Here is a 65,882-nt window from a genome sequence, read left to right as displayed (position 1 = left end):
TCGCACACTCACACTCCTCTACTCACGCCAACCACACTGACTCACTTGCACACTCTCACTCCTCTACGCACACCCACCACACTGACTCACACTCACACTCCTCTACCCACACCAATCACACTGACTCACTCTCACACTCTCACTCCTCTACCCACATCAACCAAACTGACTCAGTCGCACACTCACACTCTTCTACCACACCCACCACACTGACTCACTCTCTCACTCCTCTACCCACACTGACTCACTCTCACTCCTCTACCCACACCCACCACACTGACTCACTCTCACACTCTCACTCCTCTACCCATCAACCCACCACACTGACTCACGCTCACACATCTCACTCCTCTACGCCACACTGACTCACTCGCACACTCACACTCCTCTACCCACACAATCACACTGACGTCACTCGGCACACTCTCACTCTCACTCTATACCCACACCCCACCACACTGACTCCCATTCTCACACTCGCACTCCTCTACCCACACCATCACACTGACCTCACTCTCACACTCTCACTCCTCTACCACACCCACCACACTGACTCACTCTCACACTCTCACTCCTCTACCCACACTGACTCACACTCACACTCTACCCACACTGACTCACACTCACACTCCTCTACCCACACCAATCACACTGACTCACTCTCACACTCTCACTCCTCTACCCACACCCACCACACTGACTCACTCTCACACTCTCACTCTACACACACACCACACTGACTCACTTGCACACGCACTCCTCTACTCACACCAAACACTGACTCACTCTCACTCCTCTACCCACACCCACCACATGACTCACTCTCACACTCTCACTCCTCTACCCACACTAACTCACTCTCACACTCTCACTCCTCTACGCACACCCACCACACTCACACTCACACTCCTCTACATACCAACCACACTGACTCACTCTCACACTCTCACTCCTCTACCCACACCCCCACACTAACTCACTCGCACATCCTCTACCCACACCCACCACACTGACTCACTCTCACACTCTCATCCTCTACCCACACTGACTCACTCTCACTCCTCTACCCACACCACCACACTGACTCACTCTCACACTCTCACTCCTCTACCACACACCCACCACACTGACTCACTCTCACACTCACACTCCTCTACCCACACCAATCACACTGACTCACTCTCACACTCTTACTCCTCTACCCACACCCACCACACTGACTCACTCTCACACTCTCACTCCTCTACCCACACTGACTCACACTCACACTCCTCTACCCACACCAATCACACTGACTCACTCTCACACTCTCACTCCTCTACCCACACCCACCACACTGACTCACTCTCACACTCTACTCCTCTACACACACCACCCACACTGACTCACTTGCACACTCACACTCCTCTACTCACACCAACCACACTGACTCACTCTCACTCCTCCCCACACCCACCACACTGACTCACTCTCACACTCTCACTCCTCTACCCACACTAACTCACTCGCACACTCTCACGTCCTCTACGCACACACCAACCCACACTCACACTCACACTCCTCTACCATATACCAAACCACACTGCTCTAACTCTCACACTCTCACTCCTCTACCCACACCCACCTACACTAACGCACTCGCACACGCCTCCTACCCACACCACACCACACTGACTCACTCTCACACTCTCACTTGCCTCTATTACCCCACACTGACTCACTGCTCACTCCCTCTTACCCATCACCCACCACACGGACTCACTGTCACAACTTCTCACTTCCTCGACCCACACCCACCACACTGACTCACTCTTCCCACTCTCACTTCCTCTCCCACACACTAGACTCACACTCACACTCCTCTACCCACAACCAATCACACCTGACTCACTCTCACACTCACACTCCTCTACATATACCAACCACACTGACTCACTCTCACACTCTCACTCCTCTACCCACAGCCCACCACACTAACTCACTCGCACACTCCTCTACCCACACCCACCACACTGACTCACTCGCACACTCTCACTCCTCTACACACTCCAACCACACTGACTCACACTCACACTCCTCTACCCACACACTGACTCACTCGCACACTCACACTCCTCTACTCACGCCAACCACACTGACTCACCTGCACACTCTCACTCCTCTACGCACACCCACCACACTGACTCACTCTCACACTCACCCTCCTCTACCCACACCAATCACACTGACTCACTCTCACACTCTCACTCCTCTACCCACATCAACCACACTGACTCAGTCGCACACTCACACTCTTCTACCCACACCCACCACACTGACTCACTCTCACACTCTCACTCCTCTACCCACACTGACTCACTCTCACCCCTCTACCCACACCCACCACACTGACTCACTCTCACACTCTCACTCCTCTACCCACACCCACCACACTGACTCACTCTCACACTCACACTCCTCTACCCACACCAATCACACTGACTCACTCTCACACTCTCACTCCTCTACCCACACCCACCACACTGACTCACTCTCACACTCTCACTCCTCTACCCACACTGACTCACACTCACACTCCTCTACCCACACCAATCACAACTGACTCACTCTCACACTCTCACTCCTCTACCCACACCCACCACACTGACTCACTCTCACACTCTCACTCCTCTACACACACCACCCACACTGACTCACTTGCACACTCACACTCCTCTACTCACACCAACCACACTGACTCACTCTCACTCCTCTAACCCACACCCACCACACTGACTCACTCTCACACTCTCACTCCTCTACCCACACTAACTCACTCTCACTCCTCTAACGCACACCCACCACACTCACACTCACACTCCTCTACATATACCAACCACACTGACTCACTCTCACACTCTCACTCCTCTACCCACACCCACCACACTAACTCACTTCGCACACTCCTCTACCCACACCCACCACACTGACTCACTCTCACACTCTCACTCCTCTACCCACACTGACTCACTCTCACTCCTCTACCCACACCCACCCACACTGACTCACTCTCACACTCTCACTCCTCTACCCACACCCACCACACTGACTCACTCTCACACTCACACTCCTCTACCCACACCAATCACACTGACTCACTCTCACACTCTCACTCCTCTACCCACACCCACCACACTGACTCACTCTCACACTCTCACTCCTCTACCCACACTGACTCACACTCACACTCCTCTACCCACACCAATCACACTGACTCCCTCCCACACTCTCACCCCTCTACCCACACCCACCACACTGACTCACTCTCACACTCTCACTCCTCTACACACACCACCCACACTGACTCACTTGCACACTCACACTCCTCTACTCACACCAACCACACTGACTCACTCTCACTCCTCTACCCACACCCACCACACTGACTCACTCTCACACTCTCACTCCTCTACCCACACTAACTCACTCTCACACTCTCACTCCTCTACGCACACCCACCACACTCACACTCACACTCCTCTACATATACCAACCACACTGACTCACTCTCACACTCTCACTCCTCTACCCACACCCACCACACTAACTCACTCGCATACTCCTCTACCCACACCCACCACACTGACTCACTCTCATACTCTCACTCCTCTACCCACACTGACTCACCCTCACTCCTCTACCCACACCCACCACACTGACTCACTCTCACACTCACACTCCTCTACCCACACCAATCACACTGACTCACTCTCACACTCTCACTCCTCTACCCACACCCACCACACTGACTCACTCTCACACTCTCACTCCTCTACCCACACTGACTCACACTCACACTCCTCTACCCACACCAATCACACTGACTCACTCTCACACTCTCACTCCTCTACCCACACCCACCACACTGACTCACTCTCACACTCACACTCCTCTACCCACACCAATCACACTGACTCACTCTCACACTCTCACCTCCTCTACCCACACCCACCACACCTGACTCACTCTCACACTCTCACTCCTCTACCCCACACTGACTCACACTCACACTCCTCTACCCACACCAATCACACTGACTCACTCTCACACTCTCACTCCTCTACCCACACCCACCACACGACTCACCTCTCACACTCTCACTCTTCTACACACACCCACCCACACTGACTCACTTGCACACTCACACTCCTCTACTCACACCAACCACACTGACTCACTCTCACTCCTCTACCCACACCCACCCCACTGACTCACTCTTCACACTCTCACTCCTCTACCCACACTAACTCACTCTCACACTCTCACTCCTCTACGCACACCCACCACACTCACTCTCACACTCACACTCCTCTACATATACCAACCACACTGACTCACTCTCACACTCTCACTCCTCTACCCACACCCACCACACTAACTCACTCGCACACTCCTCTACCCACACCCACCACACTGACTCACTCGCACACTCTCACTCCCTCTACACACTCCAACCACACTGACTCACACTCACACTCCTTTACCCACACCCACCACACTAACTCACTCTCACACTCTCAGTCCTCTACCCACACCCACCACACTGATTCACTCGCACACTCACACTCCTCTACCCACACCAACCACACTGATTCACTCGCACACTCACATCCTCTACCCACACCAACCACACTGACTCACTCTCACACTCTCACTCCCTCTACTCACACCAACCACACTGACACACTCCCACACTCTCACTCCTCTACCCACACTGACTCACTATCACACTCTCACTCCTCTACCCACACCCACCACACTGACTCACTCGCACACTCTCACTCCTCTACCCACACTGACTCACTCTCACACTCTCACTCCTCTACCCACACCCACCACACTCACTCACTCGCACACTCTCACTCCTCTACCCACACTGACTCACTCTCACACTCTCACTCCCTCTACTCACGCCAACCACACTGACTCACTCGCACACTCTCACTCCTCTACCCACACCCACCACACTGACTCACTCGCACACTCTCATTCCTCTACCCACGCCAACTTCCCATGCGACTGTGTGTGACGCTTTGACGTGTTGTGCACGTTTGTTGTCTGCACGTGTACGACACTGTGTTGTTAGTGAGTAGAGGCTGTATAATGTAAACCTTACATTCAAGGTGGGTGTTTTTGTGGGGCTGTCTTACGTGTAGTACTTTGGCACGTACAGCGGCATAGTTATTGAATGTGTGCCGCACCGACCTTTGTGCGATGCTGTAATAAGAGCAGTAATCGTGTTGCGGTCACCGTAACCGAGTTGACAATGCTGTGCTGTCCTCAGGCTGAGACGCTGATGGACGAGTGGAATGAGGACCTGGAGGGAATGGAGTCGTTTGTGTTGGAGGGCAGGAAGTTTGTGCGTCTACCCGACGAAGAGTTTGGCCACTTCCACACACACGACTGCTATGTCTTCCTGTGCCGGTACGGAGACACGGGCAAAGCCACACACACAAGTGCACAAGACATCCATTTTTGCGCCTGCAAAGACAAAGATCCCCTGTAAAGCTTCAACCAACTTTTGAGGCAAATTCTGTTAGCGAGCACCTATGAAGGCTGGCACGGTACACGAGGGGCAGTGGGTAGCCAGCACCACGCCTGGCCGTCTTTGTCTCCCCAGTGGCGATGTTAACACACCACACCAGGTATTCATTTGAGGCTGAGTCGACCTAGGGGAGGCCCAGGACCAGTTCAGATAATCGTCAATGGTATTGGCCGTGAGCGGTAATCGAACTCGGGTCGCCGGGTTCATAGCGCAGCATCCGAACCACTACACTACCTGGAACTGCAACAGGAGCTGCAATGTTTTATTCCTACCACAGAAAAATAATAACAAATGCTGACCACTACACACCTGCACAACAGCGTACATGTACAGGTGCATCTCGCTTTTGTTTCATTAACTGCTATATCAGCAGAAAGTACTGGTGTCGTGGTTAGCACCCCACCCCATAGCCAGTTATGATTCTAGGTTCATATGCACAATATCTGGTGCAATCAGTATTTAAACTTGGTATCACAGCTTGTGTGAATGTCAAGACTTGACACATTTGTGCGACATGGTGCTGAACACAACTGGCTCTCGTGAACCACGCCCGTCATGCGATAGATGCTCTGCCACAGAATGTACCCCGGCACTCTGATGCTAAACCAAGGCATCGTGTGCCTTCCGATGTGACCGCTGACGTTGGTTCATTAAAAAAAAGACAGGCATCGTTGTTCTTTTCCTTGTCCTCAAGGTACTGGGTGCCGCTGGAGCGCGCTGAGGATGGGGCGGAGGAGGAGGAGGCGGCGGGGGAGCAGGACAGCCAGATGGAGGAGGACCTGCAGTCCGTCGTCTACTTCTGGCAGGGCCGCGAGGCCTCTAACATGGGCTGGCTCACCTTCACCTTCAGCCTGCAGAAGAAGTTCGAGAGTCTCTTCCCCGGCAAAAAGATGGAGGTGAAGCAAATGTCCCCGTCAACTCTCCTTGGGGTTCATCTTCTTGGTTCTTTCGGTAAAGTCACGTAGAAGGGAAGTAATAAAATAATAAAAATAAAACATAATAAAACAATTCTCACGACGTTTCGGCCACAACGCAAGCAGCCGTCCTCAGGTGAAAACCAGGTCCGTCGAGGCGACAGAGTCTGAATGAAACAGCACACGGGCTTAGAGCATATATATAAGCTGGGCGCATTGACAAAGGAATTTGCATATCAACAGGAATTTAGCATATTTATGGGAAATGCAGGAATGTAATTAGTACTGCATATGCATGTGCATTATGCAGGATTAACAGCATCAAAGGGAGCTGCAGTTACTGCTGCTGCAGCAGTTGCTGCTGCTGCTGCAGTTTCTGCTGCTGCTGCAGTTGCTGCTGCTGCTGCACTTGCTGCTGCTGCTGCACTTGCTGCTGCTGCTGCACTTGCTGCTGCTGCTGCACTTGCTGCTGCTGCACTTGCTACTGCTGCTGCAGTTGCTGCCTTATCCATTTTAATATAACACTATGTATTATTCTACCCACCCTAATGTGTATCATACTGCTATATGTTTACTGTACAATTACGACACCATACATTACTCTGCACACTGCACCATGTCAGTGAGTGGAACGCGGTCTGAAAGTCACCGTTAACGTGAACACAATCAGTTAAGATCCGAAATGGTTTATTACGTCCTTCCAATGATTGCTAAGCCAGAATCCATCTTCTCGGTTGAAATTGTCTCTGTGTTTGTATATGTGGATCGCCTCATGAACGAATCTCTCATGATAGCCAGATGGCTTGCAGAGAACCTCTGTCTTGGAGAAGTCAATGTCATGTGAGCCCACTGAATTGTAACAGTGATCTGCCACGGCTGAGGTGTTTGTCCTACCGTGTTTCAGGTCTGCCTTATGTTCACGGATGCGGTCCGAGACATGTCGTTTGGTTTCTCCAATGTAACTGCTACCACAGAGGCAACTTAGTTTGTAGACGCCAGGGTACTGTATGTCTGGAACCACATCTTTTACAGACGGGACCAGATCACGGATTTTATGTACTGTGTTGAATCGGACCTGGATCTTGTGTTTAATCAGGATTTTGGAGATCTGTTTTGTGACCCCAGCAATGTAGGGTAAGGTGATGGTCTTGAAAGGCTCCTCAACAGGATCCTTCTTGATGGTTGGAGTGATGGCTTTGCGGATTGTGTAGTCGGAGTAACCATTAGCCTTAAGAGCTTGGCGTACGTGTTTGAGTTCACTGGAAATGTGTTCATGGTCGGAGATGCATTGGGCTCTATGATATAGAGTCTTGATGAGGGAATTCTTCTGGGATGGATGGTGGTGGGAATCCGGTTTTAGATAAGCATCCGTGTGGGTGGCTTTCCTGTAGACAGAGTGGCTCATTGAACCATCAGGTCTCCTTTTGATTAGGACATCCAAAAAGGGTAGCTTGCCATCATTTTCGACTTCCATGGTGAATCTGATGGCTGGGTGTATGGAATTGATGTGGTCGAGAAATTGGTCTAGAGCAGGCCGGCCATGTGGCCAGATGACAAAAGTGTCGTCTACGTACCTCTTCCATAAGGTCGGGCGTAGAGTGGCAGTCTGGATGGCGTCCGTCTCAAATTTCTCCATGAAGATGTTGGCTACAACCGGAGATAGGGGGGAGCCCATTGGGGTGCCCTCAATTTGCTTGTGGAAGGTTCCATTCCAGGTGAAGTATGTATTGGTTAAGCAGTGTCTCACCAGGGGGGGTACCCCAGCATTCAGTCCTTGATGAACCAAGTCTTCAATGATTGCGATGGTGTCAGGCACAGGCACCTTGGTGAACAAGGAAACCACATCAAAACTGACAAGCAGGTCGTCTGGGGACAGGGCAATCCCCTTGATTGTCGATACCAGGTCAGTAGAGTTTAGTACTGCAGAGGTGGTTTTTCCAGTGAAAGGCCGTAGGATTTCGGACAAAAAACGAGCCAGTTTGTAAGTGGGGGAGTTGATAGTAGAGACAATGGGACGAAGAGGTGTATCTTCTTTATGTATCTTTGGCAAGCCGTACAATCTTGGTGGCCTGGCTGCAGAAGGTTTCAACGAGAACTGTTTGGTCTGATCAATTAATGCGGTTGAAGCAGAAATGATGTTGTTGGTTTTGGAGACGAGGCTGTTGGTGGGGTCTCTTTTTATTTTTGTATAGCTGCCATCGTTGAGTAGTTCTTGAATTTTGTTGTTGTATTCTATTTTGTCCATGATGACAGTGGCATTGCCTTTGTCGGCTGAGAGGATGACAATGTCATCCCTCTTTTTTAATTGAGCTAATTCAAAACGCGTTTTGAATTAGCTCAATGGCAGCTATACAAAAATAAAAAGAGACCCCACCAACAGCCTCGTCTCCAAAACCAACAACATCATTTCTGCTTCAACCGCATTAATTGATCAGACCAAACAGTTCTCGTTGAAACCTTCTGCAGCCAGGCCACCAAGATTGTACGGCTTGCCAAAGATACATAAAGAAGATACACCTCTTCGTCCCATTGTCTCTACTATCAACTCCCCCACTTACAAACTGGCTCGTTTTTTGTCCGAAATCCTACGGCCTTTCACTGGAAAAACCACCTCTGCAGTACTAAACTCTACTGACCTGGTATCGACAATCAAGGGGATTGCCCTGTCCCCAGACGACCTGCTTGTCAGTTTTGATGTGGTTTCCTTGTTCACCAAGGTGCCTGTGCCTGACACCATCGCAATCATTGAAGACTTGGTTCATCAAGGACTGAATGCTGGGGTACCCCCCCTGGTGAGACACTGCTTAACCAATACATACTTCACCTGGAATGGAACCTTCTACAAGCAAATTGAGGGCATCCCAATGGGCTCCCCCCTATCTCCGGTTGTAGCCAACATCTTCATGGAGAAATTTGAGACGGACGCCATCCAGACTGCCACTCTACGCCCGACCTTATGGAAGAGGTACGTAGACGACACTTTTGTCATCTGGCCACATGGCCGGCCTGCTCTAGACCAATTTCTCGACCACATCAATTCCATACACCCAGCCATCAGATTCACCATGGAAGTCGAAAATGATGGCAAGCTACCCTTTTTGGATGTCTTAATCAAAAGGAGACCTGATGGTTCAATGAGCCACTCTGTCTACAGGAAAGCCACCCACACGGATGCTTATCTAAAACCGGATTCCCACCACCATCCATCCCAGAAGAATTCCCTCATCAAGACTCTATATCATAGAGCCCAATGCATCTCCGACCATGAACACATTTCCAGTGAACTCAAACACGTACGCCAAGCTCTTAAGGCTAATGGTTACTCCGACTACACAATCCGCAAAGCCATCACTCCAACCATCAAGAAGGATCCTGTTGAGGAGCCTTTCAAGACCATCACCTTACCCTACATTGCTGGGGTCACAAAACAGATCTCCAAAATCCTGATTAAACACAAGATCCAGGTCCGATTCAACACAGTACATAAAATCCGTGATCTGGTCCCGTCTGTAAAAGATGTGGTTCCAGACATACAGTACCCTGGCGTCTACAAACTAAGTTGCCTCTGTGGTAGCAGTTACATTGGAGAAACCAAACGACATGTCTCGGACCGCATCCGTGAACATAAGGCAGACCTGAAACACGGTAGGACAAACACCTCAGCCGTGGCAGATCACTGTTACAATTCAGTGGGCTCACATGACATTGACTTCTCCAAGACAGAGGTTCTCTGCAAGCCATCTGGCTATCATGAGAGATTCGTTCATGAGGCGATCCACATATACAAACACAGAGACAATTTCAACCGAGAAGATGGATTCTGGCTTAGCAATCATTGGAAGGACGTAATAAACCATTTCGGATCTTAACTGATTGTGTTCACGTTAACGGTGACTTTCAGACCGCGTTCCACTCACTGGCATGGTGCAGTGTGCAGAGTAATGTATGGTGTCGTAATTGTACAGTAAACATATAGCAGTATGATACACATTAGGGTGGGTAGAATAATACATAGTGTTATATTAAAATGGATAAGGCAGCAACTGCAGCAGCAGTAGCAAGTGCAGCAGCAGCAAGTGCAGCAGCAGCAGCAAGTGCAGCAGCAGCAGCAAGTGCAGCAGCAACTGCAGCAAGTGCAGCAGCAACTGCAGCAGCAGCAGAAACTGCAGCAGCAGCAGCAACTGCTGCAGCAGCAGTAACTGCAGCTCCCTTTGATGCTGTTAATCCTGCATAATGCACATGCATATGCAGTACTAATTACATTCCTGCATTTCCCATAAATATGCTAAATTCCTGTTGATATGCAAATTCCTTTGTCAATGCGCCCAGCTTATATATATGCTCTAAGCCCGTGTGCTGTTTCATTCAGACTCTGTCGCCTCGACGGACCTGGTTTTCACCTGAGGACGGCTGCTTGCGTTGTGGCCGAAACGTCGTGAGAATTGTTTTATTATGTTTTATTTTTATTATTTTATTACTTCCCTTCTACGTGACTTTACCGAAAAACCAAGAAGATGAATCCCTGCAGTCACGAAAGCTTTAAATCGAAATCTCCTTGGGGTGTTCGGCCGGCCTCTCTTAGGGGAATCGACATGTTATGGTTCTCCCTTGCAGCAGCTTGATGAATGATATTCTTAGGTTTTTTCGGTAAAGTCACGTAGGTAAACAATTTAAATTAATAAAAAGTAAAATAAAATAAAAAATCACGACATTTCGGAGGCAACACAAGCTTCCGTCTTCAGGTGGAACCGTCACAGCACGATTGCTGTATCAAGTAAGAGAAATTCCAAGAGGACCCGTCCTTGTACAGTGATACCTCGGTTCACGAACGCTTCTGTTCACGAACAACTCAGTTCACGAACAGAAAAGTTCATAAAAATATGCTCCGGTTCACGAACTCCGCTTCGGTTCACGAACAGGAGCCGCGGCCATTTTAATGCTATTTCCAGGCTGTCACATGGTCGTGACTTCCTGTAGGAAGATCGTGGAGAGAAGAAGAGACACAGAAAGAAGTACTGTGAAGACACTTTCAGTGACTTTTTGCTTTTTGGTACTGTACTGTACTACTGTACTGTACAATACTGTACTTACTGTATTGTACAGTTCACCCGTTTGAGTGCTTACTGAAGTCATCTCAAGCAAGGTTAGTGTTCTCTCTTTATACATTACTATACTGTACAGTACTAATGTGTATTGTAATTTGTTTCATATTTTTGTGCTTCAAAAACCAAAAAAAAGGTCAGAACGGATTAACCGGATTTACATTGAACCCTATGGGAAAATGTGCCTCGGTTCATGACCAATTCGGTTCGCGACCAGAGTCAGTTCACAAATTAAGTTCGTGAACCGAGGTATCACTGTATATATACTGGTTGAGGGTGGGAGGAGCCAAGGCAGGCACCTGGATCGGAGTTTTGTATTATTATTATTGTGAGGTTGGTGCGGCTGAAGCCGCTGCTAGGAATGAACCTTTGTTGTGTAGACTGGTTGAACTGGGAGGTACCAGAGTTGTTAAGGTGCGGCTGCTGTGAATGATCTAAATTATGATTTTAACATGGGAATTTTCCGTTTCAAAAATACATTGACGCAATAATAGTTATTATTGCTGTAGGAGAATTGAAATGCATTGGTCGAGGACGCAACGCACGTTCAGTTCATCATCGCCAACAACGACAATCTATTAAGTTGACCGGAGGTTGTCTGAGAAGGACAGTACATCGGTCAAACCACCATACCGCCACTCCCGCTGCGTCGCCGCTTCCCACGGACTCGTGCCGGCTCAAGTGGCGGCTCAGCAATGCGCTTGTGCCCGTGCGTGCGTCGTGATGAGTGCAGGTGGTGCGCATGACCCAGCAGCAGGAGAACCTCAAGTTCCTGTCGCACTTCAAGCGCAAGTTCCTTATCCACAGGGGCAAGCGGCGCGCCACGGAGAACGCTCTGCAGCCCAGCCTCTTCCACCTGCGCACCAACGGCAGCGCGCTGTGCACACGGTACCCTCGCCCACCCGCCTGCCCACGCTGCCTCTTGCGCGTGCTGCTGCTGCAGCGTAGGTGGCTTCAGATGAGGCAGGTTGGCTGGAGATTAGGGAAAGGGGTGGAGGTTGCTGTTAGGTGTAAGTGGAATTGTACTCGATTCTGTTATTACGTAGGCCAATGTGTTCAGGAGCTTAAATGCCAAAAGTCGAGAGGGCTTTACGCGTGAGAGTTTGCGTAGTTTTGCTCTTCCTCTATTGAAGGAGCACAGAATACAGTGGTTTGATGTATTATAATATACGTGATAGAAAGATCCCAGTAAAACTAAACAGAAAAATGCCGCCGGTGCTGCTTGAGGGTGCAGAGATGTCGTTATTAGGAAAGAATGAAGATTGAGTGGGTGCTTAAAGGACGGAGATGATAATTATGAGATGAATGTCGGCAATACCTCCTAAAGGCAAGCAGGAATTCAGTAGTGATTACTAAATATTCTCAAGAAGGTCAGGGGGGTGAGACTCACACTTGGGCACGTGTTGAGAAGAGGCAGAGATGACGCAATGAGAAGGGCTGTCGAGATGCCACCGGTGGAGGGAGCAGAGGGAGCCCGAGGCGGGCAGGGGATGGGAGGAGGCAGTGGAAAGAGAAACGGGGACGGTGCATGTGATGATTCAAGTTCAAGTTCATTTATTAGGTATAGCCCTGTGAGCCATGTGGCTCTTAAGTCTGGTGCAACCGCAACAAACAAAACATGAACACAGAACATCTTAAAGCGACAACGCGTAACAGAAACATCCTGTAATAAACCAGCAAATATAAAAAAATGTTTTAAAACGCTGTGTGTAAAAATCCCAATGTGGTGCAAGCCAACAATAACAACCATGATACAATTTAGATTAACCATATGTTTTCGAATTACCAAAATAAATATATAAAAACAATGTAACAACAGTAATCATAGGAACTGTGATTCAAAATGTAACAATAAACGATATACACGTACGACCAAATTTACAGCCATAGCTGGCAGCATGACACTCTCAGTGTATGAGAGAAGAGGTGCAGAATAGAAGCTCACGGGGAGAGAAAACCCGAGCAGCTGTTTCCCATGCAGCAGTGGGACTTGTGGCTGAGAAAGAGAAGATGATAAGAAGGCCGGTTGGTTAGGTGAAATTGTCGTCAATAATTATGTGTCCCGCTGTAGGTCCATTCAAGTGAATACGGACGCAGGTCTACTCAACTCGGAATTCTGCTACATATTGAAGGTGCGTATTGGCGCAGGCCACGCCGCTATCGTGCTTGCGGCTCTGCGTGGTCTCTGCAGAGTAACCGCAGCCATTGCTTGCCGCGGGCTGTCTGCCCGCACAACAACGTCTGTGTATGTATATTTGTTGAACTTCTTTTGCACCGTACGTAGCCAACCGTGCTAATTTGAGGTGCGGGGGAAGAACAACAAACTAAACACAAAAAGCAGTTCTCAAGAATCTTGCTTGCCGGCAAGATGAACTGCAATGTTTCATGCATACCACAGATAAAAGCGAATGCATGTATATGTGAATAATTACACTGTAATGGAGAATTTCTTACCTATATAACCTCTTGCCACGGCAGCTCTCTCGCCCACTGCATTGGCATTGCTGCTACATTGGCATTGTTGCTGCATTGGCATTGCTGCTGCATTGGCATTGTTGCTGCATTGGCATTGTTGCTGCATTGGCATTGTTGCTGCATTGGCACTCGTGCACCGCCCATGCTCCTGGTGCTGTTGATACACTTGGGCTAGGCCCATCCCCAAATCTTTATAAACAGTTTGCCTTTAGAGGCCGACTCCTTTGCCTGATGACGACTGCTTGTGTTGCAATCGTAACGTCGTGATTTGTTTTATTTTTATTTCCAGCTACGTGACCTTACCGAAAGAACCAAAGAGTATAAGAAACTATAGTCAAATGAGTTTTCCTGCATGTAAAAAACATTGTGGCTTTTAATCCCCATTTATCTCCATAGTTACTCACTAGGTAAGATCAAAGTGTATTACCTTTGAAGTGTACTTTAATCTGAACTCCCTCCGCTACACATGCCCCAGTTGATCTCTCACTGAGTGGCAGGGCCCCTCGCCCCCCTCCCTCGCCCCCCTCCCTCGCTGTATGCACGTAATAGAGCTGCACTATCTGGCTAAACCGCCGAAAACACGGTCGATGGCACATTTTCACTTCGTTAAATTATTACCTAAAAATGTGTTTTATCAGGTAAGGCCCCCACTGAGCTGTATAGCTCTTTTTCAGAAGCGACCTGGCCACAAATGATAGCTCAACGAAGTGGCTTATCACGTGGAAATCTATAGCAGACAAATATTCTAGACGCTCGTGGATTCTAAACGTGGAGGGAAAAACCGGTGGACCCGGAAAAAAATTCACGCGCCCATGGGGAGAGATTTGCATGCTCCAAATATAAAAGCGTCGGGCTCGGGATCGAACCTATTACCTCCTGCATACCGGGCGAGGGAGTTAACAGCTTTGTTCTTCAGAATAGTGGGCTTATGACGGGTTACATCGGAAGAAGGGATTATGACTGGTGGTTGAGACTAACAACGGAGTAACAGCCGAAGTAGGGAATGTGCCTGAAGTTGACAAGTGGATTGTTACATTAAAGGCCTTCATCTTACAATGGACTGATTATCACTGATGATGATGATGGTAATATTTATCTTTAATGCCAGGCATCTGAGCCATGGGATTGCTTCAGCTTGCTTCACTCACTTTAATGTCAGTGTTTAGTGCGGCATCAACATTGGACGGTGACGCGGCTTGTTGCAGAGCTTCACAGTTCAAATCCAGCGGCCGCCCTGATTCTTACTGCGGGTGTATCGATCATAAAAATTCACGGCGTCTGATTCACAGTGGCCAGTAAAAGTCCCGTGGCTTCATTCGCAAGAGTAGGCCATTGTGTGCCAGCATCACGATCCACATTTACCAAAATGTAAAGAAAATACCCGTATATTACTAATTTTAAATATTCATCACCTTAACCAAAGCGCTGTACATTAAACTAACTATGGTACAAGATGGTTGGCGAGATGAAATGAGATGAGTGGATGGGCTATATTTAAAATGAAGTGGTGGTGACGATGCGTGGAATAAACGGAGATGGAAATGTGATGAGTGGATTGATGATGGGTGGCCATGGGGAGTTGTGGACAGGGAAGGCATTAGTACGAGTGGGGAGGACAACAAGGGGAGAAGGAGGGGTGGCAAGATCCTCCCAAAAAAGAGTCGCTTGAGTCGTTGAGGCTTTCCTGGATAAACATGCGTAATAATGGACATCAGAGTAGACAAAGATGTCCAGTCTTGATGCGTAGTTCTGGCCACAGCAACCATCTGTGCGCCACGCCAGATATAAACATTTACTTGCTAAAAGGACATTTCTCAATTGCTTCTGCGAATAAACAAATGCATCTTTTTTTTTTGTCGCACAAATGCATTGCAGGTTCCTTTCAACAGCGAGGACAGCCCAGGGATTGTGTACGCCTGGATTGGCCGTGCCGCTGACCCAGATCAGGCCAAGCTGGCGGAGGAAATAATGAACACCATGTTCAGCAGCGACTACAGCAAGCAGGTTTGCTCTCCAGCTGTCCGTCGTGCCGCAGCCGCCTGTGTTTCTCGCTCTGTGGCTTTTGACCGAAGGATGCAGCCCCAGAAATACTTTACACTGTTCCGCTGGTCGGTTGTGGATAGCCCATACAAAGCAATCACAATGTATATTCATAAAAATGTATGTATGTTCAACATCTTTTGCAACGTGCATAGCCAACCATGCTAATCGGAGGTACGAGGTTCCATGGCGAATATGGAACTGGTTCACAGTTGTCTCGTTGTTCCGCCGCTGGCTAAAATAATGTGGCCGTAACGTTGAAATGTTTTGATTTGGAGGCTGGTGCTCTCAATGCAAGGTTGTGCGCATGCGTTATGGCGCTCAGGGTTTGTCCCACAAACCTCCCTGTCGTGGGCCCCCCCCCTTCCCCGCAGGTGGTGGACGAGGGAGAGGAGCCGGAGAACTTCTTCTGGGTGGGGATCGGGGGCAGCAAGCCTTACGAGGAGGATGCCGAGTACATGAAGTACGCACGCCTCTTCAGGTGAGTGCTCGCGCCGAGCGCGTGAATACCTGCTCGGGCAGCCCTGCTCTTCTGGGGCCGCTTGCTCTTCCAGGGCTGTGGCGCTCCCCTCTAATGTGGTATTTTGTGTGCTCCGTGCAGACACTGCTCGTCCACAAGGCCCGCCGTCGGATGTGGTCCGCTACAATTTTTGTTTACACAAAATAAATAAATATATTTTACTGGCCGTTAATCAACTATTCGGATTAGGCAATGAAAAGCAAGTTGATCATTGTCATGGATTTGTTTAATGAACACATTACAGCAACAAAAACATTCCTTTTTCACTCAGAAAAATGTGTTATCGGCGCACCGTTGGCCACAAAATAATCTTGATTGTTGACAGGGGCCCAGAGATGTTGAGAACCACTGCTGTAGAGGATAGGAACTCGGCTGCATTGTGCAGGGGATTGACTTTCTCATCTAAAAATCTTTTTTTTGGAGTCCACATTGAAAAATCCTTGCCGAAATATCAGCGTGTGCGAGCTTGCACTCCAGCATGTTGGTGTGAAATATGAATCTGGAAAGCTTATTAGCTGATGAATGTTTAACACCTATCCATCAATGTGACAGATCCCTAAACCTGCTCGGTTCTATTCCAACAGTGGGCAGAAACGCAAGAAACGCCTTTTTACGAGCATCGTTAACCATATGTCAGATACCACTTAAATAATTTACTGGAAGGTAATGGCTGTAATGACATTTGTTAGGCGTGGCGAATGGGGTTTCTAGCTGCTCTCGTGCCATTTGGTTGCAATTATTCGTGGCAGACAGACAGACTCCGGAGGGAGTGACATTTTAATTTGACGTAAAATCCTCATCCGCACGCTCGGCTGAAGGCTCTCATCGTCTTCGAATATTCCAGAGCTGCTTAGGATATGAAACCCAATTCATTTCTGAGCATGGGAAAAAAGTGCCTTAAAAAATCATTCATAGGGCAACTCGGACACTGCACAGACTCGCTCTCGGAATGCCAAGATGCTCTACTTTTTTTTCCCCTTTAAGGTTCAGCGATGCTCTGTACTTGTGGTTAAGGTTTAGCCCCTAGATGGGGATAGACCAGCGTGTTTAGCTGCGTGTGCAGTTGTTATGGTTAATTCATTATCTTGTGTCCTCGTTTTTGGGTTCCAGATGCTCCAATGAGAAGGGCTACTTTGCCGTGTCAGAGAAGTGTTCCGACTTCTGTCAAGACGATTTGGCAGATGACGACATCATGCTGCTTGACAACGGCCAAGAGGTAACACCACGCCGTCCCTCCAATGCGTCGCACCACTCCTCCCGAAAACCACGGCCAACCACAAAACCTGATGCGTCGCTTTCATTCCCCGAGACAAACAACACTGTATAGCACTTCACATAATTCAAGCGTGCCTTAAAAACAAGCCACAGTGTGACTGGCCATTCAACACAAACTATAAACCAATCAATGAACCGATAGAGACACGCAGAGAGACTCGTAGAGGTACATTGTAGAGGCCAACCACATGAGTACGATTGTGGCCATGCAAACCAAACTATGGACCACATGGTAAATCTCTCTGTCGTGTGTGATCCCTCATCGCACGAGGAATTGCAAAACTACACAAACTTCTCTCTCACCATTGGAACCTCATTTGCCAGTAGCAACATATGATAATTGTTTTTTTACCCTTTTATTTGGCAACAAAACTGACACCTTTTTTACAAGAAGTCATGTTTGCATTAACCACAATACCTGCAGTCGGAATGCAAACAAAAAACACAACTCTGATAATGTATGCACTGTCCTTGAAGTTGATTGGTCCGCACCCGAGACAGCTTTCCTTAGAACCTAGTCTCACATGGTGTTGCAAGTGACTCTCTAACACAGAGCTCCTTCTGTGTAGGTCTACATGTGGGTGGGCACTCAAACCAGCCAGGTGGAGATCAAGCTAAGCCTGAAGGCCGTTCAGGTAAGAACCACTCCTCTCACAGCCCTTTCTCCTCACCGTAGCTCGGTTGGCTATGGACGGTGCAAAAGAAGTTCAACATTCAGTCAAACCTTGGATTGCGAGCATCATTCGTTCCGGAAACGTATTTGTAATCCAAAGCACTCGTATATCAGTTGTGATCACGTGACGCTCGGCAGACAAAGCGTATACACGTACTACTCGTATTGCAAGACCTCGCTCGTTTATCAAATGAATATTTATTTACAAAAATTTGCTCGTCTTGCAAAACACTCGCAGACCAAGTTACTCGCAATCCAAGGTTTTACTGTATATGCCAAGCTGTGGTGATTTGGTCATAAGCGCCTGATGTCTTCAGATCTCGCAAGATAAGCACGCTTGAGCCAGGATAGTGCTCTGTTGGGTTGACCACCTTGCGCAGCAGGTTTGAATCGTACACGCGGGGCTTGTGTAGTGGGCAGCTTGGCACAATACATTGTGATACTGTACTTCTATGCTTCCACACCACTGTCTCCGGGCTTGCCCTTCACCAGCCCACACTGACCGACATGGTGAAGTATGGTCAAATTACCCCATATCGAAAGGCCCTCATCCCGCAATGAATTGAAAAAGTCCACGCGTACCCACATGTGCTTGGTGGTGGCGGCGGCAGGAGCGGCAATGGAAACTGCGATGTCGCCTCTGCAGGTGTACATCCAGAACATGCGCAGCAAGGACACGAGCCGCCCGCGCAAGCTCAAGCTGGTGCGCAAGGGCAACGAGACGCTGTACTTCACGCGCTGCTTCCACGCGTGGGGGGAGTTCCGCAAGCAGTGCGAGTGAGCGGTGACGCGCCCCCGGGCTCGCTCGCAAAAAAACATCAACTTCGCGGTCGTAGAAAACAAACTAACAAGTATAAAAATGGCCCGGTCGCTCCCTCTCGCCCCTTACATCTGCTCACAACTCTCTTCTTTCCGTTATATGCCTTTTAAAGGTTGATCCATTTATAATTACCCCACTAAAATACTAGGGGAGATGTTGTAGGTAAGGGAAAAAACCTATACAGTAGAACCCTTCTTAACGACCACCCCAGTTAACCACGAATCGCTTAACGACAGGCCTCTAGAGCACAGTGTTCGCTTACCGACTATTTCTCTGTTAACGACGGGCTGTTTTAGTTACAGTAAATATTAATGAATCCATTGATTTACCATGTTTCCTTTAATATGTGTTTATAATGTTAGTATCTTTGTGCATTAATATCCATTGTTTAAATATTATCAAGTCCGTTTTTTGGGTGAAAAAGGGTAACTTTCGATGCTATCGGAAGGAATTAAGCCATTAACGTGTATTTCCTAGACTCGCTTAACGACCACATCACTTAACGACCGGTTTCATAAAACCAATTACCGTCGTTAAGAGGGGTTCTACTGTATTTTAATTCAAGGCCGCATACGTGTCTCGCACCAATCCCAAGACGCTTACCACCTTTCCTTCCTGTTCCCCTGTGAGTCGCGAGGTGACACGGTCCAGTGGTCACACATTCGGGTCCAGCGGTCGCACGTTCGAATCTAGCGGCCGCCCTGGTTAATGATTGGGCACCGGACATTTAGTAGCAAGTGTCAGAGCACGATGGCCTCTTCCGCAAAACCCGACCATGTGAGTTACAGCTCGATCACATTCCTCTACAGTCCACACTGGCAAATTATGAAGAATATAACTGGCAACCGCTTTCAAGGTGTTATTAATTGTAGAAATACTTACAAGCCCTCATGCGTCACAGTGATTGTTAAGGATCCCGTGACATCATTCAATTGCGTGCCGGCGGTCATGGTGCAAATTTGCCAAATTTGAGGAATTCTGCCGCGGATTACTTGGTTGGAGTATACACACGGCACTCACCGACCCCTGCCGTGACAAATTGGCAGGACCTTCTGGAAAAAACGAGTCCTGAGATTCGGTGAAGCCCTCTTGGGTAAACAACCATTTGTTAACATAATAACAGAGCCATCATTTCACAACAGTTCAATCACGCCTTTTGAGAATAAAGTAAAAGGTTGATTACAAATAAGTGGGGCGCTATAAATGGATCGCCCTTGTATATCCCAGCTATCTGTGGATGAGCTACATGTGTGGCGGGCTTCTCTGTAACTCCCACAGCACAATTTAATTGAGGCCACTCATTAGATGCGGGTGATGTTGTGCACTTTTAAATCTAGAATGAAAACTCATTGCGTTCGAACAGTTTTTTGTGTTTTGTTTGTTGTCCTTCCCCCGCACCTCCGATTTGCACGCTTGGCTACGTACGGTGCAAACGGAAGTTTAACATGCAGACATGTTTTACTTATAGATGCAGGAGTTCATTTTCATTGACGCTGAAGTGAAAATGTTATATCTTCATTGAACTCCTTGTGATTCGAAAGCTACGCGCAGCTTTCGTTCAATATGCTCTTGCACCACTGCTCATGCAGTATTGCAGTTGCTTTCTTTAACTTTTGCCGCAAAATGGTACACAATTTATGGACCCTGGAGGGAAGACGGAAGTGAGCCGACCCTTGTCCGAGATCTCATTCAGCTTGGGGCGTTGGGCGGCATGCGAAAGTTGCGACGCGGCTCGCACTCGTGGGGATATTTCACCGTTTTAACTGGAGGCTCCAGCTTTTGCCAGAGGTCTGCAGCGGCACCGCTCGAAACATTCCCAACAAGTCCTTGGCCCGCGTATACTTATACAGCACGATTGTTTACTAGAAATGTCAGTTGCTTTGTGACCGCCATTCATTCCGAAGTACACAATTACAATTGTGCAACTCAGCACGGGTCTCCTTTCCCCAGTTATCCACGGTTTATGATGATCCATCACACGGCAAGGTCAAGAACCTGTTGAACCTTCACCCCTCAGCCTGCCGGTGGCTAAAAAGCATTCTAATGCCCATGAAGGGACATGTCACGCCGTGTCCACTTATCCTCGCCGCCCCCCCTGCTCCCCCACGGATACTGGAGACCTTGGGTGGATCGCTGGAGACAATGGCCACATTGCAGCCAAAATTACTAAAGTCACCAGTGAGAACAAGGATCAGGAGAGCGTGTGGGTAATAGCTACTCCACTAAGGACATATTGGTTAAAGTGCCTCTACGCTCGCGCAGTGCTCATCACTGTTGGCAGCCCCGAGTCAGTGATGGAAATTGCACATTCCTATGACAAGCACCAGTCCTCCCTTGGACAACCAACTACTGTGGACATCTTACAAAGTGCTACTGAATTTACTGACCCCCCTCCCCCACTCGGGAATAGGTTGAATTTGTCTCCCTGATCTATATTTGAAGCCCTCGGCCTTCTGACTGGGCGTAGCGTTTGTGTCCAACGGCTGGCCATGGTGGTCGGAGCCTAAACCACGGTCTCGTTTGAATTCGCACCAGCCTAGGATAAAATATGTTTTGTAATCTTGAGTGAATTGGGATGTATTTTTGTATTCAATTCAAAGTCCTTGTGCTAATCCGATAAAAGTATTGCTTAAATATTTCACGTGAATATGGTGTATATCTTTCGTAAAATGTAATGCCTGAGTTGCGAGCAACGCTGATACGTGGATTATGTGCAGCAGGGTCAAAAATATATTCTCTACAGAATTAGGAGAGGAGAGACTGAACACGCACAGTAGCACTGGGCCCATTGTACGAAGAGAAAGCAACCTTTGACGTCATGAGTCTGGGATCACGGGGAAGTGGTTGGCAGGACGGTCGAGCAGGAGGAGGGAGTTCCAGAGAAGTGAGCACTCGTAACACAGAGGTTGATGGACGGATTTCGAAAAGGCCTCGGTTGCCTGACCAGAGAGCTTGTGGAGGACAACATTAAGACGAGCTCAGAGAGATGGGTGGAGGTGAGCTACGGCGTGTGTGTTACACGTGTTTATATGTTGATTTATGAGAAAATTCGCTAGTTCCACCAGAGTACACATTGCATCGGGGTAGCTGAGTGGAGTCTGCTAGTTCAATCAGAGTACGCGTGTCATATCAGGGTAGCTCAGTGGAGTCTGCTAGTTCCACCAGAGTACACGTGTTGTATCAGGGTAGCTGAGTGGATTCTGCTAGTTCCACCAGAGTACACGTGTTGTATCAGGGTAGCTGAGTGGATTATGCTAGTTCGACCAGAGTACACGTGTTGTATCAGGGTAGCTGAGTGGAGTCCGCTAGTTCAATCAGAGTACACGTGTTTTATCAGGGTAGCTGAGTGGATTCTGCTAGTTCCACCAGAGTACACGTGTTGTATCAGGGTAGCTGAGTGGAGTCTGCTAGTTTCACAAGAATATGCGTATTGTATCGACAGACATCAGTGATTTACGCCCGATTGTTTGCATCTCACTGCATTCGCAGTTTGGCGAGTACATCATCTTCCACTTATGGAGGAAATATATACACCACCTTCCCTGTGTTGTTGTTGGGACGCAGTTGAGAGCGGTCCTCACTGGTTGGGCCAGCAAAGTGAAACCGGGGCTGTACCTTCATCTGTTCTTCGGTCCTGTTCTCGTTTTGGACTCCACCGTTTCCCCACCACGTCTCGCGCCATTGGGTGGCATTGGGGTCCTCTTTGGCCGGCACAAGAGTCGTGGCACGAGCCTACAAATGTAGATCACCATTTAAATCGAACCGTGTGGCTCACTTAATGCACTTTGTGCCATGTGACATTTGTGGCTCAATGGCAGCAGGTTTCATGTCACTTGTAAGCGCGTTGCGGCCTCTGTGCTTTGTGTCTCGTCGCTCTTGACGAGCCACCGACCTGCTGAAGAGCCTCCACTCCACCGGCTTCTCCGTGTCGATAATTACATCACAGGATTTAGAAAGGAACTCGTTATAGCCGTATGTGTTTCCGGTCATGTTCTGATTTGCGCCTTCAATATGGAGCATTAGCAAAGTTGTACTGCGTAGGCATTATAAATGGCATGAGAGTATATCAATTGGAAGTATCAGAAGTTTATTACACTCTTTGGCAGTTGTATAACTCGCTATGGATTATTGATGAAAGTTAATCGTGAAAAAACAGTGCAAGTGTGTTGGCCATCAACACCTGTCAAGTTCCAAGCCACAACAAAGGCACCTTTAGCGCGAGTGTTTTGAAATCATCAATTCACTTATTTTAATTGGCAACCGTATAATTTGCACTATATGCATTCATCACAATTTATAACATGCGCATATTTCGCTAATCGGATGCAATGTTCAATTATTTTCTGACTTTATCAATGATAGAGAAATGGTGAGTTGTGAGTCTGTAGTGGATCAGGGGAAGAGGAGGTAGGAGAAAATGTATCTGTCTTGTCTGCGTAACAACGATACATCAGTGCTAAAGCAGTGAACCCAGAGATGTTTGGTAAATATTGAAAATCGGGGGTCCAAGGACGGTGGCCTGTGCGACACCATACAGGACTGGTTCAATGGTTGGTGTGAAGCCACTTTGCGAGACACATTGGGTTCTGGTTGTTAGAAAGAATTGAAGCAAAATCAGGCTTGAGCCAGAAATTTCCATGAAGGTTTTCATGGCGGTGGAGGAAAATTTGGTGATCGATGGAGTCAAATGCAGCACTTATGTCTAGAAGGACTCGTGTATCATTGAGCCCCCTTGTCAGCCGACTGGAGGTCATTCACTACCCGAACCAATTACATCTCCTTACTGTTGCCCGCCCGGAAGTCCGATTGAAAATGCTTCAGAAGGTCGTCAGATGTCAAATGAGTGTCAATGCGTTGCGCTGCAGCCCGTTCCAAGGACTTTCGCAGAGAGAATGGGAGATGCGGTGAAGGTTTAGAGAGATCACCCGGATCGAAGCCAGATGTGTTTTTATTTTTCTTCGGTGAGAACCTGGACAGGTGAGCCTTGAGCTGCTGCTTGAAGGTGCTTGGATGCTGCTGCGTACATGCAGTGGAAGAGAGAGAGTTCCAAATGCCTGGTGCAGCTACGGAGAAATGCCACTCAGCCAAGACAGTCCTGGTAGTGGGTATAATGAGCAACTTGTTTGGATTTTGGAATATTCGATGTACGCCATAGTACATCGCCACGTTTAAACGACGTGTGTTTTAATGCTATCAAGTCATTTTGAAGAAGAAAAATCTATCTAGGTTTGACATTTTAAGAATCTATATACATTGGCAATGTTCGGAACATTCCTAGATTGTGTTTGTAATAAATAAAAACTATTGAAATGTATGTTTTATTCCACTGTTATATCAAATCTATTGTCGTGCCATTGATCATTCTTTCCCCTTGATTGTTAGTTCACGAAATATTCATTTTTATTCCACATTCTGTTCTTCTTCCCCCAGTCATGTGCCTGAAATGTCGAATCATTTTTTTCAGTCTATAATTCTGTTCCGCATTCCTTCCCGAACCCCTACTTAGAGGTAATGAATGTATGACATGTAAAATGTACTTTTTTTAAAGATCCGTTCTGAGATGTTGAACATTCCTGCATTTTTTGCTATAGAGTACTGCAAGTATACAAGCATTTTTATAAACAGCTTTAATTTGTTGAATGTTGAAAGGGAATGCGGACACAACCAACCTGGTTAATTGTGACCACGTTAAATATTTACGATCGCTAAACTAAAGATGGCCACAGCAATGAAATTGAATGCGAGCCCCAGCCGTTGAAGTCGGCGTCTCCTCGCTCGTCTCTGCTGGCCAGCCCCTTGGCCGGTGGTGGAAGTTCCTATCACTATGACAGGGTCCGATCTATTGATGCGACGATCGATGTTGACCTCTCTCACGCAGAGGGGGGGTCACTTTGTTTTATTCACTCCAGATGGACCGTGGGCCGAGTCCATCCCCTTGGGGCCTAGTGTTTTACCTCGAAGTCTTACAGAGAATGGCCAGAGAGGGGGGGGGGGGTGCGGACGCACAGCTGATGTTTTCATGGCGTTGTTGTGAAACTTTCTCAGACCCAACTGCATTTGTTTTTCTCAAACCCAGTAACAGCAGAGTTGCGCACCCTTTTACTTTGCCGACCTACAGAGAATTTGCACACACGGCTTCAAAGGGAATGGATGTGTTGGTGTTGCAGCCGTCGCGTTCGCAACCGCCACAATCGCCGTCTTGTTAGAATACTGTGGTGTGAAGGCTGCCATTCATGGAATAAGTGAACCGAAAAAGAGATTTATTTTTTATTTGAGCTAGCTGTTTGAATTTCATATCAGTGGTGACCTCTTTCGTACTATGACAGCTGAGTCGGTATTGGTGTCGCAGAGCTGATTTTTTTCCGTTGAAGATTTTCACTTAATGTGGTGGAAATATTAAACACAGATATTTCTTTTTGTTATCAGGCAGCCTTTGTCTACGTTAATGACCTGCTCGGTCATAGCAGAGATATCGGCCTCCACATTTTTGACTTTGATGAATTCCCTACGTTTTTTCTCAGCAATGTATTCCTAATAGTGCTGTTGGAGTGCATACCTACCAAATATTTAATGGACTTGATGACATTTGCCTCCGTGTGTGTGGCTTAATTTGCTCTTCACTGTTGTTTACCGTTGCTTTAGTTTGGCGTGCCTTCGTTGCCTCTGGTATGATATTTCGTTGGGGTAAATATAGTTGCCGTTAATGAGCTGTGCACCCTGGGAGTGTTGCATACAGGATGGGTATTCTGTCCTCGGCTGAAGACAATTACACGTGCATTCTCGAAAGGTTTTCAGAAATAAAAAGAAAGATGTCTGCTCAACAACACTTTATCTGTTTATTGTAATCGTTGTGTTTGTTCTTACGGAGAAGTATTTTGTGTTAAAAGACGACTTTTCTCTGCCAAGGAGTGAAACGCGTCCGAGGGGAATGAAGCGATGAAATCCGTTCAGGTGTCTGGGTGGGTTGTTACACTGCCGTGAGAGATGGCAGCGCCTGGAGGAGGAGGCCTTCATTCAGCAGTGGATAGGTCATGGCCGATGTCCTGATCATGATATTTCGACGTGACTGGAGTGGTATTTTCACATAATCCTCACTGGTCTTGGTGGCCGTGAGCGGGAATTGAACTCGGCTCGCCGGGTTCACAGCACAGCGTAGCGCTAACCCCCACACACACACAGACACGCGCGCACAGAGACGCAGGGAACAAACACAAAAGCTCCCCGTGTAGCCTTCACAGACTGTTGGGGCACGTGCTGTTATCGAGCACCTATGAAGGCCGAAACAGCACGTGCGGGAGTGGGTGGCCAGTACCACACCTTTGTCTCCCGAGTGGCGATGTTCACACACTGCGCCAGGTACTCATTTGCAGCTGAGGCGACCTAGGGGAGGGCCCAGGATCGGTTCAGATAATCACTACTGGTGTTGGCACGTGAGCGGGAATTGAACTCGAGTCTCCAGGTTCGTAGCGCAGCGTGCTAACCGCTACGCCACTGCTCCCCACACAGACAGACACATGTACAGACACACCACACATATGCACACACACAGACACACACACACAGACACACAGACACATGCACAGACACACACAGACACGCACAGACACACCACACATGCACACACAGACACATGCGCACACACACAGACATGCACACACACAGACACACGCACAGACACATGCACAGACACCACTCACCACACACATGCAAAGACGACACCGGAACCCCACCTGTTCCCCGCCGTCACTGCCAGCAACAGAATCCCCCCGTCAGCTCAGAGCTGCGGGGAATGTTTCTCGCGCACAGAGGGGAGCGAACGCTGGGCAAACGTGTTGTCACTTTGGCAGAGGTGGCCCTCCGTAACACGACGATGGTGGTGGTGAGTTTTATGTAAAGAAAATCCCCCGAGCCGAATGATTTTGCATCAGAATCTGTGACGTAGACGAGAGATGATTTTGACTCCCAGAAAATAAAAACTGGCAGGTCGTTCATGGAAATATTTTTTTAAAATCCGAGATGCAGGAGACCAAAAGGACTGACAATTGATGGCAAAGAGCAGCTTGGCCCCTCGAGTTTCGGCCCAAAAATTGTATTTTCTATTTTCTATCCACGCGGCCCGGATTCGCCGCCAGTACTTCATCAAACACCGCAGAACTCCCCTCGCCCGCCGACGTGTGAGTGGCGGCCTCTAGGTCGACTCGGCCTCAAGTGATTACTTCGTGCGCTGTCAACGTCGCCACTGGAGAGACGTGAGCCACCGGGGAGGTTGTGGTTGGCGTGCATCGTGCGAGGGGAGTTGTGAGCAACACGCGAATCACTGTTCGGGATTTACGATCAGGCGGCGATTCTTCAAAAGCCCGATGGGTATCGTGTTCCGGAGTGGTTCATGCTAAAGCCTCTGGCCCGAGTGGTCTTCACTGCAGAGCCCGCGGGGCCACTGGCTGGAGGCACCTGGTGGCCTTCAGTGCGGCCCCGTGACGTGCGGCCCCTGGCAATATTCGCCAATGTGCAAACACTCCCCATCATAAGTTGAACACGCAGTGATAGTAGTCGTAGTCGGCATTCGTGACCAATAGTACCCATAATAGAGGTTTTTGGGTTAGATCGCTTAAATATAAATGTCGTTAAACCTGCCACCACCTGACAGGGAATTAGTGAGGTTTGTCACGGAAACCAAACGTGGCCAATTCGTTACTAGCTCGACACCACCTCGCGTGTTGGAGAGTAAAGCCACTACAACATTTACCATTCGAGTACCGTGACGTCTCGCCGGTAATTACAACAACCAGCATCATCAGGCGACAGCCACAGAGTTGTGGAGAAATCCTCCTCCTGGTTTGGTCTCAAATAGAGGGGAGAAACATGTGATGTCGTCACTTGTGAGCCGATCAGGTTCACAACCCCTTCCATCATCGTGTTGCTGCCAAACCCCCAAAGGTTTCAAACGAGTGGCGGCCCCCATCACTGATGGTCTCTTATCGGCGAAAGTGAGTGCAGAACACTGCTGTCGTGGCTGCGGGGGGCCATGCGAATCCGCTGTGATGCAACATATTCGGAATGGAACGTTGCATTCTTACAAAGTCCACGTTGGGAATAGGTGGATGGAGCGTGGCAAGAAAGCACTGCTGACGTATGGGGTGGTGCATGGGACGCACCTCCGATTAGCACGGTTGGCTAAGTACGGCGTGAAAGAAGTTGTGCATACACACACACACACACACGTGTTCGGGGCGGGGGGGAGCTTAGCTTAGGAGAGACGCACGTCACTCAACGCATTGCGGTGGGACGTCGACAGATGAGAAGCCGCAGGGAAGACCTCAAGGGCAGACGGGAGCCGGACGCTGCAGCAGCAGCAGCAGTTGACATCGGCCAAGGTCACCATCAAAATTTGACCGGATACCTTTTCGTGTCCGAGTGATCGATCGGACAAAGATGGAGAGCATCGCGTGTGGTCCCAGTGCGGTTCAGATCATTCCGAATCTGTAACTTGGCTCCTCCGTATCGCGTGTCAGAAGCTCTGCCCCCACTGGCTTCCACCGTCAGCTCACGGGCAGCAGGAACCTCGACACCGCAGCCGCACACAAACCATGGCAGCAGCAGCAGATGCGGAGAGTTGATGCGCAAATGCAAACCGTGTCAACCCACACGGTTTACCCCGTATTCTTGTGGGTCTCTAAGCGTGTCTTTGGTTTCTGAGCGTGTCTGTGGTTCACTGTGGTGGTGGTGATGACCTGAGAAACAAACCCGCGATGCGCAATTTGCGGAAGCCAACGATTGCCGTTCTAATTGCATATTAAACGTGGGACATTAATGAAAGAATTTCCGTAAAAAATAATTTAAACCGTGTTTTAAACAAGTGTTGTTCTTTGACACTTTTGTTTCAAACAAATCTCATGGTGGCTGTCAAGGGGGGCCCCCAACTCGTAACTTTGTCCGCCAGGGGATGGGGGGTTTAGGGCCCCCCCCTGCATGCCCCCACGCTGCTCGTTACGCCACTGATCCCGCGGCTTGGAAAGCGATGAGTGTTGGTTGGGGCAGGCGAATCTCCTGGCATGCCCCACACCTCGAGGGCTGGGACGGGTGATGGTGCGCCAGCAAGGGTTGCCATCGGGCTTGCGGGGCTACGCGATGGGCCCGTGGTAGCAGCAGCAGCAGCAACAATATCGTCGTTGTACTTTACTTCTATGCGTCCACATCTGAAGAAGCGGTGTACGTTCCACACCTCATTGGCCTCAATGTACACACTTAACGTTGAACTTCTTTCGCACCGTGCGCGGCCAACCGTGCAAATCGGAGGCGTCCGAACAATGGGAAGACGCCAGGACGGGGCCATTGCACGCCACGCGTCAACCGGGACCGCCGGGAAAACAGCGGCACTCGATGTGCCACCGTGGCAAGCCAGCCGGTGCAACGGCAAACCAACGAAAAAAAAGGCCAAAGATAAGACGACTCGGGAATACGAAACGGAAACCAAAACAACAAACAAACACAAAGAACCCTCCCTCGAGGGAGGAACGCGTCACGAGTGCCGGGTGGCTCCGGCGCGGCGTGCCGCTCGTTCCGCGGCGACGGACCCACAACAGAGAGACAACACGGCCGCCCCCTGTTCCCCGTGGCACTGCCCGCCCGCCCGCCCGCCCGCCCGCCTGCCCACCTGTGGCCGCCTGTCGTCCGTGGCGGCTCGCGGCCCCCTGGGCGGCGTGGGGGTCACGCACGCGGCGTGGGGGTCACGCACGCGGCGTGGGGGTCACGCACGCGGCGTGGGGGTCACGCACGCGGCGTGGGGGTCACGCACGCGGAGGGGCACCGGGAGATGTGAACGACCTCTCCCGGTACGCAGCAGGTCGTGGTCTTGTTCATTGGGGTGTTTCTGTTTGCGTGGCAAACTTTGCTCATTGGCTGCGTCGGGTGATGGCGGGTTAAACGACACGTTTTTATATTTACGCGATCTAACCCACCCCCCTCTATGGATATTTGTCGCAAAATTCTACGTGTTCAACTGAGCAGGTCGTGGGTTCGATCCCGACCTTGACACCTGCTGGATTTTTCTCCGGGTCCTCCGGTTTTTCCCCTCCACGTTTAGAATCAACAACATCACCGCCGCGCGTGGAGAGTGTTTGGCTGCTGCTGTACATCTCCACGATGATGATGATGGTGGTGGTGGGAAGCCACTTCGTTGGGCTATTATTTGTGATAGCCAGAGTCGCTTCTGAATAAAGAGCTATATCGCTCAGTGGGCCTTACCTGGTTAAATAAAAATAGTGAATAGTAAATTAATTCATAGTGGAAGAGTGAAGAGTAAAGTATTAAATAATAAAATAGGTAATTAAAACATTGAATAGTGAAATAATAAAATAATGAATAGTGAATAATACAATAGTGAATAGTAAAATATTGAAGAGTAAACTGTGAATAGTAAAATATTTAATAGTTAAATATTAAATAGTAAAACACCTTGTAGACACACGTACACGCACACACGTACACACACGTACACACGCGCACGTACACACACACATGTACACACACACGTATACACACACGTACACACACACATGTACACACACACGTACACACACACTCGTACACACACACGTACACACACACACGTACACACACGTACACACACACGTACGTACACACGTACACACACACGTACACACACACACACGCACACACACGTACACACACACACACGTACACACACACGTACACACACACACACGCACACACACACGTACACACACACGTACACACACACACACGTACACACACACACACGCGTACACACACACGTACACACACACACGTACACACGTACACACACCACACACACCACACACACACACGTACACACACCACACACGTACACACACGTACACACACACGTACACACACACACGTACACACACGTACACACCGTACACACACGTACACACACACGTACACACCACACACACGTACAACGTACACACACACGTACACACACACGTACACACGTACACACACACGTACACACACACGTACACACACGTACACACACACGTACACACACGTACACACACACACGTACACACACCACACGTACACACACACACGTACACACACAGACACGCGTACACACACACGTACACACACACACGTACACACACACACACGTACACACACGTACACACACACACACGTACACACACACGTACACACACACACACGTACACACACACGTACACACACACACACGTACACACACAGACACGCGTACACACACACGTACACACACACACGTACACACACACACACACGTACACACCACACACGTACACACACACGTACACACACACACACGTACACACACGTACACACACACACGTACACACACGTACACACACACACACGTACACACACGTACACACACACGTACACACACCGTACACACAAACGTACACACACACACGTACACACGTACACACACACGTACACACACACGTACACACACGTACACACACACACGTACACACACGTACACACACACACGTACACACACACACGTACACACACACGTACACACACACGTACACACACGTACACACACACGTACACACACACGTACACACACACACACACACGTACACACACACGTACACACACACGTACACACACACACGTACACACACACACACACGTACACACACACACGTACACACACACGTACACACACACGTACGTACACACACACACGTACACACACACACACGTACACACACACGTACGCAGCGCACGGCGCGCTCATCAAGCCCGTCAGCCAGGCGCGTGGCTCGTGCACGCGCCTGGCGGACCACTCGCTGCACGGCACAACAGAAGCAATGACACCAACAGTGGCGACAACAACAACAACAAACAACAAAAACAAAGATCCCCCGCATAGCCTAAGCCGGCGTTCTTAGATAATTCTCAGAGGGGGGCCACTGTCGCTGGGAAGACGCCGTCAGTGAGAGGGGCCGCCACACGTGTGAACCCATTGGGGGTTTGACAGCAGCACGATGACGATGGGGGGGGGGGTGTCACTCTTTGTGTGTTGGGGGGGGGGCATGTCAGTGGCAGCACCAAAGGCCACCAGGGGTCTTTAGTGACGCACACGCGGGGGGGTACAGAGACTGTAGGGGCAAGTGCTGTTAGCGAGTAGCACCTATGAAAGCCGGCACGGCGCACGAAGGATGGGGGTGGCCAGCGCCATGCCCGGCCGCCTTTGTCTCCCCAGTGGCATGGTTTACACACCGCACCAGGTACTCGTTTGAGGCTGAGTCGACCTAGGGGAGGCCCAGGACCAGTTCAGATAATAGTCGCCGGTGTTGGCCGTGAGCGGGAATCGAACTCGGGTCGCCGGGTACGTAGCGGAGCGTAGCGCCGACCGTTGCACTGACGCAGGAACAGCAGCAGCACCAGCAGCACCAGCAGCAGCACCAGCAGCACCAGCAGCACCAGCAGCACCAGCAGCACCACGCGCCTTGCTGGAGCCGTGCCAGTCAAGAGCCACGCAGTGCCACGCAATGTTTGCTTTCACCGTGATACCCCGGTTAACGTCGGGGGGGTAGGGGGAGGGGGATACGTTCCCGAAAGGTGCGACGACGAATATGGAAACGACGCAAATCAAAGCGACTTACAGGGTAAGTAGTAGTAGTGGTGGTGGTGGTGGGTGGGTGGTGGTGGTGGTGGTGGAGGCGAAGGTTGAGACGCGACGCATCACTAGACAGGACGAACGACGACGATGCCGCTGTCAGCGACGTGCGTGTGCGGGTCGAGGCGACGCAGATCATCAGGTCGCGGTGTTACCAAGTGACGACGTGAAGGGGGAGAGAAGTACATTTGGGTGTTGCTGTGTCTTCATGGGGCATCAGTCAGAGTTCAGTGAGCGACACAATGTGGAGGGTTTCCACCAAAGTGGCTTTCAAGAAGACCAGGATTCATGAATTCAAATAAAAAGGGACACTGCAAATACATATATACAGCTCGAACTCAAGATGCGCATAACAAAATGATGGGAAGCAGTCGTCACAAGCAAACAACGTAACCGTGTAGGGTCCCCACGTAACCCGAAAGTCCTCGGATTCATGCGAGAAGATCTGGGTGCACCACATACCGTTATTATCTAAGCATCGGCACTTTACAAAAGTGCATTTCAACTTAACGCCAAAGCTTTCCCGTGAATGCAATGCCTATCATCATTATCATCATCACGACGTTCATCGGGGACTGGGGCTAAGCAAGTGAAGAGTCGGAAACAATTGTAGGGCCCCAAAATATGGGAGCCCCGAATATCAGCTCGAGGCCAGATCCCTGATTTTTTTTAAGGATAACTTTCCGCATAAGACTGATAAAATAACGCTTTTGTAATTTGTGCCTTCATTATTGTATTCGACTGTGACAATTCAATTGTGCAGCCTGTCCCGCGAGTTTTTAGTTACGCCTAAGTGGGATCATCATCACCACTCATCATCACCACCACTCATCATCATCACACCTCATCATCACCACTCATCATCATCATCACCCATCATCATCATCACACATCATCATCATCACACCTCATCACACCTCATCATCACCACTCATCATCATCACCACTCATCATCATCACCACTCATCACCACTCATCATCATCACCACTCATCATCATCATCACCCATCATCATCATCACACTCATCATCACACTCATCATCACACTCATCATCATTACATATCATCATCATCACACTCATCATCACACTCATCATCATCACACTCATCATCACACTCATCATCACACTCATCATCACACTCATCATCACACTCATCATCACACTCATCATCACACTCATCATCACACTCATCACCACACTCATCATCATCACACCTCATCATCATCACTCATCATCATCACTCATCACCACTCACCACTCATCATCACACCTCATCATCATCACTCATCATCATCACTCATCACCACTCACCACTCATCATCATCACCACTCATCATCTTCCTCATCATCGCCATTCAGCCCCGTAGCGCCGGGGGGAGGGGCTGTGGATCTGAAGGGGGCTCAGCCCCTTCAGATCTTCTTCTTCGTCAACACAACGGGGCACGGTCTTTGACGCGAGTGGCGATGAAGCGATGGGCACCGCTGCCTTGGCTCGCGTCCACAGTTAGGATTCGTTTCAACTAAAGCTATAAAACGTTTTATTTAGTTATTTTACCAGGTAAGGCGGCCCGCTGACCTATTGCGGCCCATTTTTTTAAAGAAGCGACATGGCTCTCACAAATGATAGCCCGACGAAGAGGCTTATTGTCGCGTGGGGATTTTAGAGCAGCAGCCAAATCCTCTGAACGCGTTGCCGACGTTGATTCTAAATGTGGAGGGGAAAATCGGAGAGAGACAAGCAGACTCCAAATGCACAGCAGCAGGCGTCAGGGTCGGGATCGGGATCGAACCAACGACCTCCTGCATACCGGGCGAGAGATTTAACATCTCGCCACCGCGGCGCCCACTGTCTGTGTTGTGCAGCCCTCCTCTGAGTGTTCTGTGTGTCCTCTCTGAACAAGTTCACGAAGCACAGTTGATCAATAACATCACCACCACCATCACCACCATCACCACCACCATCACCACCATCACCACCACCAGCAGCAGCAGCTATGATAAATCCACTGCTGGATGAAGGCCTCCCCAAGCCGCCACCGCCGCCAACATTCACGGCCACGCGACGAATCAATCCTCGCAGCTGCTGCACGCCAGCTGATCCCAGCGCTCCGTCTCCGCGACGGATGTGCCCGAACCCCCATCCGTTGGCTGCCGCTCAAGAGGCAATTCCAATCCGCCGGCCATCAAACTGCAGCAGGTAAACAGCAGCAACGTGGGGGAGAGAGGGAGAGAGATCGGTGCCACCTCGTGCCACGGTGGACTTCTCACCACTTCTGGATGTGGTCCAGCGAACGGAGACGGAGCGGCGTGGGGCGACACGCGATTACTGGGTTTGATTGAGCAGCGACACGCTCTGACATTCCGCTCTGACCTACAGAATAAACCCCGCGGTGGCCCTCGTGTTCATCCGGGGAAGCCCTCCCGAGACTCAGGACTCGTTCTCAGGCGGGTCCCGGCCGATCTGCGCTCCATCGCAATCACAAAGCGCTTTCATATCGCGTCTGAAATGCGACCTCGTCTCACGGCATCGACACACAAACACATCCTCATCCTCCTCCCTACTGCGCGTCGCCACGCAGTTCTGGTCTTAATTATCGCGCTGCACGATACAGAATCGGAACGTGTATTTATACTGCAAGAGGAATCTATGAGCTATGATGCCCAGTGGGGGCACGGGGTCAGAACGTTACAACGACAAACAACACAAACACACGATCGGAGTGCAAAGTGTCGGCAACGTAAACAAATCACGAGAACAGGTAAAGCCCCCTGAGCTCTTAGCTTCTTTATCAGAAGCGACCAGCCTATCACGAATGATTGCTCCACCACATCGCTCATCACGTGGACATTTATGTCGGCCAAATAATCGAAATGATCCCCAAAGACAAAGATCCCCCCTATAGCCTTTAACAGACTGTTGGGGCAAGTGTTGTTAGCGAGGACCTATGAAGGCCGGCACGGGCGGGTGGCCAGCAGCACCACGCCCGGCCGCCTTTGTCTCCCCAGTACCGAACGTTTCACACACCGCCCCGGGTCGCTCATCATTGCTGGCTTGAGCCGAGCTCGAGGAAAGCGCAGAACCGGTCCAAACATTCCCCACTGATATTGGATCCCCCCCCACCCCCCCACACACCCCCCCACCCCCCTTGCGCACACGACGCACGAGGCAGAGACGCGCATCTCGGAGTGGCGACGCACGACAGCCGGGGGGGGGGGGGGTCGGCACGCGCCGCCACACGTCACCGCCGCTTGCCACGCTGCTGCTGATGCTGCTGCTGCCGCTGTTTCCATTTTTGCGGTGGCCTCTTTTTCCACCCCCCTCCTCCAACAACCACGCAGCTACCCCCCCTCACTCCTCACTCCTCCTCCAACCCCCCCCCCCCCTCCAATCGCCCCTCCACTCACCACGCCCCTCTCATCCTCTTCCCTCCACCAACCCCCCGGCGCCGATCACTCCCCCGCCCACCCGCCCCCCTCCACGGTCAGCAGCTCCCTGCACCCCAATGACGTCAGAGGAGGAATCCCATGTCATGATGTCCCCCCCCCACCCCCCGCGCGCACACGCACACACGTGCACACTGACGTTAGTGCGCGCGCACGCACACACACGCACGCACATGTCAGTGCGTGTGTGTGTGTGCGCTCATCACACTAGCGCGCGCACACACTCGGGCACACACACACGTGTGTGCACAGTCACACGTACAGACATCCTCTCGCGAGCACACACTGACACACCCCCTCGTGCACGCACACACACCAGGAGACACACACTAGGGCACACACACACACCAGGAGACACACACACACACTAGGGACACACACACCCTCGTGCACGCACACACACTAGGAGACACACACACACACTAGGGGACACACACACACACACACTAGGAGACACACACTAGGAGACACACACTAGGAGACACACACACTAGGAGACACACACACACACACTAGGGGACACACACACACCCTCGTGCACGCACACACACTAGGAGACACACACTAGGGCACACACACCCACTAGGGGACACACACACACTAGGGGACACACACACTAGGGGACACACACACACACTAGGAGACACACACACACACACTAGGAGACACACACACTCGTGCGCACCCAAATCAGAGCGCGCGCGCCCAAACACGTGCGCACGATCACCAACACTCTTGCATCACAAGCGCGCCTGCCCACACGCCCACACACACACATCCGTGCACACACACATCCGTTCACACACACACACCCGTGCACACACACCCACACATTGACACATACGTGCACATACACACGTGCACACACACACACACGTGCACACCCACCCACACGTGCGCACACACACACACGTGCCCACACACACGTGCGCACACACACACGTGCACACACACGTGCGCACACACACACACCTTTGATTGTCGAGACGCACAGGCTGGCTCGCGTGCGCGCTCGTCCTCCGGCGCTCCGCACGTGAGCGCGGGGCGCGCTCCACGACGAGACCCTCGAGGCGACACGGAGCTCCGAGCCGCCGAGGAGGAGGAGGAAGAGGAGGAGGTACGAGGAGGAGCTATAGACGAAGAGTCGAGACGTGGGCTCGGGGCATGCACCGCGGACCTACTGCGGATCTCGCGCACCAGGGCATTAATCGAGTTCAACAAAGCCATCAATATCATCATCAGCAGCATCATCATCAGCAGCAACAGCACCATCAGCTGCAGCAGCATCATCAGCAGCATCAGCGCCGGTAGCAAGGACATCACGGCCACAGGCAGCAGCAGCAGCAGCATCGAGGGTTCTGCTCACCGCACGTGTATGTATACTGCATGCGAGTGCGTGCGCGCGCTTCCTCCGCGTGTATGTATACTGCATCAACATTATATGAATCTGTAGGCACGTACGTTGATCCTCTTTCGCACAGTACGTAGCGAACCGTGTCCGTAGAATGACACGAATATATGCGTGTACTAATAATAGAGTATGATTATTGTTATTGTGGACCGGTGTAACTTGCGTTCGAATGGTAGCTGACAGAAGGTTCCGAATGTTGAGTGAGACACTCAGCCGTGTGGCCGACTGCAACGCAGTGGGCTCACGTGGCCTCGGAGTGCACCTGGCCTGGCACGAGCGCCGTGGTGACGTCACCGCCACTTACGTTCTAAAAGTAAAAGACTATACACTATTTAATTTTTATTTTACCAGGTAAGCCCCCACTGAGCTTTACAGATCTTGTTCAGAAGCGACTTGGCAAGTGACGGGCTCAACGAAGTGGGCTTGTCACAGGGACATTTACAGCAGCAGCCGAACGCTCTAAACGCGTGATGATGATGATGTCGTCGTTGTTGATTCTGAATGTGGAGTGGAAAAACCGGAGGACCCGGAGAAAAATCCACACTACCACGGAGAGAGAGAGACACGCAAACTCCAAATATACAGCAGCAGCAGCAGGCGTCAGTGTCGGGATCGAATCCACGACCTCCTGCACACCAGGCGAGGCAGTTAACATCTGCCCACCGTGGCACCCACGGATGGTGAGATGAAGATAGTATATTCGTGTGTTAGAGAAACATTACGTGGGCTAAACGCACCGTGAACAATAATAATAATAATAGATTGTTGGGTCAGACCACGTAAGTTAAAACCGTGTGTCGTACACCCTCCTCCACCCGACGCATCCACTAACTAAAGTGGCCACGTGGTGAACAAACGTGCCCGATGTGTGATTGCCGCGTGAGCAGCACCGGCAGTGTTGCTCACGTGACGTGTGCATTCATTACCTGGCTGTGTTTCGGGTGGAGGAGGGTGCCCGACACACATTTCACTCACGCGGCGTTCTGACTCAACAACCAATAAAACCCAGTAAACTTATGAATCGCGTGTCTCGGTGAAACGCGACGTTCTAACTGTTCAGGGAAGTTGAGCTCGGGGTGGGCAGGGACACGTCGCTGCAAACGGACGACGGACTTACTACGGAGTGGCAGCAATAGGAGGGGAATGGTGGCAACACCAGGAGATGGAGCGATGGAATTGTCTCGGGTGCTGATGCCGGGGTGGATTGTGAATGACGTTGCACGCTCGCGAGAGGCGGTGACGGCTTGGGGAGCCTTCATCCAGCAGTGGATTTACCGCGGCCGACGACATTGGGTGTTCGCCTTGCGAGGTGCGTGGTCGGTGCGGCTGTCGTGCAGAGGGCGGTGATGCTCCTCCGTGTCACGCGGCGTTGTCGATAGAGTTGCGGGGAGCGGTGGTGCAGCGGTTAGCGCTACGAAACCGGCGACCCGAGCTCGACTCCCGCTCACGGCCAACATCAGTGACGATTGTCTGAACTCGTCCTGGACCTCCCCTAGGTCGACTCGGCCTCGGTGCGGTGTGTAAACATCGCGCCTGGGGAGACAAAGGCGGCCGGGCGTGGTGCTGGCCATCCCCATCCTTCATGTGCCGTGCCGGCCTTCACAGGTGCTGCTCGCTAACAGCACTTGCCCCAACAGTCTGTTGGGGCTACACGGGGGGTAACTTGGTCGTGGTCACACAGCTGCACTGTTATAGAGCGGCGATGTATTGCATTGTGCTGCAGCAGGGCTTGGCAACCTTTCAAAGATGAAGAAGCGGAGCCACTTTTTATTATCTTTTTGCCGGAGCTGCTTGTACACAAACACAGCCGCGGGTACACAGCAGGCGACAACAACAACAACCACAACAACCACCACACATTCTGACTACCATCAACAAAATAGGTGATGGAATGAACTGCGTCTATTTAGTTTGTGTGTCCCCGGCTTAGTTAGTCCCTAACAACGCAGTTTGCCTGTTATCAAGACATTCCGTAGTGACCCATTGCCTGTCATATTTAATCAATTATCTTTACGTTCAATTACGTTTAAGATTTACGGGTTTTTTTGTTAACGGCTGACTGCAACGGGGCAGCCAAAGAGCCACAAGGGGGCAGCCAAAGAGTCACAAGGGGGCAGTCAAAGAGTCTCAAGGAGGCAGCCAAAGAGTCACAAGGGGGCAGCCAAAGAACCACAAGGGGGCAGTCAAAGAGTCACAAGGGGGCAGCCAAAGAGTCACAAGGGGGCAGCCAAAGAGCCACAAGGGGGCAGCCAAAGAGTCACAAGGGGGCAGCCAAAGAGTCACAAGGGGGCAGCCAAAGTGTCACAAGGGGGCAGTCAAAGAGTCACAAGGGGCAGTCAAAGAGCCACAAGGGGGCAGCCAAAGAGTCACAAGGGGGCAGCCAAAGAGTCTCAAGGGGACAGCCAAAGAGTCACAAGGGGGCAGCCAAAGAGTCACAAGGGGGCAGCCAAAGAGTCACAAGGGGCAGTCAAAGAGCCACAAGGGGGCAGCCAAAGAGTCACAAGGGGGCAGCCAAAGAGTCACAAGGGGGTAGCCAAAGAGTCTCAAGGGGACAGCCAAAGAGTCACAAGGGGGCAGCCAAAGAGTCACAAGGGGGCAGCCAAAGAGTCACAAGGGGGCAGCCAAAGAGTCACAAGGGGTCAGCCAAAGAGCCTCAAGGGGGCAGCCAAAGAGTCACAAGGGGGCAGCCAAAGAGCCTCAAGGGGGCAGCCAAAGAGTCACAAGGGGGCAGTCACCGCACGCGGCTACGGAGCCGCGAGGCATCATCGTCGTCATCAGCAGCCGCGGTGAACGCACTGCTGCTGGATGAAGGCTCCCCAAGCCGTCACCGCCTCTCGCCGCCGTGCGATGTCACTCATCGTGCACCGCGGTGTCCGCACAGGCGCCGATTCCATCGCTCCATCTCCTCGCGTTCCACGGTTTCCTCCTTTGGCTGCCACTCAGGCCCGACGCTCGACCGCCGGGCATCACGTGGATGGAATCCAACTCCGACTTGTCATCATCTCTTGTAGCCGTGGCGCGTCCTGCCCACCAAGTTCTGCCCAAGTTCTACTCGCGTTTCTAAGCAGAGCACGTGGCATGGATGCATGCACGGCCCTGTACGTTGAACTTCTTTCGCACCGTACATAGCCAACCGCGCTACACACAAGGAGGCAGTTCTGAAGAAGTGAAATGATGTCTCTACTTTGCTCGTAGGGCGCACGGCAAACGCGCTCGGTTCCTTCACGGGCGGCGCGGCCACCTCGTGCGACGATAACGAACAAGTCGAGACGTCTGCTGATCAGAAGGCGCCTGTCCGTAACGATGATCATCATCATCATCATTCACGACCCGCCGTGTGGATGAAGCCCCTCGGCACGCCGTGCGAGGCCGAGCTCGACTCTGCCACCTGCTTCTCCGCTGCGCTCACCGCGGGCACGGGGCGCGGTGTGGACGGTGTCGCGGGGATTCGCGTCTCGAGCGGTTCGTTTGTGGCGGACCTCTCGCTGCGAGTCTGACTTAGAGAAGACGATTCATGGGCGCTCGGCTCTGCCACTCGATTCCAAGCTACGCCTGTCAATACTAATCCTATACACGTTGCGCCCCAGATTTGTAGAGCCCTACGGGACAGGTTTAGTGCGCACAGCTTCACGTGTAAGTGTCTGGAGGACTCGGCGAAGGCGACGTGGATGTGGGGAGTGTCGCGGGGCGCGTTCGGGCTGAAAAGGGCGTCACGGTGGCTAGGAGATGTTAACTACCTCGCCTGGTGCACAGGAGGTCGTGTGTTCCATCCAGACCCTGACGCCTGCTGCTGTATATTTGGAGTTTGCGTGTCTCTCTCTCTCTCATCATCATCACGGTGGCTAAGAGATGTTAACTACCTCGCCTGGTCTACAGGATGTCGTGGGTTCGATCCAGACCCTGACGCCTGTTGTATATTTGGAGTTTGCGTGTCTCTCTATCTCTCATCATCATCACGGTGGCTAGAAGATGTTAACTACCTCGCCTGGTCTACAGGAGGTCGTGGGTTCGATCCAGACCCTGACGCCTGCTGTATATTTGGAGTTTGCGTGTCTCTCTCATCATCATCACGGTGGCTAGGAGATGTTAACTACCTCGCCTGGTATACAGGATGTCGTGGGTTCGATCGCATCCCTGACCCCTGCTGTATATTTGGAGTTTGCCTGTCTCTCACTCTCATCATCATCACGGTGGCTAGGAGATGTTAACTACCTCGCGTGGTATACAGGAGGTCGTGGGTTCGATCGCATCCCTGACGCCTGCTGTATATTTGGAGTTTGCGTGTCTCTCTCTCTCATCATCATCACGGTGGCTAGGAGATGTTAGCTACCTCGTCTGGTGTACATGAGGTCGTGGGTTCCATCCCGACCTTGACGCCTGCTGTATATTTGGAGTTTGCGTGTCTCTCTCTCCCACCGTGGTCGCGTGGGTTTATTTTCTCAGGGTCCTCCGGTTTCCACCCTTCACATGTGAAAGCAACGTCACGCGTTTTGACCACTCGGCTGCTACACATGTCCACGTGATAAGCCTCTTCGTTGAGCTGTCATTCGTGATGGCCAGGTCACATAGCTCAGTGGGCCTTACCTGGTAAGATTAAAAAAAACACACGTTTTAGTCTTAGTTTAAATACATGACTGTCCCGTTCGTCTCGGCTCCGAGGCGTCTCGCGATCTCCTCTCTCGCTCGGCTCCCCTCTTCAAGCTGCCAGGTTGAAGCTGTGCGGTCGTGACCCGTAGCGTCCAATAACAACAACAACAAGACTTAGGGATATATGTATATATGTGTGTGTATGTATGAATATCGGAGCAGGGGCTGTGTGTGTTTGCCTTACGATGTTCTCGCTGTTTAGCATTTATATGGAGTCTGATCAGCGCGCTGATCTGAGCAGTGGAGCCGCGTGCGTCACAGGCGCGATGCCGCATGCCGAGCTCGCTCAGCGCTCACCACACTCACCGCTCACCACACTCACCGCTCACCACACTCACCGCTCCACACACTCACCACTCCACACACTCACCACACTCACCACTCCACACACTCACCACTCACCACACTCACCACTCCCCACGCTCACCACTCCACACACTCACCACTCCACACACTCACCACTCACCACACTCACCACTCCCCACGCTCACCACTCCACACACTCACCACTCCACACACTCACCACTCACCACACTCACCACTCACCACACTCACTACTCCCACACTCTCCTCTCACCACACTCACCACTCCCCACGCTCACCACTCCACACACTCACCACTCACCACACTCACCACTCACCACACTCACTACTCACCACACTCACCACACTCACCACTCACCACACTCACCACTCACCACACTCACCACTACACACTCACCACACTCACTATTCCCACACTCTCCTCTCACCACACTCACCACTCCACACACTCACCACTCCACACACTCACCACTCACCACACTCACCACTCACCACACTCACCACTCACCACACTCACCACTCACCACACTCACCACTCCACACACTCACCACTCACCACACTCACCACTCACCACACTCACCACTCACCACACTCACCACTCACCACACTCACCACTCACCACACTCACCACTCCCCACGCTCACCACTCCCCACGCTCACCACTCCACACACTCACCACTCCACACACTCACCACTCACCACACTCACCACTCCCCACGCTCACCACTCCACACACTCACCACTCCACACACTCACCACTCACCACACTCACCACTCCCCACGCTCACCACTCCCCACACTCACCACTCCACACACTCACCACTCACCACACTCACCACTCACCACACTCACTACTCCCACACTCACCACTCACCACACTCACCACTCACCACTCACCATACTCACCACACTCACCGCTCACCACACTCACCACTCACCACACTCACCACTCCACACACTCACCACTCACCACACTCACCACTCACCACACTCACCACTCACCACACTCACCACACTCACCACTCACCACACTCACCACTCGCGGCTCACCACCCTGTCGCATTCACCACGGTACACGAGGGGGTGGGTGGCCAGCACCACGCCCGCCCGCCTTTGTCTCCCTAGCGGCGATGTTTACACACCGCACCAGGTACTCATTTGAGGCTGAGTCGACCTAGGGGAGGCCCAAGACCGGTTCAGATAATCGTCACTGGTGGTGGCCGTGAGCAAGAATCGAACTCGGGCCGCCGGGTTCGTAGCGCTAACCGCGACACCAAAGACAAAGACCCCCGTATAGCCTGTAACAGACTGATGGGGCAAGTGCTGTTAGCGAGCAACAATGAAGGCCAGAACGGCACACAAGGCGGCGGGTGGTCAGCACCACGCCCGGACGCCTTTGTATCCCCAGTGACGATGTTTTTACACCACACAGACACACACACACAGACACACACACTGACAAATACACACAGACACACATAGACAGAGACACAGGCACACAGACACACAAACACATACACACAGACACACAGACACACACACAGACACACACACAGGCACACACACAGACACACACACAAACACACACACAGACAGACACACACACAGACACACACACAGACACACACACAGGCACACACACAGACACACACACAAACACACACACAGACAGACACATACACACACACAGACACACAGACATACACATACAGGCACATACACACAGACACAGACAAATACACACAGACAAATACACCCAGACACACAGACACACACACAGACACACAGACACACACTCGCGTTTCATACCACATTCCCCTCCATCGATCGCGCAGTGCAGGGAGGAATCGTGGGTCAAATGAGCCGACCATGAATCGGTCCCCCCACGCTCATACGGCTGGAAAGTCCACGTTACTGTGGCGGTCACCACACAACACACACAGCTGCCGTGCTGCATCAACAGACGGTAAACATTTTGCCGACCCGTCAGAAAATATTCATCATTGGTGATGATTGTCCATGATGATGATGGTGATTGGTGATGTTTGGTGATGATGACTGGTGGTTATTGATGATGACTGGTGATGATTGATGATGATCACTGGTGACGATGATTTGACATTATGATGAACGGTGATGATTGGTAATGATCATTGGTGATTATGATGATGATCGGTGATGATTGGTAATGATCATTGCTGATTACGATGATTGGTGATGATCGCTTGTGATTATGATGATGACCGGTGATGATTGGTAACGATCACTGGTGATTATGATGATTGGTGATGATCGCTGGTGATTATGATGATGACCGGTGATGATTTGTGATGATGACTGGTTGATGGACTGTGTAAAAAAAATGTTCTTGGATAGTAAGTTATATTTCCTAATTGCTTATGCCTCACAAGTATATAAAATGGATATTGTTCCACACAAACTTTGCTTTTGTGACCAGGACAGTGATATTTTGAAATGTACCTATTTTCAATGAGAAAACGTGGTGTGCATTTGTGTCTTTCATTCACATAAAGTCCTGGTCACAAAAGCAAAGTTTGTGTGGAATAAGAACCACTTTCTATACTATTTAGGCATAAGCAGTTAAAAAATAACACTTAGTACCCAGGAACAAAAATTGTGTTACATAGCGTAATGATTTACTGTGGATGATTGATGGTGATGATGACTCATTCTATAACAAAATTTTCGACTTGAATTTAGAAGGCAGCGGGCTGCGTCGGTGTGGGGGGCGAGGGGACGATGGGACGAGTCTTCCCCAGGGGGGCCATGCCCCAGCCCCCCCCAGCCCCCCCTAGCCCCCCCCAGCTCCCCCCCCTCCCCGTGCTAGGGGGCTCTCTGCTCCTGACGCGTGGCTGTCGCAATGGAAACTCCGTGAGCGATGTGCGGCTGCCTCGCACCGGGGCAGCAGCGGCTTTCGGGTCACGCACCGTCGCCATCTGCGCATTCCCGCGTGGCACACGACGGCGGCGGCGGCGATCCACTGCTGGATGGACGGAGGCTTCCGCCGCGCCTTTGTCGGTCACGACGGGGGGAGGGGGAAGGGATGTTCGAGGTTTGTTTGGCCAAACTTCTCAACACGCTGGCGAAGGGCCGCCGTGGTGGCTAGGAGATGTTGACTACCTCGCCTGGTACACAGGAGGTCGTGGGTTCGATCACGACCCTGACGCCTGCTGCTGTATATTTGGAGTCTGCGTGTCTCTCTCTCATCATCATCACGGTGGCTAGGAGATGTTGACTACCTCGCCTGGTATACAGGAGGTCGTGGGTTCGATCCCGACCCTGACAATACCTGCTGCTGTAAATTTGGAGTTTGCTGCGTCTATCTCTCTCTCTCATCATCACGGTGGCTAGGAGATGTTAACTACCTCGCCTGGTATACAGGAGGTCGTGGGTTCGATCCCAACCCTGACAATGCTTGCTGTATATTTAGAATTTGCGGTGTCTCTCTTTCCGTGGTCGCGTGGATTTTTATCCGGATCCTCCGGCTTTTCCCTCCACATTTAGAATCAACGTCACACGTTTAGATCAGTGGATTCTAACCTGAGGTGTACGCATCCCCGGGGGGTCCGAGATGCCCTTCCCGAGAACCAAAGGTGTGCAGGCCGCAGTAAACGTTAAGCGCCACTGGTTTGGAGTATTTGGCTGCTATAAATGTCCACATGACGATAAGCCACTTCGTTGAGTTTATCATTTGTAATAGCCAGGTCACTTCTAAAAAAATAGAGCTGTACATTTTAGTGAGGGTTACGTGGTCAAATAAAAAAAAGTTCAGTTTAATAGTTTCGCAAATACCTCCTCTAGAGCTCTCTCCAGTGGCAGGCCCTTCCGCCAACAGCGGCGCGAGCGAGGCATTGCAGCTCAGTTCATTCATTTATTTATTAGGATTTACCCCGTGAGCCATTCGGCTCTTGATTTGGGTTCAACGGCAACAAACAATAAAATTACAAGATACACCTAAAATTCATTGTACACAAATCTAAACATCACATACGTAATAAACAATAAAATCCTACAGAAAAAGCACAACCCGTCCATGCTGCGTACAAAAAGTGCAAAAAAATTCACTTCTATGTTTGATCCCAATAACAATCACAATACAATACAGATAAAAAATTAAAGTATAAATCCATACTAAATAAAAAAAATCGGGCCAAACCAAGCCCCTCTAAAACTTACTAAAACAATGCTATGTAAACAACGTAACAGTTTTCCCAATAAATGTGATTAAAAGTTTACAATAGCGACACACACAACACACATCACTAAACGTAGCATCCTTCGCTAGCTGCATAAGTAGCAGCGCAATATAACCACAATACATAATCATTGCAGGGCTGCGCCTCTAACCTACGCCTCGCTTGTGCGTCCCGAAGAACGGGTGGCTGCTCTCTCCCTGAATGAGGCACCGCCACACTCTTTGGTTCTTTCGGTAAAGTCACGGAGGTACAAAATCAAATAAATCACGAAGCATGGTCTGCTGTTTTAAAACAGTCTGCCTCAGCAGCAGACCACGCTTTCCCACCTGATGACGGACGCTTGTGTTGCGCCCGAAACGTCGTGATTCATTTTATTTTCTACCCACGTGACTTTACCGAAAGAACCAAAGAGTGTGGATTCCTGCAGTCACGAAAGCTTCAAATCAAGATTGAGGCACCACCGCCACTCGCACAATCTGCCAGTCCACTTGGGCCTGCCAACTCACGCCACTCCGATCCGCCCCGTGACCTCTTTTGGAGTCGTTATTCTCTCATCGCGCGCGCGGTGACGGCCTCGAGGTCTGTGGCTGCTGCTGGCCGCGATGAGATGTCTTCAGCAGAGAGGCTTTGCTACTCCCCCCCTCCTCGTCAGCTGAAGGTGTGCAGACCATAGTGGCATCATGGGACCATTTTTGCGAGTATCAAAGAATGAAGAATAAGAATAGCTTTCACCCTTATCTGTCAATAATACTGGTTCTCTGCTCGGCCACTGGTGAGACTAGGCCATACAGAAGGCGTAGGTCAAACAGTTTCACAGACGATGTAAATATTATTAGATCATGTTTGTTGGCATGTTCACCACAACTACGCGTGGTTAATACGAACTTGATTCCTTGCAAAAAGGTGTCTATTTGGTGTTTGAACATCTTAGTGCCTCCTGTTTTATTGCCAGAAATTGTTGTTTTTCAGACCACGGTGGCGTTTACTGTCGGGTCCATAGTTTGGGTTACATGGACACAATCACTCGACTGCGGCTGGGCTTTAGTAATAATCGATGTATGAAGGAGATGTGCCCACCGGCCTGGTGATGGCACGATGTGGTTGGTGAACTACACCTGCCGGTGTCTTAGACGAGCTTGAAAGTCAGAGCCAAGAGGGAGCGCCATGTTTGGGTCTCGAACGAGGGGTTTATTCAGGACGTACACGCTGCTCCACTCTGGTCGCCGGCGTTCTTCGTTCATTCGATGCGCACCTAGCCTGGCACGAGCGCCTCCCTGATGCGCGTGTTTCTCACGCACTGTCACGCACTCGCTGTGGGCACGTGAGTATGTAAACCCACGCTTGTCATGCCCCGTGAAAGGCGCACCCAGATCCCTGGATGAATGTCGTCCTATAAATGTCAATACTCATTTTTATAATTGTTATTGTTGTTAATGACACCTGAGGAGATGGAGCGATGAAACCGGCTGGTGTGCGGGTGCCGGGTGGACTACATTACAGCAGAATCATGACTGCTGCTGCTGCTGATGATGAATTACGGCCGTGTGCTTGAAGAAACACACACACACTCAGAGAAGAGCCCAGCGGGACATCTAACGCCACGTTTAAGACGCCGATGCGCGTGGCTGGGCGCGTGATGTTACATTCATGATAATGTAACACATTCATTAAGAATTACATTCATGATAATGTAACACATTCATTAAGAATTACATTCATGATAATGTAACACATTCATTAAGAATTACATTCATGATAATGTAACACATTCATTAAGAATTACATTCATGATAATGTAACACATTCATTAAGAATTACATTCATGATAATATAACACATTCATTAAGAATTACATTCATGCTAATATAATCCATTCATTAAAAATTACATTCATGATAATATAACACATTCATTAAGAATTACATTCATGATAATATAACACATTCATTAAGAATTACATTCATGATAATATAATACATTCATAAAGAATTACATTCATGTTAATGTAACCCATTCATTAAGAATTACATTCATTATAATATAACACATTCATTAAGAATTACATTCATGATGATATAATACATTCATAAAGAATTACATTCATTGTAATATAACACATTCATGATAATATAATACATTCATAAAGAATTACATTCATGCTAATATAATACATTCATTAAGAATTACATTCATGATAATATAACACATTCATTAAGAATTACATTCATGATAATATAATACATTCATAAATAATTACATTCATGTTAATGTAACCCATTCATTAAGAATTACATTCATGATAATGTAACACATTCATTAAGAATTACATTCTTGATAACGTAACACATTCATTAAGAATTACATTCATGATGATATAACACATTCATTAAGAATTACATTCATGATAATATAACACATTCATTAAGAATTACATTCATGATAATATAACACATTCATTAAGAATTACATTCTTGATAATGTAACACATTCATTAAGAATTACATTCATGATAATATAACACATTCATTAAGAATTACATTCATGATAATATAACACATTCATTAAGAATTACATTCATGATAACATAATACATTCATTAAGAATTACATTCATGATAACATAATACATTCATTAAGAATTACATTCATGATAATATAACACATTCATTAAGAATTACATTCATGATAATATAACACATTCATTAAGAATTACATTCATGATAATATAATACATTCATTAAGAATTACATTCATGATAACATAATACATTCATTAAGAATTACATTCATGATAACATAACACATTCATTAAGAATTACATTCATGATAATGTAACACATTAATTAAGAATTACATTCATGATAACATAACACATTCATTAAGAATTACATTCATGATAACATAACATTCATGATAATGTAACACATTCATTAAGAATTACATTCATGATAACATAACACATTCATTAAGAATTACATTCATGATAATATAACACATTCATTAAGAATTACATTCATGATAATATAACACATTCATTAAGAATTACATTCATGATAACATAATACATTCATTAAGAATTACATTCATGATAACATAATACATTCATTAAGAATTACATTCATGATAATATAACACATTCATTAAGAATTACATTCATGATAATGTAACACATTCATTAAGAATTACATTAATGATAACATAATACATTCATTAAGAATTACATTCATGATAACATAATACATTCATTAAGAATTACATTCATGATAACATAACACATTCATTAAGAATTACATTCATGATAATGTAACACATTAATTAAGAATTACATTCATGATAACATAACACATTCATTAAGAATTACATTCATGATAACATAACATTCATGATAATGTAACACATTCATTAAGAATTACATTCATGATAACATAACACATTCATTAAGAATTACATTCATGATAATATAATACATTCATTAAGAACGCTTCTCATCAAGGATTTCAAAGCGCTGCACAGGACACAGCAGCAGCACTCAGCACAATTTTTTTTCATATCATAAATACATTTTAAGAATCCATCTACGAAATAAACCAAAAGTTTAACAAGCGGAAGCGAATATAAATGGCTTTTTAAGACGCTTTTTAAGACGCATGGTGGCTACACGGCGGACATCTCGGTCATCCGTAGACCTAATAAGCCTCGAGCTGTGAACGCAGAGAATATCTGCATCCCCCAGATCGTAGTGGACCTTGAGTGGGACACGTGGGTGCGGTATGTCAATGATGTAGGCTGGGGCAAGATGGTTCACTGCCTCGTTAAGTTAACACGAGGATTGTGAACTGGGTTCTACGTGAAAATGGAAGCCAGTGCAAGGAGGCCAACACGGGCGTCGGACGACATGAACAAGGGGTTCTGGTTGAGACCCGAGCAGCCGCATTCTGAACGTGCTGCAGATTGACCTCTGTTCTGAATCTCCCTCTAAAAAGAAAACGGAATCCAGGGTGGCCCAGAAGTCAGGACACATCGGGTTGTTATATGCATTTAAAGACGGGAATTGAAATATTTTAATAATGTATTGTCTAAGTCAATATTTGATTTAATATCGTGATTAATATATTTTGATGATGACCACAAATGGAAAACAAATTAACGCAATTGAGACAACACATAACCGATAAATATTCGAGAGTACATCTGGAATTTTTAAAAATAAAAGTCCGAAATTAATTTCGAACAAAAATATTCATGCACGCATTAATGCATTCATGTTTACGGCAGGCAGCTTGAACATTTGTTCAAATAACTGAAATAAGCCCGTGTGATTTGTTAAAACACTGCACTTGTAGGGGCCACCCTGAATATTTGAATCTTTCCGCCGATGGACCGCGGAGATTCCTACGTAGAATCAGGAGCATGGGGCACGAAGCAACACAAATGTGGACCCCCCCCCCCACCAACGCTCCAGGGACTCAGTTGCTGGATCGCCGCATGCAGAAATACTCGTAGGTTGTTTCGGTAAAGTCACGTAGGTAAACAATAAAAGATTTAACTACGCATTTTTGTACCATTTTATTTCACAGGTACTAGTCTATTTTACCGAGTTGTTGACATCCCCAGCGTTTAACAGCGCTGCAATTGTTTTGGTTTTGGAAGCCAACACCGGCCGTAATTCTTGCGGAGGTGCTTCTAGCCCCGCACACCCCCCCCCACCCTCCCAGTCCCTGACTGCCACATTTAGATAAGCTCCTCCCCCCTCCCCTGAACCAGTATATATAAGATCTTGTCTCTTGGATTTCCCTTCACTTGATACAGTAAATTTGGCTGTGACGGTCCCACCTGAAGCCGGAGACTTGTGTTGCCTCCGAAACGTCGTGATTTAATTTAGTTATTTTCATTTATCATTATTTTATTATTATATTATTTGACCTACGTGACTTTACCGAAAAAACCGAAGAGTATGAATCCTTGCAGTCACGAAAGCTTCTAGAAGCACACATAAATGTTGCGAATCTCCCCCTCCTCTTCCCGTGGGGGTCCATCTGCGCGTGCGTTGTTGGGTCGGGAGTTGTCAACCCACGTGCGACGGGGGTTTCCCCTCCACCCCCCCCCCCTCCGGGTGCTCCGGTTTCGTCCCATGTACGAACACTCACGGACTGGCTGACGATGCCTCCATCTGTTGGGGAGAAGCGCGGGGCTTGGGCACCGGCTCGCCCTGCGGCTCCTGCTCGCGCCTCCGAGTGCGTCCTCCCTGTACGAGAGTGAACGCCGCGCAGCGCGTTACAAGTTGAAGTTAAATCGAGATTTGAAGTTTTCATGACTGCAGGGATCCATACTATTGTCACGTAGGTATATTTTATTTGATACTTACGTGACTTTACCGAAAGAACCAACACGTTGAAATTACTGCTACTGTATATCTTATTATGAACAAGTGTCAGCCGAGTGAGGCTTCCTTGGTAATGATGGATTTGTCAGATGTTATTAGTAAGAGCCCCCCCCCCCCCATTCAAACGATATGGCTCTGTCAGCAGGGCCATTAAGAAGTCATCGTCGCTAAATCGTTTCCTCTCCTCCCTCCCCTAGCTCATCCCACGACCCCTTAATCTCCGCCTTCTAAACCACGACCGTTCCTGTTCCCTCTTCACAATCTCTCCCCCGTGGCTCCCACTCATTCCCCCCATCCATCAAATCCGTTCATCATCATTCGCTCTCGTCACATAAAACATTTTTTTTTACTTAATTCACGCACCGCAGGTTTTTCGCCCATTTTACTTCCCCTCGTACATTTGAAATCACTTCATCTTCCACCGTCACATTCGTACGCACCGCTGTTAGTTGTCTGTAAAGGGCAGCCGTGGTCAAGCAAGGGTGCTACATAGGGGCCGTCCATAAATGACGTCACGTACCTAGGTGGGGGGGGGGGGTCAGACATTTGTGACGATGTGTGACGAAGGGGGGTGGGGTTTGATAAATTTGACGTCACATCAAAATGCGCAACTTTAAATCAATATACTTTTTAATGAATGTTTTCTCCTACAACATCAGAGTGCAGCGCCACATAACATACGCACAACAATGACAATAGTTAAAAGCGATTTTAAGCATGTTTTATTTTAAAAAATGGAAATATGGTTTTGGAGGGGGGGGGGGGCAGAGCTTTGTGACGTCATATTCGAGAGGGGGGGGTTGACTTTTTGTGACGCCGTTTGACGAGGGGGGAGGGCAAAAATCGTCCAAAATCGCGTGACGTCATTTATGGGCGGCCCCATAAACGGTCGCGAGCTCAGCACACGAACGCAGCAGCAGCTTGATGAGTGTCTCCCCACGCGGGCACGCACGCTGGGTGAGTGCTGCGTTAGCGGCAACCGGCACGCGGAGAGCACCGGTGACACCAAAGCAGCGAGCATGCTGCACGTGGTGGTGGTGATGGTGGTGATGGTGGTTGTTGTTGTTGTTGATTAACTCGGCACCCGGGAAGTGAAGGGAGCCGCCACTGCGGGGGTGGCGCCAGTGGTCAGCGCAGCGCCACTTGCAGTCCAGATGGTCGACGGTTCGATGCCACCTCCCGGCCGCGGCAGTCGAAACAATCCGCTGCACTTCTCGTCGTCAGTGCGTTCGCTACGACGGTTCCACCGCGATCCGTTAGCGCTTCCTGACTTTCTAAAACCGGTTACCGATTCTCAAACCGGTTACCGCTTTCGACAACCAGAAGAGCCACTGATGTGACGCCGCCGTCTCTTGCCCTGTGCCTGCCCTCGTGCTCCCCATGCAGGCAGAGCAAGGCCCGAGTCGTGACCTCCCGTGACCCCTGGCACCATGTCCGACGGTTACATCCAGAAGGGGCCCCTGCTCCAGTCGGGGCGCTCGGAGCCACCTCGTCCACACTCGGGCACGGAGCCCAACAACCCCAAGGCGACAGCATCGTCACCACCACCAGCAGCAGCAGCACCACCGCCGCCGTCGTCAGCAGCAGCAGCAGGAGGAGCGACGGGATGCGGCACGAGCGGCGCCCGCCTGGCACCCGGCCGGTGCTCGCTCTCCCCGCAGCACCAGCAGCAGCAGCTGCAGCAGCAGCAGCTGCAGCTGCTGGCGGCTACGGGAGGCGCCGAGGGCGCCTGCTACAAGTGCCTGGCGCCGTTCGGCGTGGCGCTGCTGGTGAGCGGCGCGGCGGTGAGCGCAGTGGCGTACGGCCGCAACGCGCACGGCAGCCCCATCACGCTGCTCGGCCTCGCGCTGCTGGGGCTCGGCGCCCTGCTGGGGCTGCTGGGCGCCGCCGGCTGCCTCCTGCACAGGCACCACGAGCTGAGCCGCGCCAGGAGGGAGAGCCGCACCACCCTCGTGGCGGCGGCCGTGCCCTGACCGCGGCTGTCTCGCCGGCGGCGGCGAGGACGAACCCGCCGGGGTCCCGACCCTCTCCCCCCCCAACCCCCTTCTTCCTCCTCCATCCTCTCCCCCCACCCCTGCCCTGCCCCTACAAGCCGGAGGACAGCCGGAGGGAGATGTCCTCACCAGTCCGTGCGTTTGCGGCTCGCTCAGTGGCATTGCTGGACAGTGTGTAGGCGGTGCAACTGCGCCGAGGCCGTACGCGCGAGAGGGGCCCTGGCGGCACCGGGCTATGCAGAGGGTGGGGGAAGTTGAAGGAGGGGGGGGGTGTGGCATTTCGATATGTGAAAAAGAGCTTTATAGCTCTTCGGATTCCTCCAGTATTTACTAAAGATTCAGCTGCAATTGCTTCCACCCACCTGAGCCCAAGTCAACCGCGCCACGCCACCCGGCGTGGTGGTGGTGGTGGTGGTGCCGTCGGGATCACGATCATCGTTGTCACCGTCAAGTGCAGACGTCAACATTTGCTCGCGATAAAAACGACAACAACGACGCAAGGACAGTGACACGGGGCAGACAAAACAATGGGACAACTCCATCCCAACGGCGGAGTGGACCCACGCGAGACGAGGGGCCCCAGGGCTCGACCCCCCACGTGACGATGACCCCCCACGCGATGATGACCCCACCTCACCCCGACTGGCACCCTCCATCCTCGTCGTGCTCGTCGTCAAAGGTCTCGTTTCACGCGGGGGGGGGGGGGGGATGGGGGATCGAGAAGGGAGCGTTCAACCTCAAAACCGCGGCGGTGTTTCGAGCGACCTTCGGAAGGAAAAACACAAACGCATCCAAGAATGACGGAAGCGCGTCCGCCCTAATTTATATATAAATATATATGTGTAAGTGTGTGTAAGTGTGAGCCGCCGTTTCTGCAGAACGCCGCTCTGCGCGGTGTGCACGCACGACCCCGCGCGCACGAACGCGGGAAGGTTGTGATCCACGATTTATGTTGGCCCGGGGCGGGGGGAGGAGGAGGGATGACCGCCACGGTCGGTGACCGAAGCGCCTCACCGCTCCCTGTGCAGCTCGGCGCGTGGACAGGCGGTGAGCGGGCAGCCGGAGTGAGCGGACCTGTGTCCCCCCCCCCCCCGTCTCGCTCCTCCGAAACCAGCGTGGCGAATCTACGGCGGGGACGGCGATGTGGGGGAGATCTTGGGGAGGGGGGGCGAGGGGATTTTGTCGCGGGGTGCGCTGCTGAGGAGAGACCGATCCCCGGCGGTGGCACCCCCACGACCGGCACTCACCACGCCTCGCCTGAAGCTGCTGGGGGTGGAGCGCAAACCGTGGTGTAGACCTGCGACCGCCTCCTCGGCAACACGGAGGGAAAGAAGTCGCGAGCGTTGCAAACTTATGACCCCCCACCGCCCCCCGCCGGGTTAAAGGCGGAGAATGGCAACAAGCGTGAGATGTGAGATGTGGGATGTGCTGTACGCACGCACCGCCGCCTTTGTCTCTCCAGGGCAAGTCGTGGTGGCGACGGCGACTATAATATTGCAACGCGTACCGATGTCGTGGTCGTGTCTGTTCTACGGGAGTTGCGGGTCACGCTCAGATGCCAAAAAGCGAATCAATCGGGGGGGGGGGGGGGGGGGTCGTGGGCAGGAGTCGAACCCGGGCTCGCGCAGATCACTCGGTGGGCGGGTCGTCGAGTCGTGATGCCTGCGCAGAACGCGCCTGCGGTTCAATGTCTTCTTTCTTTCTTTCAAAAAGCCAATTTCATCCACTCAATTGCTTTTGTACCAATAATTCACAATTTCCTATTCCACAAACGCCAAGGTCAAGAGGTCATAGCATCGAGTGGCATTTCGGCCCCAATCGACTTCCACTTGGTGGCCCACCTCTGGGTGCCACTCCAATACTCGTCTCGGTCACCTGCCCTCTGTCCTCCACAACCTCCAAGTTGCTTACCGTATCCCACCATGATAAGTCCTTGCAGCCTCTGTGTGCACCAGTCTAACTGTTCTATTTTGTTTGTATTACCAGGTAAGGCCCCGCTGAATTATATAACCCCTTTTTGGAAGCCACGTGGCCACAAATTATAGGTCAACAAGGTGGCTTATCATGTGGAAAGTTACAGCAGCCAAATAATCTAAACGCACGTTGTTTCTGAATGTGGAGGGGAAAACCGCAGGACCCGGAGACAAATTCAAGCGATCACGGGGAGAGAGACACACAAACTCCAAATATACAGCAGCAGCAGGCGTCAGGGTCGGGATCGAACCCACGACCTCCTGTAGACCAGGCGAGGTAGTTAACATCTCCTAGCCACCGTGATGATGATGAGAGAGACACGCAGACTCTAAATATACACAGCAGGTGTCAGGGTCGGGATCGAACCCACGACCTCCTGGAGACCAGGCGAGGTAGTTAACATCTCCTAGCCACCGTGATGATGATGAGAGAGACACGCAGACTCCAAATATACAGCAGCAGGCGTCAGGGTCGGGATCGAACCCACGACCTCCTGTGTACCCGGTGAGGTAGTTAACATCTTCTAGCCACCGTGGCGCCCAGTAAATGAAAAGGTGAGAGGCCTTCTTGTCTCTTTGCTTTGTTCAGCTCCGGCTCTCCGGATTACACGGATGAAAAACGTGGATATTACTTCCACTGGCAGAGCCAGTGGGGTGGGGGGTGGCACGTGCCCCCCCCAATGATCCGATCGAAATCCCTAATTTCGATCGGATCATTGGGGTTTATTCGTAATGAATCGGCATTTTGCGACCGCCACTGCCACTGTGTAGCATATTATTACGTGCCAGGGACTCTATGAGATGATAGGACAATAGTCTGAGTCCATCGTTGGCAATAAGTAACGGCAAAGCGGTTATAAGCGACTCAGAATTGTGCGCAGTTGCGTGTAGACAGTCCACACGATTTCGCTGAAGGCAAACAGCTTCAGCGAGCGCGATGCCGATCACACAACGCGGTTCGAATTCGACCCTCGATCGATGGCTGCGCCATCGCCGCACACGCGTCGAATAAAAAGCAAGGGACAAGTCCTTACTCACCAACAACTCCTCTATCATTTTTTATTGCTGGAGGAGTTGCCCCCTCCTACCTGAAAACCCTGGCTCCGCCATTGGGTGCTTCCGCCTCAAGTTCCCGTCTCTTCACATCGCATTCCACCTCTGCGCTATTTACAAGTTCTCATGTTGACCCATCAACAGCCGCCCTTCCCACCGTGCTCATCGCAACACTTCTCTTGACCTGCTCACAATGCCCGGCGCTATCCACGTTGCTGTTTGTACAAAGACAAAGTCGTCCCCCCCCCACCCCCCGATAGCCTGAACAGACTGTTGGGGCAAGTGCTGTTAGCGAGTAGCAGCACCTATGAAGGCCGGCACGGAGCACGAGGGGGTGGGTGGCCAGCACCACGCCCGACCGCCTTTGTCTCCCTAGTGGCGACGTTCACACACCGCACCAGGTACTCATTTGAGGCTGAGTCGACCTAGGGGAGGCCCAGCAACGGTTCAGATAATCGCCACCGGCATCGGTGGCCGTGAGCGCGAATCGATCCGGGGTCGCCGGGTTCGTGGCGCTAACCGCAACGCCGCCGCTCCCCACGCGCGCACACACAACGCCCTCCATCACCACCACGACAATCAACGCACCACACGGACCTCTGTGTTAGCCGGGGACGCGGCAGAGGTCAGCAGCCAGCGCTCAGCCCCCAGACAAACAACAGACCACGTTTAACACGTAGGCTTTCGCGACCAATATTATTCATAATCAACGTTTTTGGGTTTAGATCGCGTTATTTATAAATGTGTCGTAACCCTCCACCACCCGACACGACCAATCAGCAGAAAAGTGTCACGTTGACAAAAGACAAATAGTTCACTGCTTTAGCCCACCAGTGTGTTGAAGCGTGAAACCACAACATTTACAATTTGAGTACGACGTTTCGCTGGTAATTGCATCCAGCATCATCGGGCAATTCGCCATCTGGCGCCATCTTGAATTAACGAATGAACTCGTGTCCCCCGAATTTAAACTAAAACTAAACTTTGTGTTTGTTTTACCAGGTAAGGCCCCACTGAGCTGTATAGCTCTTTTTTCAGAAGCGACCTGGCCACAAATTATAGCGCAACGAAGTGGCTTATCGTGTGGAAATGTATAACAGCCAAATACTTTAAACACATGTTGATTCTAAATCCACGTGACCACGGCGAGAGAGAGAGACACGCAAATTCCAAATATACAGTAGTAGGCGTCAGAGTCGGGATTTAACCCACGACCTCCTGTAGACCAGGCGAGGTAGTTAACATCTCCTAGCCACAGTGATGATGATGAGATAAACGCAAACTCCAAATATACAGCAGGTATTGTCAGAGTCGGGATCGAACCCACGACCTCCTGTAGACCAGACGAGGTAGTTAACACCGCACCACCGAAATGTGACGAAGCTACTCAAGAGTGCACTTAGCTCGTTCTCACTCGTTCGCGAAGATCTCGCAGGGGAAGGAAGTTTCAAACTCCGCTCGGCGGCGGCGGCAACCAAAGTTGGCGCTCTCCGCACCGCTGCGACCGTGGTGCGCCGGGGGGGGGGGGGGGGGGGGCAATCGGAATCGCCGGTGCCCGCGATGGGCTCAGCCACGTGGTTCGCCTTGCACACAGAGGGCGATTGACAGCGACAGTGAGGTGGGCTGGTGAAAGGGGCGAGTCCAATAGCCTGCTCTTGTCCCTGCCCAAACAACACACGTGTACATACTCTACTCAATTGGCATTACACAGACACAGCAATCAGTGGTCCCCGTTTGCAGGCCAGGTGTTGAGGCTCCTTGTGCCACAGTGACAGCTGTTACTCGTGGTGCCACTAGGCTGGCCGGCATAACAAGAATAGCACAGAGGGACTCCTCTACTGACGAACGTGTTCGGATCCAGAGGTCTGTTCGTAAGTCGATTTGTTCGTAAGTCCAACTTTACTCCTGTCGATTCCAAACATGTTGTACGGCGTGTGCACTAAACACGGGGAACGGCTTTAAACGTTGTATAATCTCCAGTAGACGTAGATGCCACTGGTAGTTCATGTTTTGCAGATGTATATGCCGCCGCCACCATCTATTGCGCGGCGGTTGAACTTACGACTCTCGGTCCGCACAGGCAACTGGACATACGGACAGGTTTGTTCGTATCTCTGAAAGTTTGTAAGTCGAATGTTCGCAAGTAGAGGAGTCCCTTTCCTGGCAAGACGGATGCGCATTTGCAGGTCAGGTGCCGAGTCACATTTTTGCCGCTACAGGGACTGCCGCCACTGGGTGTGCCCGCTTGAAATGTGTTTGAGATGGAATGTAAAGAGCTTCTGAGATGCCGCGACGCATAGGGGGGAAGGCTCGATTAAAATAAAATCGTCATCATCATACATAGAGTACATGTACGGAAATCTGCTGTCACAATTGCAAACCTCTTGCGGCTGCCCACACAGGATCCTGCGAGAAATGTGGGTGTCAGTGTGACTCAATGTCGGATCGGGGGGGTCACAGACACTGAGGCAGCAAAGGCGAGATCGTCAGGCTGAGGATTCCAGTTCTCAGCCATCCCCGATTAAGGCTGCTTCTCAAATGCAGCACGTTGTCACCTCACCAATAAAACATTTATACACAACAAAATCCAGTAACATTTGACATTTTCGCTAAATAAACACAATTTTTGTTCTTGGGTAGTAAGTGTTATTTCTTAATTGCTTATGCATGAAAAGTAAAGAAAATGTCTATATCTTGACTTAAAGCTTTCGTGACTGCAGGAATTCATATTCTTGGGTCTTTCGGTAAAGTCACGTTGATAGGTTCAAAGAAATGACAAAAAATAACAAAAAACTACGACGTTTCGATCGCAACACAAGCAATCGTCATCAGGAGAAAAAAATGCCGGAAAGCTGCTGAGGCAGGCTGTTTTAAAGGTTTGAAATGGGTGTAGCCCAAGGGTCATAAGCGAAGTGGGCGGGGCTAGTGATGTTAACATGAGAAATTTGCATGTCAATGTAAGATCGGAGAGCTACCTCCACGATGACGAATCTGCGGAGGTGGTCATTGTCTTGTGAGAGATTAGCATGTCAATGTAAGATCGCAGAGCCACCGCCACATCGAGGAAAACGAGCAACGGTGGCTGTGTTAGTGAGACATTGAACCTGTTAATGTAAACCCAGAGAGTCGAAAATAACTTCTAACATCGGAAGGTAGCAACTTTCTCATGTTAACATCACTAGCCCCGCCAACTTCGCTTATGACCCGTGGGCTACACCCATTTCAAACCTTTAAAACATCCTGCCTCAGCAGCTTTCCCGCAATTATTTTCTCCTGATGACGATTGCTTGTGTTGCGATTGAAACGTCGTAGTTTTTTGTAATTTTTTGTTATTTTCTTTGAATCTATCTAGGTGACTTTACCGAAAGACCCAAAAATTAAAATGTCTATAATTCCCCACAAACTTTGCTTTTATGAACAGGACAGTGATATTTTGAAATTTACCTTTTTTCAATGAGAAAACGGCGAATTTGTGTCTTTTCGTTCACATAAAGTCAGAAAAAACAACATATGAATCAAAATTAACATGTATTTATACTAAAGTAATACAAAAATTACTACAAAAGATTTATAAGTGAGTTGTTTTTCGAGATTTACGATTATACTGTAAATCACTTTCACGAATCAGCCCCCAAATGTTGTCTCCCATCATGTTCTCGTTATACTGTCCTTTGTAGCAGCATTCAAAGTCCAGTATATCCTGGTGGAAGCACTCGACTTTGTAATTTCCCAGCAAGCCACGAACCACTGCAACAAAGCTGTTCAGTGCTGTTTTCTCCTTACAAGTGAGCTTCTTGGGGAATTAATTGCACTTCAAGATCTTCTTTATCTGTGGTCCGACGAAGAAACCGGCTTTGACCTTTGCCTCAGACAGCTTAGGGAAGAAATCTTGAAGTTACGTGAAGGCTGCTGACTCCTTATCTACAGCTTTGACCAATTGTTTCATAATGCCCAATTTGATGTGCAGTGGTGGCATCAGCACCTTCCGGGGGTCCACCAGTGGCTCCCACTGACGTTGTTCCTCCCCACAGAGAACTCGGTCCGCTGTGGCCAGTCCCGCCTGTGGTAGGGTGAAGAAGCAGCAAAAAGTTTGGTGACGCTTCCTCTGATCTGCGAATTGCACACTTTCATCCAACAAGTTCAACTGCTTGAGTCTAGACGTCAAAAGCTCGGCATTGGACTTGGTGAGACCAAGATCTCTGATCAAGTCGTTGAGGTCTTTTTGGTTGGGGTAGTATGGGTTTCTCTCCTCAGCTCCACCTCTGAAATTGTCATCTGGATCTACATCTTCCTCGCTCTCTGACTTGCTGCTTTCTTATAAAGACGGCTTCTCTCTCTCCGGAGAAGTGGGTACGGGAAGCTCATGGCAGTGTGGCACCGGGACGATGGATGAAGGAAGGTCCGGATACGTGATAGCCGGTGCATTCTTGCCAGTCCGACGTTTGGAAGGGTCCACCTTGCAGAAGTAGCAGTTGCTTGAGCGGTCAGTGGGTTCCCACCAAATTATTGGGATAGCGAACTTCATGGCTCTCTTTTCCCCTCTGTAACATCCTACAAAAATACATTTATATCACCCATGACTAATGTGTAAGAGATCGCAACATTTTTCAAATATGTTTTAAATAACATTTAAAATTGTTAAACATTTTAAAATTAAAAACTTTTACAATTTAAAATGTTTCAACAAATATTACGACAAAATTCCGAGCAATAATTGTCCATCTTACCTTCCAGAGTTTTTTTGCATTGCTCGCAGGTAAAATTAGGTGCCCAGAGTTTGTCTTGATCCCCGACAGGCATGCCAAAATATGCCTTGTCGGCCTCACACATCTTAGCAGATGCTTCCACAGAGCACTTTTTCACTTTTGTCTTGATAAATTGGCCGCAGACAGCTAAATGTGTCTGCCAAATGCTTGCAGCCTCTTGATGCCATCTCAGAAAAATGCAGATATGTATCCACTTAGGCAGCTGGAACTAAACTGAACTAGTGGGATTGAGGCCCCTGATTTATACTACTATTTATATTACTGGAAAGTTCTAGAATGTTCTAAAAGTTACTCCAAATTTAATCAGCACTTAATCTATCTTGGAATGTTCTGTAAAATTTCAAAATATCACTGTCCTGGTCACAAAAGCAAAGTTTGTGGGGAATAATAGCTATTTTCTGTACTTTTCAGGCATAAGCAATTAATAAATAATACTTACTACCCAGGAACAAAAAAAAAATTGTTACACAGTGTTATCACAAAATCCCAGCTCTGAGAACGATCAAATATATTGGTTTCACTGCCACGCGATTGAACATGTATCCACAGCAGGGCACGTGGGGAAAGTGCCGCCTCTAAGTACGTGGATGTAAAGAAGGGCAGCTTGAAGGGATCTCAGAAGGAGTTCTGTGAGTTCTGCTTCTGCGGGTTTTTTTTCTTCCCACAACTGGATGATGACTGTAAGAGAGTTCCGAATGGATTATTCCTCTCGTGACGTGGCGTCGATGGCACGGCTGTAATAAAATTGCGCAAACAGCAGAGGGGGAAAAAACCCCCTCCGATAAGTCCGCTCGCCACCCTCCTGCATTCTGAGATGCTCCGTAGAGTTAAGACCCACTCCAAGCCTGTGCCGAGTCACGCACACGCGCGCACCCAAAGATCCCCCGTGTAGCCTTGAACAGACTGTTGCGGCAAGTGCTGTTAGCAAGCACCTATGAAGGCCGGCACAGCCCACGGATGGAGTGGGAGGCCAGCACCACGCCCGGCCGCCTTTGTCTCCCGAGTGGCGATGTTCACGCACTGCACCAGGTATTAATTTGAGGCTGACTTGGCTAGGGGAGGCCCAGGACTGGTTCAGATAATCGTCACTGGTGGTGGCTGTGAGTGGGAATGGAACCGTGTTCCGCCGGGTTCGTCACGCAGTGCCACGTCAACCACTGCTGCCACGGCTGCATCCTTTTCGCTAAATTCCAGCGGGAAGAACGTGGATTGTGTGTACAGCACTCCGGTGTAAACACAAACAGAAATCCCCTGGGTTTGCTACTGAACGTGAAATCAATCGGCGATGACGGCTGGCCAATGTAAGGGGATCTTCCAGTGTTCTACTCATATCAGCGAGCGGGTGAAGTGCAATGTACTCGGTATGAAATCACGCGAGTGGGAAATCTATGGAAAAAAAAGAAAATACAACGAATAATTGGCAGGATGGAGAGGCGTGTATGTACGCACGTATGTTGACCTTCTTTCGCGCCGTACGTAGCCAACCGTGCTAATCGGAGGTGGGGTAAACAAAAGTTGAGTTTTTAACCACGATGCCAAATGTGTAAGGTAGTGGAGGCACTGTCTCTTGGCGCGGTGCGAGCCACCCGAATCGGACTGCAGCGGTCGTGGCTGCCATCGGTGGCCAGCCCCCCGCCCCGCCCCCCGTCCAGCCCCCCGCCCAGCCCCCCGCCCCGCCCCCCGCCCAGCCCCCCGCCGAGCCCCACGCCCAGCCCCCGCCCAGCCCCCCGCCCAGCCCCCGCCCAGCCCCCCGCCCAGCCCCCGCCCAGCCCCCCGCCCAGCCCCCGCCCAGCCCCCCGCCCCGCCCAACCCCCCGCCCAGCCCCCGCCCAGCCCCCCGCCCAGCCCCCCGCCCAGCCCCCTACCCAGCTCCCTGCCCACACACGGCCCTGGCCGGCGAGAGGTGTGGCCAAACACATCCCAGAATCAGAATATTTATTTATATCGGAGAAATCCGGTGAGCTATAAAGCTCTTGTTCGCATATGTCCAGATCCCCGTGACCAAGGGAGTTGTAAGGAGGCCTTCATCCGGCAGGAGATTGACAAAGGGCTGAATATCATTCTTCATTTTTTACGCATCTCTTCTTAACGCCAATAATTTACGCAGGAACTCCTCGTCGAGTCCCAAGACTCGTTTGTTTCCTACAGGAGGGCGCCGCTACATTGGAACATCTTTGGCCACGGCCACTGCAGCAGTGACAGCTCCACTTCGTACGGGAGGAAAGCGACGAGATTCGGGGAGAAACCGCAACGCCATCGCGAGGTGGTGACACTCAGCAAGGCCCCCTCCGAATGTCTCTCCCGCAGCCCACTCCTAGCACTGCGAGGAGCCCTGGTAACCACCTGGTAATCACCTGGTAACCACCTGGTAACCACCTGGTAACCACCAGGGCTCATCGGCCACGGGCGAGGCCAGCACCACGCCCGGCCGCCTTTGTCTCCCCAGTTGCGATGTTTCCACAATGCACCAGGTACTCATTTGAGGCGGAGTCGACCTAGGGGAGGCGCAGGACCGCTTCAGATAACCGTCAGCGGCGTTGGCCACGAGCGGGAATCGAACTCGGGCGGTCGGGGCTCAGTAGCGCAGCGAGGCGCTGCAGGCGCCACCGCTCCCCCACGCCCAGGCAGGCGCACGGGGCCACGGTGCCTCCTCCTCAGCGCCCCCCTCCACCCCATGTCAGCCGATGCCTGGCGCCGTCGTCTCGGCGTGCGCACCTCATCCACCTCGGACCAATCCCCACCGCCACCACCGCCCCCACCACCCCCACCACCGCCACCCCCACCACCACCACCACCCCCACCCCCACCACCACCACCACCCCCACCACCACCCCCACCGCCGCCGCCTCGAAAGCGATTGCCAACATGCAGGGGGGGGGGGGGTCAACATGTATTCACTCACTCCCCCGGGGATTTGGGGGGTAAATCGTTCCTACTCCTTTCCAGAATTCCACTTAAAAAGCGGCAGTGGTGTTGGTGGTGGGGAGGGCGGGCGGGCGGGCTTCTAACACCACCGGGGGGTGAGGGGGGGGGGCCTCATTGTTCTCCTTTCTCCCGTGAAGCGAATGCATCTCATCCACCAACGTGACTTTACCGAAAAAAACCTAAGAATATGAATCATTGCAGTCACGAAAGCTTCAAATCTCGAACGAATGCATCTCCCCGTCTGTTGCGAGCGACGTTCCCGGCGAGCGACGCGCGCGGCGTCTGAACGAAGCGCACGGGGCACGCGGGGTCCTCCCGGGGGGCCTGGAGAGAGCGCGTGGGGGGGGGCAGCAGCGTGCAGAGGAGGAGCAGGAGACGGCCTCTGGACCAATGGGATTCCTCACTCGAGCGCGCGTCTGGCATCTCAGTGGGGGAGAGGGGGTACTATCGAGTGTACAGGCGGTGCAACTGCACCTTGGGGGCTCACAGAGCGGAGGGGGTCATGCGTCGTGCTGTGAAAAGCAGAGGAATTGGACGTGTTGGGGGGGGGGGGTGCTGGGTGGGCATGGCCCATTTCATTCCTTGCATCACGACCCATGCCAACCACGCCACTGCCACTGATCTCCCCTCTGATCACCGCCCAGTGCCCCCTCGTGTGCTGTAAAGG

General features: G+C 50.4%; 1 protein-coding gene across 1 annotated transcript; it reads left to right on the top strand.

Annotated features, from left to right (window-relative positions):
- The first annotated feature begins 5,327 nt into the window (after positions 1 to 5,327).
- On the top strand, positions 5,328 to 22,042 carry LOC133345036 (protein flightless-1 homolog). Its single transcript, XM_061555418.1, has 9 exons — positions 5,328 to 5,463; positions 6,279 to 6,480; positions 12,334 to 12,488; positions 13,672 to 13,732; positions 15,951 to 16,079; positions 16,490 to 16,596; positions 17,746 to 17,851; positions 18,480 to 18,545; positions 19,230 to 22,042. The coding sequence occupies exons 1-9, from the start codon at positions 5,336 to 5,338 to the stop codon at positions 19,362 to 19,364; spliced, it is 1,089 nt and encodes a 362-aa protein (XP_061411402.1). The 5' UTR covers positions 5,328 to 5,335; the 3' UTR covers positions 19,365 to 22,042.
- Positions 22,043 to 65,882: the final 43,840 nt, after the last annotated feature.

This window comes from Lethenteron reissneri, chromosome 3 (genome assembly GCF_015708825.2).
Source record: "Lethenteron reissneri isolate LAM-NWPU_2019-01 chromosome 3, ASM1570882v1, whole genome shotgun sequence".
Classification (NCBI taxonomy): domain Eukaryota; kingdom Metazoa; phylum Chordata; class Hyperoartia; order Petromyzontiformes; family Petromyzontidae; genus Lethenteron; species Lethenteron reissneri.
This window is presented reverse-complemented; position numbering and strand designations above follow the sequence as displayed.

Bases quoted from the DNA above. Each gene is read 5' to 3' on its own strand.
- LOC133345036 (XM_061555418.1), top strand. From the start codon at position 5,336: ATGGACGAGTGGAATGAGGACCTGGAGGGAATGGAGTCGTTTGTGTTG. The intron at 5,464-6,278 runs GTACGGAGACAC...CTTGTCCTCAAG, and splicing joins TGCTATGTCTTCCTGTGCCG to GTACTGGGTGCCGCTGGAGC. The intron at 12,489-13,671 runs GTACCCTCGCCC...GTCCCGCTGTAG, and splicing joins GGCAGCGCGCTGTGCACACG to GTCCATTCAAGTGAATACGG.